Source organism: Electrophorus electricus, chromosome 4 (assembly GCF_041902795.1).
Source record: "Electrophorus electricus isolate QZ-2024a chromosome 4, ASM4190279v1, whole genome shotgun sequence".
In the NCBI taxonomy this organism is placed as follows: domain Eukaryota; kingdom Metazoa; phylum Chordata; class Actinopteri; order Gymnotiformes; family Gymnotidae; genus Electrophorus; species Electrophorus electricus.
The window spans coordinates 9794209-9866297 of record NC_137500.1 but is presented as its reverse complement, the minus strand read 5'-3'; the positions used below and the strand labels follow the sequence as shown (position 1 = coordinate 9866297).

The following is a 72089-nucleotide window of genomic DNA, read 5'->3' as shown; positions in this document are numbered from 1 at the left end:
TTCTGTGCCAGTGGGAGAGAGGAGTTGGCACAGGTCTCTTTCCGCCATCTTATGCCCAGCTGGCATCACCCTGACAAAAACAGCCCAGTTCCCCAGTGTCATGAATTTGCCTCCATAATGCCTGTGTATATGTGTGTTTAGAATAGGGGCTGCACAAAATATCTTCATTCCAGATGAAGGGTGTGAGAAAGATCAATTTGCAAAAGAGAGACAGACAGAGAGAGAGAAAGAGAAAGAGAGAAAGAGAGAGAGAGAGAAAACTTTCTGGCAAGTTGCACTTTTCCAGGCTGTCTAGATTGACCTATGGACCTTTGTGGCTGGATTCAATGCAAATAGCACTGACATTGCTCCCATTAAATCCTACAGGCTATTCAAATAGGTCTGCAGTGACAAAAGCACCCAGGATAGAGCCACATCTACAGACTGGGTGGACTGGCCAGTAAGAGTTCATCTCCAGCTAAATTAACAGGGTCCATTACAATATCACTATCCCCTTATACTGTCCAAAGTCACAGGTCCAAAAATTCCTGGCAAAAAGAAAGTACAATTGAAAAATATCATGCAAATTGTGAAAAAAGAATGAAAATGAAATAAAAAGAAAAAACAAATTTGTGTTTGAACTTTTCAATGAATGTGCACGTTAATTTCAAAGGTTTACAATCAGAGTGTACAATTTCATTCAAGTTGTTATTTAATGTTGAAGCTAAAATTTGATTTGGTATTCCTCACAAAACAGTATATTCTTCATATTATTTATGTATTAAAACTGATACATGATACATGATACATGCATGTTTTCAACAGGTCAAAGTCAGAGCTTTGAGGAAACACACAAATTTCTAAACATTAAACAAATTTTATCTGACAATTTTACTGAATTTAAAACATTACATTGTTCTACGAGATGTGTTAGCTTTCAATTGTGCACAGTAATGTAGTATTTCAGGTTGCCTTGCGGGCAGGTTGTCAGACAGCCAAAAATCCCAGAATGCCTTGCAAAAGCCCAGCTGTGAAAGTTAACCATTAAGAGGCAGACTTTCCTAACAGCTCCAGACAGTTCCACAGAAACAGTGATTAAAGACATTTCTATGATTCCGCTCTGTACTGTACCATTCTGTAATCTGCCTCTTTGTCTTGATCTGTATTTTCTTCTGATCCAAACATTTTTCTGTAGGCTGCCTAATCATTTTTTTCATCATTTCATGAAATGTGGCAGACAAGCTCTGAATTAGGGAACAGTGCTGTTTTTCTTAACTGGTCCAAACCTTTGGACATGCAGTTTCCTTTAGCCAAGCACTACAATACATTGATTGCAGCTTTTTCTCTGTGAAACCCATCTCCTCATGATTTCAACACTGTAGTCATATGGAAAGTCAAGTGGAAAAGTAGCTAGGCTGTCCAGTGTCCCTTTAAATAGACTATTGTAAGGCTGAGGAGAGAGAGCCATCTGTTAAAGTGATTTGGACATGTACCCTTATACACCTGGTTCATATATCTCTCACTCTTTTTCTCTGAGACCCCAGTCCAGAGAACCCTCCTCCACCCACAACAAATACACTATTCACGAATTTATGCATTTGGTAGACACCTGTGTTAGTAAGGCTGTGTTTTACCAGTGAATAAGAGAACTATGAAACAGAAGAAAGAAACAGGTAAACAGAAAGATGATGAGAGAGAGGAAGATGGACAGAGACATAAGTCACTCTGGTTAAGAGTGCATGCTCAATGCCATAAATGTAAATGCAAATGTAATAATGCTTAATAACCCAGTTGCAGCAGACATTAAAGAGCAAATGGCAAGGGATATAATTCAGATCTTGAAACAGAAAAAAAACTTTTGATTTGCATTAGTTTATAATGTCATTTAATATATTTATTCATTATAAATATCTACATCAGTGATATAGCTTCTGAAAAAATGTCAATAAAACATTAAACTAAACAGGGCAGTGTAATCTATGTGACTACATTGTTTGTGTGACCACTGACCAGATGGACTCTGCAAAGAGAGAGGGTACTGGTGCCATCTGATGGTGTGACTTACACACTGGAGTCGGCGTTGTCCTCATATGCGGGTGCATCAACTATGTCTTACCATCTACATACTTACTTCATAAGATGTCCTTGAAGAACCTCATTAAAAGACGTGGGTGTTCACGAATAGAGACAAGCGTGGGCTAATTGAAACCAATACTGGGACAGTGCTTCAACAGGAAATACCTATTTACCCCAAGAAACAGAATAACAGACCAGCTCCAAAACCATGCATACACCATACTCATTCACTTAGCTGTTCTTCTCCTGAACTGCTCATTCACCAAATCCTTAAACACAAGTCTATCCACTTAAAAAGCACCGTATTAAAAAGCACTGTTGCTGAGCAGGCTTTCAGCGGTGTATGTATAATCAGTATCTATAAATAAATTTATTAATATACATTAAAAACATCTGGTTAATATCCTCCCTTTGGTCTAAACTATGTCATGCATGAATCAGGCAGATAAAGACTTGCACAACTTCTCTGCTGACGTATATAGTATATAGCACAGAAACACCAGCCTGGGCCTCTAAGCTTGTTTTGGCAGCATGCTGAAGTTTGCACAAGTCACACAGATTTAGACACGTTATTAATGGGTGATGCGATTCTCTTAAAATGCAGTGGAACCTGCAAAATGTCATCAAAAGTTTTTAGGAGCATGAGAAAATAACAGTTGATTTGATCAACAATCTGAGAGCAATATAAGAACTATAAAAGAGTAAAGTTGACAAGACAGTTCTGTTCCAGTTTAGACGATCAAACTCCAGGTCTTTGCGCAGCCACATAAATGGCCCCCTTTAAGTTAGTAAGCAGTCTTTACTTTAAACTAGGACCTTCATATTGTTAAACATGTAGCTAAACATGCATCAGCATCCAGGGGCCATGTTAATCCTTTGATGATAAGACTGGGCACTGCTGTACACTGTGCCATCCAGCAAGCAAAATCCATGCCAGTATGGAAGAGTTGTGGACCCACGTATCCATGGCACCAGACAGGTTCTGTCTGGGTCACAGGGTAAATACGAGTTTAATAAATATACATACTATGACACTGATGACCCCTTTAACTAACACACACATACACAAACACATTCACACGCGCACACACACACACAAAAATTACAGACAATAATAAATCCACTGTGACTCCAGTGACTCAAATGATACTCAAGCATGCAGTGAGATACACACCACAGCTCTACATATGCACTCAAGACTAGTGCTGAAGGCGAGGCTTTACTTGACTGGTCATTAATAACTATTCACAGTATGGCACTGATGACCCCTCTACACACGTATGCACACACGCACACACACAGGCACGCATGCACAGCTTTCATAACCATGGACTTGATGCTGTGAGCCAGGCATTAATAAATATGCACACCCTGGCACAGACAAACCCTGTAATACACACTACTGCCCACACAAACTGTCCACAGCATCTTACACAACATCATATAAAGCATTAACAATGATTAAGTAAACATCTATCATGAGAAGCAGAAATATTCCAGACAGTGTCCTCAAAATGGCTACCACACTCAGCTGTTCACTGAAAATATTCAGAGGAAATAAAATTGGAATCTTCTGAAACCCCAAAACAAGTCTGGCTATATTAAGAGGTTACACACAGCAGATGTAATGTGATGACAATGCTCACAATGCTGACTTATTTTTGCTAAAAGCTCAGATCTGCCTGGACTTTTGCTCAGCACTCCGCTCTACTTATAATTCACACTGACTTTAAACCTTTACTGAAAATACATCTATTGAAGACACTGACAGTTAAAACATGACAAAACACTAGAATGTCAACACTATACTCCACATATAGGCAGTAATTACTTCTGAACATTGTGAAAAATATTGCTTTTATTATTATTCAAGCTCTCAAGACCCAGAGTGTGTTGTTCCATAGTGTCAGGATATGGGCTTTCATGAGGAAACTTGACATTTAAAAAAACGTTACGTTTAAGAAGTTCACTGTATAGCAAAAGGGGAAAACAAGCCTGAACATAATGCACTCTTCTGCATGAAAAATGAAGGCAATCGTCAAGACTGCTAGCATAGAATTTCCCAAATGGCTGAAGGAAGGTGCGGGGGCTGGTTCCCTTTTAAACTTCAGAAGCACAGCTCTGACACAGGAGCCCAAAGTCACTGACAGACACAACCACACTGAAAGGCTTGAAATGAATGTTTTGCATTAGGGTTGTTTACATGAAATCAAATCCATTAACCAAAAATCCAAAATAGAATCAGTCACTGGAAACAGGTCCACTACTATAATCACTCACTAGGCGTAGAAATGGTTTACTTGTGATATAGAACTCTGAATGTATATTGAGTTCAGTGAGAGTATATCAAGCTATAATTTGATGTACATAAAATGGCTTTAAAACTTCCTCCAGGTCTGAGCTTCACCACATGGCTATCCTGTCTAAGCATGCTGTGTCCCTTTTTCTCTAGGCCTTCTTAGTTACCCTGCTAACATGAAGAGGAGTGTTTGACATTTCATTACCGAGGTTAACAAAAGCAAAGTGCTGAATAAAGCCGCAGTCGTGCTAGCACTGGCCGTGCTAGCACTGGACACACCTCCTTAAAACTAGGCCATAACGACAGGCTCTGCTCTCACTCCCGCTGAAAATGACTCGTGCCAGAGAATACACGCAATGGGAACGAGAGAAACAGGCACCAGAAGTCAACTGCAGAGCAGTTTTATTTCAAAGCCTCTTTTTAGTGGATTTTCCTTGATATTACTTTCTATAAAAAGTGTCTATGAAATTAGGCTATCAACTGGTTTTGACATTGGCTGCTAGTTTATAAATAGAAACCAAACCATTAGAAGGCAAAGAGGGTGCAGGATTGAAGCTGACCACTAATAGCATGGAACTATCCCAGCAAACAGCAAACCTTCTAGACATTAAAATGACATAAACCAGAAACTTTCCTTTAGATTTCAGCAGCAAAAGCATCAACATGCTGAGTAGCAAAATGGAAGGGTTGTAACAGATTTTCATTCTGCAGGATCTTTGGATCCTTTCTGGAATGATGGAATATACAGCCAAGAAAGTAAAGAAATAAACTTATGGTTAGTTGGCAACATAATGGGAGCAAATTAGGGGCTAATGTGGTCTGAAACCATTATTCAAGTTAGATTACGTTTATGCTCCAAGGAACTTTCAATATGAAAAAAAAAATATATATAAGCTCAAAGTGATTTTAATAATCTATGTCATTTCATCTTAACTGATCACATATATTAATTTACTGACAGGTCCAGTTCCATGATATACAAGTTTAATTCTTAACTACTAGGAGACATTAGTTAATAAATGCAAACTTAAACACCAGATGAAACCACATCACCTTCCTGGCTATTCATACTGTAACACTTTTTTTCAGGTCAAATTCAGGAAGAAGTTTCTGTTTCAACCAACCAGAACCTCTTTAGTAGCAGCATCCATTCCAAAATACAAGAGAAAGCCAAAAGAAGGGTATCTCACCGTTCTCTCATTGGGTGATCAAAGGTCTGAAAAATTCCAGTAAAGACATAATTATTCATCATAATTAGGCAAGTTACCAGTGCAGCGCTGTCATAACTCAGAAAGATACAGGCCAGCTGGTGCCCGAGTCCATTAAGTTCTGATCCAAACCAAGCCAGAACCCGTCCGCTGTCTCAGTGTGCTAGGAGAGCAATCAGTGTTATTGATGAGATGAGGTTAGAGAAAAGAAATAAAAAATCTAATTCTCTCAACCTTTTTTTGGTCTCACTCTGAGTCTATGCCTCTGGTAATTAGTATATGGCTTACTTAAGAAATAATGTGGTTTTGCAGGTTAGTAAATAATTTCTCACAGTAGAACCCGCAGTTGTGAATTAACACAATAATGTGGATTTAAGTTCATCTGGACATACATTAATGCTTGAAGAGTTAATTTAACATTCACTCTTATTCACTGCGACTCATTGTATATCATAGAATATATCACTACACAAGATCTTTTTTAAAATACACTAAACCCTATATATTAACTTAATCTCCAAACTAAAAGCTCAAACAAACACCACTTAAACAAACAAACAAATAAATAAATACACCCATAGACCACAGCTGGGGCAGGTGTAACTGTTCAAAGTTTTGCCAATGCTGTGGTCCTTTGCTGGTGCTCCATCTTAACTCCAAAATAACCTCTTTGCCTCAGACTTCAGAATGGTTTTTACAATGAAACCTGTGCTACATGTCTCTTTATCTAACACCAAGCACATGGATTTCCAATTTAACAACTGATTAAGACGATGGGGTAGTTTACAATGTGGATGTACCAAAATGATCAGAGCATAAAATATAAAATCTCTGAAGTGAGAGATTTACTGCAATATCCAGTAAGCAAAGTAAAATTACTACCATTAAATGAGCACCTACTGTGTATATTCAGAAGCAGTGCAGTTTTGTTTCACTGTTTTGCTTGCTGTGGTTTAACTGCACACACACACACACACACACACACACACACACACACACACACATGTGCGGGTTTAGTAAACTTAAACAGAATTCCACTGAATTTAAATAAAAAATTTTAAATAGCTGTAATGATTGGGTAGAGGGCTTGTATAAAATGTACATTGTAAAGCATAATTCACGACAGTACAGAATATACAAAGGTTCTTGGCTGAGGAACTCAGTATTTGAAATATGCCAAACCTATTTCTACAAAATTGCATTTAGATCAGCTCTTACGCTTTACAACTTTTTCCTCATTGAATGCACTTTATGAAAACCCATAAAACTGAACTGTCTCTCTACATGAGGACCAGGCCCTGTGAGCTACATACAGGGAAACAGCCCAGCTCCCAACAGAATTCTCAACCAAACAGGAAGAAATGGCCAAATCCTAGTGAGATTTGTTTTTATTTGCTTTAAGTACGTGGTTGAGTCAGGAACTGGCTTTTGCCTGCTGTATCTTTAAAGGACCTGAAGTTTTCTTGGCAGTGAAACGAAGAACTGCAAGTTCAGCCAAAATAGACAGTAAAGCAGAGCAGAGAAACATGCCAAAATGCAGGGGCAACTCAGTGCAGGGGCTCATTTTTCCTAAATGATTCACGCTGGAAAGAAAAGCATTCCCCTGTCCTCAGATGAACTCTTTTTTTCTCTCCATCAGCTCTTACAAGGAAACTGTGGGGGAGGGGAGGGAAAAAGGCTCTCTCTCTCTCACACACACACACACACACACACACACACACACACACACACACACACAATTCTCTTCTCTCTGCTATGTCTCTCTCTTTCTCTCTCTCTTTTCTTTCTCACTTGCACACACATTTACACACAAAACCCTACAATACAGATTCTCTGCTCAATTGCTGAACTGGGCTGCATACACAAATGCTTGAAATAGAGCAATAAACACAAATGACACTGAAAGGAATGTAGTTGTACTCACACAGTAAAAAACACTGACATTTAAAAAACCAATCCCTGTAGCAACTTGTTACAGATATAGCATGCACCCATGCACTTGAACAAACACACACATGTACACACACACACAAGCAAGTGGGATATATCCACAATGTATGATTTTATATTCTTAGGAATTTTAGAGACCAGACCAAAACCTACTCAAGTACTGACACTATTCAGTGACATCAAGCTGCAAATTATAATTGACATTATTCAGTGTGTACGTTTTATCTTTAGTGGTAAAGATCAAATATTAAGAGCAATTATGCAGCAAAGTTCAAATCTGGCAGTGCAAAAGACATAAATCAGAAAAATGGATGCTTACAGGGCAAAACAAACAAACAAAATCAAAAAACACTCCCCTAATTAAAGACAACATGTATCCTAGAAACTCATTTAGCTGTACAGTTCTTCTTGGCATTGTGTTTGTACACACAAACATCTATTTTGGGGATTTTTTGTCGGGGGGGGGGGGGGGGGGGGGGGGGTGTGTGGTTCGTGGGTATACAGAAATGAGAAACCTGTACTAGAACAGAAACGTTTTTAGGCAATACCTTTCCTGTCCTGAGCCATCAAACGCCTTCACGGGATTCAAAGGAACTCGTTTCACAGAAAAAAAGACCTATACAGAGTTAATTATATCAATACTGTTCCTTCTTAAAATATTTGTGGATAAACAGACAGTTCACAGAGTTGTACACAGAAACATTTGTAATGATAACTTCAAAGAGTACTTTTTGTTTATTGCAGACAGAATTCAGGGAGCTTTACTATGAATTCAAATATCTCTTTATGTCTTTTTTTCTAAAGAGGTTCCTGATTTGGGGGGTACTAATACTTTTAATCTTAATAACATATTGACATTAAATGTAGAGTCAGTAAGAGCTCACCATACAGGAACAAAGTAGTCTTGCCTCAATCACTGTGGAAATAAAAAACATTTCTGCGCTCAGTCCCCATTGAGAGCCTTTCTTCCTTTACACTATAAACCTGCAACCACTGATAAATATTCATTAAGTTTCAAAAGATGACTGATTTTATTTCAGTCAATAAGTAATATTATTTTAAATACTTCAGTTTGTTTTTACAAGGCACCCTTCAATTACAAGGCACATAGAAAATATTAGATGTTTTCTTTCTATGGATTTTTCAATTTGTGACCAGAAAGTGCAAGAATTGGTTTGTATGTTATGTGGCTTTCAGCTGATAAACTTCTTTGCAATACAAATATGCTTTTTAATGTTTGTTTATCAAGAAACTATCAAGACAATTAACAATCAGGACATTTAACAAGGTGGATGACAGAAATGGATGCTTGATTGAATACTGTATTATACTGAACAATGGTCCGTGATCATTTTTAATAGCACAAATCCAAAAGAGCTCTGTTTTGTCATTTATAACCTAAGATAACTTTAATACTGAAAGACAAATAAAGGTGATTAAGGCAATTAATTTATATCTAGAGCATCGTCTGCTAATACCACAGCCAAATCCACGACGTTGCCAATGATGTTGTCAATGAATAAAATAATTACAGAATCAGATACACAAAACTGCAAAGGTAGCTGAAAAGATAACTAGACTAAAAATAATTCTTATTTAGTATGACAGATACAACTCAAATTGTAATGTAGCCTAGTAATATGTAAGTGAATGGAAGGTGAAAATCCCCAAAGATCAAATGAAAAGATATCAAAAGAAAATATACTGACAAATTTAATAAGTGACTGCATTTAAATCTCCAGGAATTACTACACAACATGAAAAATATCTCTTTCAGGTCAAATACAAATAGTGCTAAACACACCTCTTGCTTTAAAACTGAAATTTAGCTTCCTCAAGTGCCTCTAAAGGTTTTGTTTAAAATAAATAATCCTGGTTAACAATGTTACCCACCTACAGTACATTCTGTAAACCGAGTCTTTATATTGTTTCCTTTCTGAATGTAAAGTTACGGATAGTTAAAAAATAATGACTGATGATTACTTCAGGCTATGCATAATTTTGTAGGCCTACCAAGTGAAATATTTAGAAAAGATACTTTTCCAAAAGAACAAGAGCGGTCGCGTGAGACAGACTCATTAACAATTAGGCTATTTCTCCAGTTCCTTGAAGATGAACAGGATGCAGTAACGTGACAGTGTAGCATTAGATTACAGCAATAAAACAAAAAAACAAAAAATCGCTATGATATTCGCTTAACTATCAAATTAACCACCTTTCATGTAGGCTAGACGAATAACACATATTAGATTTTTACATTTAAAAAGAACTCCCTCAAAATGAACAAATACGACATCCAGAACAGAAAGAAACAAGTAAGGGCAACGACACAAACCTGGAGCTGGTTTAAGACGAACTTTCTCCCGCGTCGCCGATTTCCGTCCCCTCAGTCACTTCGATCTCGTTGTCAGAATCTGCACATGACTGATAACCGGCATATTGCTTTGGTAAACTGTCGAAATACTTTGAACAGCGTCGTTAAGTCCATGTGTTTGCAGCGCTTAATGAACCAAATTCCGCCAAAAAAAATTAAAATAAAATAAACCGCTGTCTAATGGCCAGTATTTTGAATAAGCTTTCATCACGTGCAACACATCTGTGATCCAGCACAGGGAGTGTGAGAGATTGAGTTCAGCGGGGTTTTTATATCTACAATGCGCGACCGTTGAAAATTCAAACGCGGCTTTTTGTTAAGAGGGAACTGTGTTCATAAAAGTGCAACGAAGAGTACCGTCACGATTTCAGCTACAGAAATCTAAGAATTAGAGCCAAGGTTATAAGCTATAACAGTTCTTTACAACACACTGTACACATGACCCATGATCCCGATGATGTTGGGGAAATCTGCTTACATTTTACCTATGAAATTTCAGTCCACTCGTAATCATTTAGGCTAGATAGATAGATAGATAGATAGATAGATAGATAGATAGATAGATGGATAGATAGATAGATAGATAGATAGATAGATATAGCTGTGTGCGCGCGCGCGCGCGCGAACGTGTGTGTGTGTGTGTAAGAAGTAATACTAAAGTGTTATATTTAACCTTCGTAACTGTTATCCTTGATGAACCTGACTGTAGAAGAATAAACGCTAGATAGGGAACTTTTCTGTTTAAGCTGTTTTAATTAGTTCAATATTTTTGTTGAAACCATTGCCAGCAAACGTAATTAATCCCTCCCCCAAGCATTTTATATAAATGTTGTATTAATGGACTGTGATTTTATATGGATATATCAACAAGTAAGTAGGGTTGTCCTCATATAAACTTCTGCATATCCCTTTACAGTTTTAGAGTTGGGTGTCTCATGTCACTGTTGTTGTGTGCCGTGACAGAATAGGACACATGTACCCAATGACCCATGCTGTCTCAGAGACCCAGAAAGGCTCAGGGACAAGCCTAATGAGATTATCCCAGCAGTAGTGTGATGGGATGGGGGTGATGCCTCTCCTCCAATGGCCTGGTCATGTTGCAGGATCAGGAGAAGCTGGCGGCAGCAGATTAACAGCTGAGCTGCCCTTGTGCACTGATATAGGGCCATTTTGTCCTCTCCAAATCCTAATGCCAGTTATTACAAGAGACACTGAAAATATGATTGCATATCACCAAGAATGGGTAGTGCCTACAAAGAGATTAACACTGGGAGCCTTATACTGCTCTCATTTGTTTGTTCATATCTCCTTCAAAGGATAGGGTATTGTTCAGCTTGATTCTGATTTGTTAATGGTTCATCACTCTTTGCAAGAGCACAACATATGTCTTAAACCTAATCTGAGTGAGCACTGCAGTATTGCATCTTTTGTTTCCCTCTGTATCAAATGTATGTAGTACCTTTCTTGATCAAAAATAAAGTTCATCATCCTGTGACTTTGTACACTGGTATTTGTGCTAATTTACACTCATTTATTTCAGGGACACAATGATTAAGTTCATGTTTGTGTTTGGCCCGTATCTGATGGAAAAGTAGCCCTTTCAGCTGCGGCATGTATCCAGTTGTTTCTTGTAGTGGTGAGACCAGATCAAACTTATTGGCATATACAAAGGGAACATTGGAAAAACATGATATGCTGCTTTATGTGAACTCTCTCTCTCTCTCTCTCTCTCTCTCTCTCTCTCTCTCTCTCTTGCTTTCTCTCTCTCTCTCTGTCCTGGATTAAGGTGGATTCTCTACAGCTCACGCTGTCCCTTGCGAATAGATGGAGGGACAACCCAGATTTACAGGCTGTTAAAATCCTCTCTGCAAAAGCAGTTGGTTTCACAGTGGGCATGAGGCAATGGACACCACAGCTGAAGTTCTGCCTCCTCAGTAAGGACGCTACAGAGAGAAGAGACACTCTTCAGAGCTGTCATTGGCTCCTGAAACCTTCCTAAGACATGCCTACACCCTTATACACACTTCAGTCTGCAGTGCCTGCCACTGTCCCTTAGTGCAAATGCTAGAGCTGAAGCTTTTTTTAAAAAAATACACAATATTCAAGATGTTTCAGATTCAGCTGAAATGCAGAGGAGGGATCACTCTCTCTTCCCCTTCTCGCTCTTTCATCTCTCTCCCCAATTATATCTATCTAGCTGTAGATTCATAATTCTTTATTCCTGGAACAGGAATTAAATGGCAACCTTTGAGTTGAAACATGAAGTGCAGGTGGTGATACTTAAATCATACAGTCTTCTCATCTCTGTGAACAGTCTGAAAGAAGATGGGTGATGTATGTTCAAGGGAGGTATGCAATTAAGGGAGCCCCTTTTTCTGAAAGTGTGAACAAAGCCCCTAATGACAAGCAAATGTAAACTGGCGCTGTCAGTGTCTGATGTGAGACAAATTAAATGTTTGCACTGTTTTAATTAAGGTTGAGAATCAAACAGGGCAGTCTATTCCTAGATCATCAGTGCATTATTCATGAGGGATAGAATCTGCCTTCTGTCTATGTTCATGTGGTACTTGCTTAGAGTAAATGTTAAAAACATCCTTGAAAAGTAGCTTCAAATCAGTGTAAAGTGTAAATTTCACCAGCACCTCAGCAGTGAGCAATTTTCTGTTAGTGTGATCTATGACTGAGCAGTTAGGCATTGTGTCCAAATGGATAAGTAGTTTTGACAGAATGAGAAAAAATGAGTTATGAGAGAAGCATTAGTTACACTCAGTTGTCAAGGGCAACGGCCAGTCCACCTAGACTCGTGGGGCATTTTGCTGGCCTGAGCATAGTGCATCTGGATTTTGTGTTGTGCAATGTTCACATTCAGCAGGTAAAACAAACAATGCTACCAAGTACCTAATAAGGTGTACAGCCAGCTTTTGCCTTTTGTGTAATACTGAACTGTGTTAAATGTTATGAGTGTATAGTGGGAAATCATACAATTATTCAAGAAGAAATCCTCTAGTTATTTGACTTTTAAAGTAAGTGGAAATCTAATTTCCACCAAGTGCTTCAGAACATCCTATAAAATTCCAATGATAATGTTAAGATCTGGTCACTGCAGAAGCCATCGAAAAGTGTGTAGGGAACTCATGAAACCACTCAAAGCTTTGTTAAGCACTGTGTATGGGACTTTATAGTCTTGGAATATGAGAACATGATGGGAGAACAGTGTTTGCACCTGGTCCTCATGTCTACTGTGTTTATAATCATGCAAAGCAATCATCAGACTTAACAAATCCCATGAGATGATTCCACACCATTATGGATCCACCACCGTACAGAGCTATGAGCTGATGGGATCCTTTTGCTTTGACCAAACATAAACACACTTTTTCCAGATGTAGGAAGCATATTACATCAGACCTTCTTACTCTTTTCTTTTGTGAGACATCCAGGTTTTCCTCTTCACATCTGGCAGCTTTGGCTCTGGGCATTTTGGCTGTTAGCCAGTGTGAAGTGCACGATATGAAATTTTTGTCAAGCCTGGGTCACAGACTAGTTTTTCAAGCCATCATTTTATCATGTCTAGCTATCCAATAAAGTGTCCATCAGCCACTGAGCATGGACTTTCAACCCCTGTTCCTCTTTGTCAGTGCAGGTTGTCTGTGTTTGATATTTATTTTTCGTGATCTCTGAGAATTTTACTAAAACAATCTTTCTGTGACCAGTACACTTGCAGTATGCCTGACTGGCCTCTTTGGAATTGTTAGCTGATTTATGTTGTGCTGAAAGGTCAACTATCAGTGAAAAGAACAGATACCACCTTTATAACTAAACCTATACTACTATACCAGGCATTCAGCCTACACTTGATCATTTAGTGTCATACCTAGTCATGCCAGTAGTTTTAATGCTGAAGCTGGTTTCCAACATTGTCAGTGAGTAACATTCTGCCCCCTGGTGCTAAGAAATGTTACGTAGTCTATATCTGGTAAATTGATATGGAACATGCTTCTACACACATTCCACTGGGCTCTTATCAAATTTAACACACTGAGACCACAAGCCACTGCAATATAAGATGGCGCCAGAGAAGATATGCACAGGCTCCCTTTGTTTGCCAGTGTCAAAGGGCATTCTGCAGTGCAGTGAGTTGTGTACTGTTATAGAACACTGCCCTCTAGTGGTACTTTTAAATCTTCACTTGACCTTGAGGCAAAAGTCTAGTATTGATTATATAATAATATATATTTAAAAGTACATTAATGAACATCTCTGGAAAGTAATGTTCTTAAATTCCCCTCCTTTACATTATGTAATAATATGCCAAAAACCTGCAACATTTTAGTGCATAGTACTGTAGAATGTAAATTAAGCAAATATAAAACTCTCATTTAATGACGTTCACTGATGGATATGAACATAAAACAATATTGTCATTCTCTTTCAGTAGGACTTCACAATGATTTTTAAAGCTCTGTCTCCATCTTCTGGAGATGGTTAGTATTATCTTTATAGAGGAAAAAATGTTTGAGTCTCCTGATTTTGCACTGATTTACACTCACTGGACCCTTTATTAGTAACACCTGTACACCTGATCATTAATGGAATTTTACAAATGTGGTAGCAGTGCCATGCATAATATCATGCACAATCAGCTCAAGAGCTTCAGTTAACATTCATATCAAATATCAGAATGGGTGATTCTGATCTGAGTGGCATGCTGCTGGTGCTGTTGGGAATGGTTTGAGTAATTCAGAAATGATTTATTTCTTTGGGATTTCTTGCACAGCAGAGTCTCTAGAGTCTACACAGAATGGGGTGAAAAATAAAAAATTCCCAAGTGGCAGTTTGGCAGGTAGTAATGCCTTATTGATAGGGTTAGTGGAGAATAGCCAGACTGGTTTGAAAGGACTGCAAGGTTACAGTGATCTTTAGATCTGTGGAGAGCTGAAAAGCATCTCTGAATGTACAGCATGTTGAGCTTTGAGATGGATGATTTGCAACAGCAGAAGAGCACATCAGGTTCCTCTCCTGTCAGCCAAAAACATGAATCGGAGGGTACAGTAGGCCCAGGCTCCCTAAAAAATGAAAATTGTTATTGGTTTGCTGAATTTCTATTTCAGCTCTAACATGCAAATGGAAGCATAAGAATTTGTTATAAATAACATATTTTTCTTCGCACATGTTGAGCCCCGTAATACCAATCAAAAATCACTGAATCACCGAGCCCATGAGTAATATGGTCACAATTTATCCATTTTGTAATGGCTGCTTCAAGCATGATGGTGCACCATGTCACAAAGCATGAGTCATGTCAAACTGGTTCCATGAGAATGATCATGAAATCAGTGAACTTCAGTGGCTTCCTCAGTCAACAGATCTGAATCCAACAGAGTACCATTGGATGTGAAATATCAGGAGATTCACACCATTAATATACAGCTGTCAAATCAGCAGGCATTACATGATGCAGTCATGTCAATATAAACCAAACTCTCAAAGGTATGTTTCTAAAAGTCTGTGGAGTCCATACCTTTACATCACTTGCAAGTATACTGTATGGACACCATGGAATAAATGTTATGATTTAAACATCTACTTTTTCATATATAAACTGGTTCCTCCTCCTACTAATTCAGAAGCACTTTGCTTGCACAGCTGATGAAGGACCTCTGTCCTCAGAGAAACATCCTGTTTCTCTTTAAACCAATTTTTAACATCTGTCTCTCAGTTGCAGTTTGTAATATATGTCTCTCCTCTGGAACTGGTAAGCTTTTCATTTGGAAACTGTGATAGCAAGCAGATGATTTGAGGCTTTTATGATAAACCTCATAATGACTTCTGCACTAATGAGTGATCAAGGGAATGCATTGTCTGCAGACAAATCTGAAATTTTCCAGGCATCTGGGAATTCCATCACGTTTCTGTAAACAGATGATTCCTATTTGTTAAATGGAAAATGCTCAGTTGGGACCAGAATTTGGGCTGGCACAAACCACTGGACTTCAGAAATGTTTAAAATTTTTCGTATGTCGCCACTCCTAATTCCAAGATTGGTCTTGACCATGGCCAAAGAGACCATTTTGACCAAAAACAAATAAATTCTGTGAGAAGAACATGCACACCCAGCCAAAATGTAGCATGCTTAAAACTCCAATCTCATCCGTTTTTGTTACAAGAAATAAAAATAGCTCATACTGAATTTTAATGTAACACTTGTGTAGTACTTTAGAACCATAAGGTTTATAAAGGACTGTAAATATGAGTAAAGTTCTCTATGGTGCACTAAAGTGAGTGCATTTGAAATAGACCCAATGACCCATTTCAGAGTGATAGCACCATGAGGCCCTTGTGGCTCCAGACACTAAAATAATTTGTTGCCCAGTGGTCAAGAAATCAGGGCCTGTGCTGTGACTAATGACTTTTGCACGTGAATGTGGTTTAATTGTTTATAAATCCTCTAGTGTGTCATATGAGCTGAAACAAGGCTGAACTCATCATACATATGGTAAATCTAAACCCAACTCAAAGCTCTTGTGTTTGCAAAACAGTACTTTATTGACAGGGCTGAAAATGTCATTGTCAACCATGTCAACGATGAAGTCATGGTCTCATCTCATCTGGTAGAAGATGAACAAACATACACACACACACCACGCACAGACAACTCTGAAAGCTGTTGTCATTTAGGTCATGGAGGCCTGTCGGCAGACTGCAGAGAAGAGCCACATAAACTGGGAAAAATGACAGACGCAAAAGAGAGGGCTGCCCTCCCCACCATGTGAAAACACAAAGTGCCAGCAAGTGCTGGTTTGGCTGGAGCCAATTGTCACTTTGAGTGTATGGGGTTGGTGGTGCTCTGTGTCAGCCCTTAGAGACACTGATCTGGTTTGAGTTTAGCTCCTGTTCTGATAAAGCTGCTTAGGTGCCAACCCTAAGGTCCCTTTACTGTTTAGTGCTCTCCTTCCTCAGAAGGAAGGCAGGAGGAAATGAAGGAATTTTTTTCTCCATTCATCATTTGCTGTCACTTTTCCATGGAAGTGAGCCTCTACGTGATGTCCCATTACTGACACTAAGCAACATACGGATTTTTTCATCCGTGTTCAGTAAAGGCATGTGGCTTTATGCAAACACCCTGATGGAATCTCTTATGTCCAATGATGATGATGACAGATGTCACTTGTATATTTAAAAATTTACTCTTTAACATATGTGCCTTGTCAGTGCATGTGGGTTTGTTTGAACAATGTTTTCCTCAAGCTGTTACTTCATTCTTATATGAAACATTTTGAAGTGCATAAGGTCAACTGACAGTAGGATAGAAGATGTGCAGAGCATGTTATGAGTGCTTAGCAGTGGCAAGCAGTTCTAGAGAGCTATGATCAACAGATCTTTGTGTGAGGCCGATGTAAGGGAGCCTGACAGAGCCAAAACAAAGATGAGCAGTGTTTGACAAGGTGCTCTCAGCCAGACCAGAGCATAGAGCAGAATCCACATGTGTCAAGTCTATGAAACCCAACAGAGCTGAGCTAGTTTTGTGCACATACGGTATTTATTCCCACATGAATGGCCACAACTGATATTAGATCAGCAGTATCATGCTAGACAATTGGATCAGTAAGACCCATAGACTGCATAGGAGACACAGGACAGTTACAGTGGCTGAGGCCCAAGATGAATGGGGTGTAAATCTAACAAGTGTAAAAATATTTTGATGTTTCACCACAAGGTAAACCCACTGTTATAGTACCACCTATCGGGTCAAAGTCGTTCTGTGACTACTGCACCGCACTTTGGTAGATAGAAACTCTGAATCCGTTTACTCTTGGTTCACTGTGCAGTGCTGTGGCTAAACCTTGACCGCAATGAATAACGTCTGTGAAATTATTGTATCATAATACAGTAATAGCCTATAGCTCCAACTGCCCTGATACGACTAATGAAGTTTCCGTTTTACTATAATACCACATATTAATCTTCAAGTAAAACTGCACACATAGAAGGGACTGCCAAGCCACAGGCTGACTGAAGTAGTGAGTGAGAAGCCGACAGGCTATTGATACTGATATTCTTTGCTGTTTGAAAGAAACTTGTCTGGTGGCCAAAAGCCCTGTCCGCAGTCTAATGTGCCCATCTACACTTACAAAGGATGCTATGCTAGAGGATGGGGACTGAAACTGCCAAACTGAATGTAATCTAAACACTGAATAGATAAATAAAGAGAGGTTGCAAGGGTGAGATGTCAATAAGAGAAACTTGTTCCAGGACCTGTGCATGTGTATGTGACAAAAGAAACAATAACACAATCACAGAAATAAAGCAGGTTTGTTTGCTCTCTGTATTCAAGACATACTCAACAGAGATTTGCTCTTAAATTTGCTGTCTGGGATTTATTGTATTAAAAACTATGCAATAAAGAGAAGCAAGGATTTAACCATGTAAATACACACAGACAGCAAAATGGCTACTTTTAAAAATTGTCTTTTTTCCTAAGACATTTTGTCTAAATATGTACACTCGCCACCACACACACACCCCAAAGGGTTTTTATTTAAAACGTTTCTTCAGTTTCTAGTTTCTTTGTCCAGTCACTAGTAGTGTATATGAAATATGTGTTTGAGTGACACAGAGAGAGAGAGAGTGAAACATTCTTCTATAAGTAAGGCCTCTCATTTGATAAATGAACATTCATGATCTCTTACTCAATAAGCTTCCCATGGATAAACACACTGCATGTTTCTCAAAGGAAATATATTAAATATCTATATTTACTCTTCCTTTTTCACTATATGACATGAAACTGCCTTGTTTTTTTCCTTATATCTATCTGAATTTACTCAGCAGCAGTTACAAAGTCTTGATGTGAACAATCTGAAATTAAATTCTGTTTCCCTGTGACACATCATAACGTCTGTGTCATATCTGCTATAAGCCTTTAAGATATGTTAATAATAATAACACAAATTTTGACTTCTTAATATAACATTTAATTGCACTGATGGGTGCAATGAAATGTCCACATGTTGAATATGTTTTTGATTTGCATCTGTACTGGGGTAACTGAAGTGGGCCCATTGAACACACAATTGACTGATCTAGGCTTTCTCAAAAACTCACACATGGGACACATGCATCTTTACCAGCATATTCCAATTTACATGATAGAAAATTAAAATATGTCAACAATTTTGTTAATGATTTTAATATTTATAAAGAAATCTGTTTATGACATCTCTGGACAGATAGTGAGACGTGAGTACAAGGAAGTAGAGGGGTTTTAATAACAGAAAAGCAAAACAAGGAAAGAAAGCAACTAATAAAACTAGGCAGATGCGACGATTTCAGCTGAAAAAAAAATCTCTTAGATGGGACACGTGTTAGTCTGCAGCAGGCTAATGTAAAACGTCTGGAATGAGGACCTGCAGGAATAAATAGGGCAAGAGAAACAAGGCATGGGTGATTGTGTTCTGGGAAGAGTTCAGGCGCTATATGCGCAGGAGCTAGTTTGGCTGGGTGCTGACTGGAGCATGACAGTAATCACTCCAGGGCCCCTCCAAGGCCCTGGGGTGAAGTTTTCTACTGGGACTTGTCCTACCATCTTTAGTGGCCCTTCACACTTAGTCTCACGGCTGGTACAGAGGTGTCTCTCCCAGATGTTGATCAACATTTCTCTTGTATGTAATGATGGCTGCATGCCGATGGTGATGTGTATCCTCCCATGTCTTCCGGCTCTGTGAACCTCCCTCATCAGCTGGGTGATTGGAGGTTTGAGCATTGCAAGGATATAGTGAAAGCTGGAATTCCAGAATGCACTCAAATGGGGTAAATGTGGTGGATGTGTGGTCCAAGGAGTTCTGGTCATATTTTGCCCAGGGCAGGAAGGTGCTCCAGGTGAATGGGTGAGGGTGGTAATAGAGCCACACAAATTTGACAAGCTCCTGGTTGACTCACTCCGCCTGACAGTTGGATTGCTGGTGGTAGACAGAGGTGAGGCTGACTATTACATTGAGCTTGCCACACCTGTCATGTAACCTGTACCCCTGATCTAAGATGATATCCTCTGGCAGCCCGATTTGCCAGAAGACATGGGTGAAAAAGCAGGCACTGTGGAGAGAGTAGGGAGAAGCACAAACTGGACCATGGGGAGTATTGTGGTAAGTATGGTGTTGTTATTTTCTGAGGCCAGGAGATTGGTGATAAAGTCAACAGTGATGTGTGAACACAGTCTCTCTGGGGTTGTTAATGGTGTCAATTTTCCTGCAGGAGGGGTGTTGTGTCTTGCTTTAAGAACAGGCAACACATGATATGATGTACCTCATGATATCCATCTGCATGGATGGCCACTAATAGTGTGCTGACAGCAGTTGACCCATGCATGTTGATTCTGGGTGATCTGATCCTAGGGAGGTATGAGCCCAGGTGATGAGGGCAGAATGAAACTGAGCTTGCAAATATAGTTTGCAGGTATGGCAGAGGTAGATTGCACAATCACCTAAGCCAATCCACATCTCCAGGAAGAGGGCAGGATGGGCTCCTGGCATGTTGGGCTGGCCTCCATGCTGATTTGGTGTGAGAGGTCATCTGCCCTTCTGTTTTTGGAATCTGGCCTGTAAGTGATAGAAAAGATAAAGTGGGAGAAGAACACTGACCACCTGGTTTGTCTGATGTTGAGCCTGTTTGTGCTCTTCAGGTACTGCAGATTGTGGTGGACCATGAAGCGATGCTGGGTGCCCTTGAGCCAGTTGCTCCACTGTTTAAATACTAGCTTCACAGATATGATCTCTCAATCTCCCACTCTGTAATTTCTCTCTGTCAGAGTGAGTTTCTTTTTGTAGAAGGTGACCGGCCTCATGTTGGGGTTCAGCCCTGTCCGTTGCAACAAGATTGCTCCCACCCTGATGTCAGAGGTGTCCACTTCTTCAGTGAACTAGTTGGTGGAAGACGGAGGCTATAGTGAAGTCAGTCTAGAGTGTGGTTAAGGCCACTTCTGCTGTAGAACAGGGGCTGGGTGAGGGAAATAAAGGAGCCACTAGATTCATGGCACGTCTGGGGTCATGACCACTGCATCACTGGCTTAATCTTACTGGTCTGCATCTGTATGCAGGCCTCACTGATGTTATAGTCAAGGAAATTAACCCGGTGCAGATGGATTTTGGACTTCTCCAGCTTGCAATATAAATTATTGAGCAGGAGAGTGCTGAGGACCTGCTGTACATTGTGGATATGTTGGTCTAGGGAGGAAGAATATATTAGAATGTTGTTGATATAAGTGACAAAGGACCTACTGAAATATTCCCATAAGACCTAATTAATGAACACCTGGAAAACATAGGGGGTGGTTGCTAGGCCATATGGAAGAACCACATTCTCATAAAGACCAGAGGTCTGAAAACAGTATTCAATTCGTCCTCATCCCTGATACATATATCAGATTATAGATTTGGTGATTATCACATGCCTGTCTGCTGCTCTAGAGCCACTGGGACCAGAGGCAGGGGGTGTGGGTACTTCCAAGAGGGAAGTTCCAATCTGCACAGGGACAGAGGCCACTGTACTTCTTTATGAAGAAAACACTGGGAAAGGCAGGAGAAGTGGAGGGGCTGATGTAGTCCTGGGCCAGGGCCTTCTGTATTTATTGTTCCATGATCTATTGTTCTTCTCCAGGGACAGGGGATAGACTCGACACCTAGGTGCTTTCTACTAACTTAATAGTTAGGTGGCAAATGGGTGGCTTTGGTAAGAGAGAAAACATCAGCCAGGTTTTGGTTTGGCATGGGGACAGCTATATTAGAATGGAGCTGAACCAGAGTGGCTAAACCAGAGACTCAAGGCAATGGGAATGACAGAAGGAGGACCAACAGAGTATCGGAATCAAGGCAGAGATGAATGGGTTATGTAACTGAAACCAGGGAAGACCTAGGGTAATGGCACATGTTGGGGAGTCAGTGAGAAGGAATGACATGCACTCTTTGTGCAGCGGTCTAGTCTGTAGACCTAGCAGAGAAGTCTGGTATGCGACATGCCCTCTCTCCACAGGACTCCCAGCCAGTGCACACACAGCAATGGAATTAGGCAGTGGTAGTACCTCCAGTCCAAAGTCTCTGGCCAGCCCATTGTCCATAAAGCCCCCTGCAGCTTTGGAATCCACTAGGACTGTGACAAGAAAGGGAAATGCTCATGCTGGTGTGTGCGACTCACGTGGATGGGACTGAGACTGCAGAGTAGCATGTTTCTCCTACAAGGGGCACTGAATGGTGTGGTTGACAAGTTCATCCAGGAACCTCGCCTCTTCACGGCATGTCAGCTCAGCTTGGAGATCCTTTCTCAGTCCCTCCACAAATGCATCCATAAGGGCCTCTTCATTCCAATGTGTGGTGACTGCCATGGTACATATAAATATAAAGTAAAAAATATCTAAAACAAAATATAACATTGGACTAAGCTCTTGTGACCCTTAAGGTCACCATCACTAATGCAGAAGTTGCAGAACTGAGAGATTGCCTAACCAACTGTGTGGAGGCATTCTAGGCACAGATATGCCAGCTCCTGTTCCTGGCGACTGATCATGGAGCCCTGCAAGTTGAGTGCCTTTGTGAGCCACAGCTCACTTGCTGCACTCCTTTTGTTAGGCGTCACATTCTGTGACATCTCTAGACAGACAGAGAGTGAGACGGGGGTGCCAGAGCATGAGCAGTTTTTAATAACAGAAAACTAAAACAAAGAATAGAAAACAACTAAGAGAATAAGGCAGATGTGACAACTTAAGATGAGAAACATCTCTTGGACATGGCATGTGTTAGTTAGTCTGAAGCAGACAAATGCGAAAAATCAGGGCTAATGACCTGCAGTAATAAATAGCACTAGAGAAACAAGGGACAGGTGAAAGTAATAATATTAATAGGTGGGTGATTGTGAGCTGAGGAGTGATTAGGGGCTGTGATTGGTGGATGTGTGGGAGCTGGTTTGGCTACGTGCCGACCAGGGCGTACCACTTTTTGATCATGTGTGTTGTTAAATGGACGATCCTGGTTTAGCACTGATGGCCTAACAATGAAATTTGCAGTAATAAAATAATATTTCAGTGGGTAATAAACATTTGCAGATGATAGAGAGTGACACTCACTGCATGCTAACATAACATGGGTTAGCATGAAATTGGATGAAATATGGATTAAATTGGTCTCTTATACTGGAATAGCTGTATGAAAAAGCTATCCCTACACTGCATTTAATCTTACTCTTCATTGGAAACCACTGATGCGCTATTGGAAATTTTGAGCTTCAGTATTTGGCAGAAAGATTGTTGAGTCTAATCATACAGTACATGTAACTTTTAATTTGTGCATAAGGACCTAATCATTCATTAGAATATATGGTGTAGAATATAGGATAAAAAAAGATAAAAATGCATGGTCATAAACAAGTCTTTTGTAGCCTTGTGTATGTGTTTGTTTGTTTTTTGTTTTTTTTTTTGTGTGTGTGTGTGTGTGTGTGTGTGTGTGTGTGTGTGTGTGTGTGTGTGTGTGTGTATACCACTACAGTACATTTAGCTGGCTTGTATGTGGTCTGTCTGTTAACAGACCTGCCTTCTAGTTCAGTGGCTTGGAACTCAATCCATTCATTCAGCGCTTATCTCTACTTCTCCTGTGTTCTCCCACTCTGGATCACATACACTGTACAGAGGGCCATTTTGTCTCTGATACAGTACGGGGTGTACTCAGAAACAACTGAGAGTTTTGAGGTTCTGTCACCAAGTTCCTGGCACAGTAACCAGACAGGAGGAGCCAGAAATCCTCCATTCAGAGATAAAGAGGTACACTGGAGTTCAAGTCTGGATGTTTGAAGCCACAGAGCTGTTCTAATCAATGTATCTGAGTGGGGCTTGGCATGGCGTCACAAGTCCTGCTGCAGAAGGGTAAATCAATACAGATGTCCGAAGTTGCCTGTGAGGTCACTCGAGCAGGAAAAAACACTCACTTGACAAGCTGGCCGAGGTCCCTAGTGCAAACTAAAACAGCAACACAGCAAATTAGCATTTAAAGGACTTTCTGTGACTAAAAACACAGCTCCTCTACAGACTCTTATTGAATCTTTATCCAAGTAGACAAAATGTGGCACTGGGTTCAGAACTTTGGAAAACCTGTTTTCCATCAAAAAGGCATGGTGCAGCATTTAGCTCTGGAGCAATCAACCAGACGAGAAGTAATAGTACACATACCACTGATATGCATCTGCATATGTAACTGGCCCACAAGCCCCAGTAGTATGTAAAACATGACTGCGCATTAAATGAGTCAAATGCAGTGGTGCATGACTGATAGTCTAGATTCATATTCTGTCATATCAGGTTCATAAGACTTTGTTACAAGCTGATCTGGGAACTTCCTTCATTTCCTAAAATATTTCAACCAGTCTATGACAAAAGATGCAAAGCTTTACCAGAGGAACATATTTCAGAACACTATACTGTTGCTGATGTGACACTTGTCTTCTCTGCTGAAAGAACAAACTCTTAAATACCATTAATGGACATTACATTTCTTGAGAAGGAATTAATTCTATTAACTATTTTGCCATAATTATGCCATCAAATGAGTACTGCCATCAAATGAGTACTTTTAAAAAATTAAAGTCTATTTGTGCCAAAACAAAAAAATGAGTATATAAAAGATGTATGGGGATTATGTATGAATAAGAAATGGATGAAGAATTGAATGATTCTTAACCAGAAAATGGAAAAATCAACTGCTCAGGCTGAGGTGTTCTACATTATGTCACAGAAGGACTATAGGGGCTCTGAGGTATTCCACTCTATGACACAGAAAGACTCTGAGGTGGGGACGCCCAAGGCCTGTAGCATGAGTGTAGATGTGGCAGATCCAGACGGCTCTCCTTGGTTTGGCATGCTTGATAAATCCATTTCCCTGGCCTGGAGTGGCCATCATTCCAGCTGAATGAGCTCCCACACAAACACAGCTATGCCCAGTGGCTTCTCTTATTTAGCTTTTGGTCAAGACTACTTAATAATATTTAAAAAGACAGGAAGACATATCTCCTATAGCATGGCCAGCATTAAAGCTGGCCACTTTTCCCCCTTCTCTTCTCCGCAGTGCAAGGAAGAAGAAAGATGAGAGTAGATGGAAAGAATTAGATGCTATTTTGAATTTGAGCAAATTATTTTAAGGATATGTATTGACAATGGGTTTATGCCACTGCAGGAATAATATTTTAGTGTGCAGAAGTAGATGTATTTGGTTATTGAAGGCAAAATTGCAGTGAGAGTAGACCTACATTTCATTTATATTTATAGCATTTAACAAATTCTCTTATCCAGAAAGACTAATAAAAGTGCTTTAGTTGTCTTCTCAGAAAAGTATCCCTAGCTAGCACGAGTAAGTTAAGTCCAAAACTACCCTTAAACTGAAATGCTGCCAGAAAAAGAGTCCGCGCTGAGACCTAGAGATAAAATACACTACAATACTATAAAAGACAAAACAGGTATGCTTGTTTATGTTCCAGTATTTAAACACTTCCAGGACTTTCTGCCGATGATGCAACTGGATATATGGTTTCCAGTCAGACTCGTCAAAGAAATGATGGACTCTCTGTCATTCCACTGTTACAATGCACATGTGTTCATCCCTAATTGCTTATCTTCTTATTATCTAGTTAATAACTCCAGGGATAATTATTTAGTGTCTACTGTGAACTATTCAGTAACTAGATTAAAACTAATATGAAAGGTGTGCAATTACAAGAGGTAGGTATGAGAGTCTGGTCACACCAGCAAGTCCTTAAAGTTCTAAAGAGTTTTCTCTTGAAAAGACATTTCACGTAAAAAAAAAAAAACACCATCTGCAAGCACATATATAAGTATGACGTATGACATAAAAGAACACGAAACTGACACATGTTGTCCCGACATTTGGACTCCATAAAATGGTGGTCCTTTGAAGATTTTAATTAAACTAAATGAGAAATTCCCCACCCTGTGTCCACAGTGACAAACAATGTCATCTTTTTACAAGAATACATCAAAAACGGGTCTGCTTAAGTCACATGTGGAATTTTATACTGAAGTTCAGTCGTACCGACATCCATCTGGAATTAGTGGCCTTATTTTGAAGCTAATGTTTTAGTACTGTAAAATCTGGGATGTTTTAGAACAAAAGCCCTTTGTTCTAAGTTTTCCGTTTCTTTATGTCAGTAACAATGTCTCATCGTCAGAGATGAGGGACATACACCAAACAAAAAGGGATTACAGAAGGAGGGATTACTGTTTTATTTGATGTATATATGAATGTAAATAAACAATTGTTTGTGTGTGTGTGTGTGGTCCCTGATTTCATTTGATTTGTAGATAAGTATAAAACATGTACTTATTGTATTAAATAGTGCTAGTGTAGATGAACCTCTACCATATCACATGTCAATAGTTTCAAATATTCACAAGGAATACAGACATACCATGTTAGGCAGATATACTGAAGTAGGCCTATGTAAATGAACTCCTTGTACATTTTCATAGGCCTACATCAGTATATCTGCCTAACACTAAAATCAGGGGTACATTTAGATGCAGATACACCGCACCACACATTTGAATTTGTAAAAACATGTTTATAATGACATGTTTTCCAACACTAACTTTTCAGATTACATTTATCCGAATTTGTTCATTGTAATCCACCTTTCACACGTAATTCGATATTTTACAGTAACGAATAATATGACCACAAGGGGGAGTTTTCTTATGGCCGTCAAGAATAATAAAAAAAAAATCGGTGGAGGGTGCCAAGGTAGTATTTAAGATATGTAAACCTCCCGAAGCCCTGTATTTGGCGAAACTGCGTCTTTAAGAGCCTCGGAGAGATTACAATATTAACTCATATCACTTGATCACTAGATGTGCAATAATAAATACGTTTATACATTTAAAAATACAAGTACAGAATAAGAGTAATAAAATTATTTGGTATTAATCGCATTTCATATGCTACCGCTAAAACCACGTCCATTGAGATAAACATATAGAAAGTAAAAATGCAAGATATTAGGGTATTAAGCATGCAGCAACAGGCAAACACGGGACTTCGAGGCCTTGACTGAGACACCTGTGATGTTCTTTCAATATTTTACGGCTGCCCTCTCCCACAAAGACAGTTTTTAAAAAATCATTCATACCAAAACGGATCTAATGCACCAGATACGTAAGCTACAGAGAAAAAACATTTACTCTGAAACTGCCTACGCACTCCCCTCAAGAAACTAAGATATATAGGCAGTAAATTTAAGGGATTGAAGATTTATGATAATTAGATAGTAAATCATATGCTTATCGTTTATGCAGAATATATGCAGAAGTACACGTGCTACACTAATGAAGTTTCTCCACCCTGTGCATACAAGCATAAAGAAGGGGGGCGTGGTTTAAGTTACCTGTTTCGACTACCTGCAGATACATGGAAAGAATTTAAGATGTCGTCAGTGTACAACAAGCAGCAGCCGGTGCGCTTTGGAACATAATAGCCTACTGTCGGCATTCCACAGGGAGAGAGAGGAGGATAGAAAGCCAGAGGGAATTTGAGAAGCACGACAGGTTCACCTGACGAGGCGAGTGGAAACACTACTCTGGTCCCCTTTGAAACAAAGAGCTCGGTGTCGTTCATTCCTCAGCTCTGCCGTTTTTTTTTAATCCCTTTAACTTCAAACAAAGACCGTATAGCATCAGTGATCTCTATTTTAAGTTTTACTATGGGTCTCAGTTTTCCGAAACCTTTAAAGAAAAACAGAAAAACCTTTTTGCCAAACAGATACAACTGCTTTACCTGCGCAGGCAGAACTGAGGTGCCAATGTAAACGCGAGCGTGACCGGATTTCCTCCGTGAATGGCCTGGGCGCATCATTGCTTTGACCATGCCCAGATCCCTGAGACAGTGGATTTGTAAAGTGCTGCTGTGTTTTGGTATCGTCTATTTGAGACTCGGGTGAGTTCCAGCTTTAGAAATCACGTTAACCTTAAATTTATATTGAATACCCTACATGTCATAAGCTCTTTGCATAATTGTTTATACGTTTGTTAAGTAGTTTCAGACATAAATGATATATGTATGAGTTATATGCGCTCCCTTACGCACCTGTATTCTGTTGTTAATGTGGCTGAAATATAGAGCTCATGTAAACTCAGTAAACTTCACACAACAGTTTGAAACCAATATATATTAGTTTTAAAAGGTGTTACGGACCTGTAACGTATATACGTACATTTCTTAAATGCTTTCCCTGTTGTCAGTACACTTGAAACACACTGAGATGGAATCGCTAAATACGTATGAGGATGATCCACACTGCTGTCTTTGCTTGGCTCTACCTCTTGCTCCCCTCTCTGTAGCCTCATTAATAACGGCGTGCTGAGTTGTATTTCCACATTCTTTTACTCACACGCAGCTGCAGCGCGTTTTGCAATACCTCACCTGTATTCTCAGAGAACGTGTGTGATTAGAAGGAACAAGCTAAATGAGTATGAATAATTAATGTTCAACAAGAAACAATTATGTATACTGTCGTTTAAAAAAAGTAATAAGGCGCTAATAAGAAACTTACAAGCCAACTCAATTTAGTTACAGAATTTAGTGGTTGTATCCAGCTACGAGCAAAGTTGTAGTTAACTTGATTTTGTATAGATTAGTTTATAACCAAACCTCTGATGAAACAGCAAACTCTCTATGAAACATTATGGTAGTCTAACTAGTGCGGTACCCCTGTTAGTGCACCATATATACGGATAACGTTTCGTCTGTTAACTGTTTGCATTGTGTATAGCTAGGGCCTATTGAATAGCGGATTATATAATCTCCAGTGTTTCAGTAGATAAGACATACAACTTTATGTAAAGGGAAGAGTGAAATAAACTCTACCAGATATCTCTGTGTTTTATCAGGCCAAACCTGTTTGCTTACCTCGGGCCCTCCGCAGTTAAAGGCAGTAAGAACCTATCACTATACCTGCTCTGTGATAGACTACGGGTGATGACAGATAGGTTTTCAGGTGCTTGTGCAGACAGATAATTTCATTCAGCCTAGAGGTAATGGTAGACCTCTCTGTCTAAAAAGAGTTTGCCCTTTAGAAAATAACGATATACCAGTGTCTAGATTTATTTAAGGATGACGTCTGAAATTTTTTTTTAGGTATTTCATTGGAGTACCCCAAAACACGGTGTTTCACACGGTAGTTAAATAACGGTAGCGAAACTGATGTTGCACTTATAAAGGCAGCAGGCATGGATATGCTGCACCGGTCACCCCTGCGTTCCCACTGGAAATTCTCCATTCAAACGGGCATGGGTGCAGTGTCGCCCCTTTGTCCATGTATGCTACAAAAGTGGGCGGATAGTCATGCCTCTGCCCAATGGCAGCCCCGAATCTCCAGAGAGAGGAGAGAAGCACTTTTTGCCATGCAAAATCCTTAAAACCATCATCATTCCAGCCTGGCAACCACACTGTAACAACCTCACCGCTGAGAGATGACAGACTCAATCTCTCGCTCGCTGCTACACACATACGGTCCTGGGAATTAAGAGCTTCGTAGAACGTTTTCTTTACTGCGGACCGCGGCATCAAACTGGAAAACAGAGTTTGTCGCTTGGCGCAAGTGGACTAAACGCTCAACGGGAATAAAGGAGTTCACATTTGTTTTTCTCTCAATCGATCAGAAAGCGGCTATTTGCTCAATGTCACCATGATCATCCTCTCCTCTCGCAGTGTGCTGCTGTCAGTCTACTACCCGCAGATATTCCTCATCCTTACGAGCGGTAGCTACCTGTAAGTTCACACGCTTGAGAATAACGTTTCAGTCGCCCACCTTGTAGTGAATATTTATGTTTTAGAGTAGACCAGAATATTCTGCTATTTCGCTGCAAACCGGATTTTACTGTATGGCGTATAGTCGCCTTCTAAAACGGACGTATTCACAGTATTTGGCAATATTTCTCAATTACACATATTTGTGAAAAATAATGTCAAACCTCCTTTATAATAACCTAAGATGTTGATTGTTGGACGCTGACAAAAATACTTCTGAAGTCAGAGTAATTGCTTGTGATTGTACCTCTGGGTATGTCTCTGTGAAAGGATGTTTGTAGTGCTCTATGCAATTCACGTGTCATCAGGTTCTTGTATTCATTTTTGAATACCATTTATAATGAGTCCTGCACACAAGCCTCACGTCAGTCTTGGAGGCACGTGAGAATAAAGTAGGCTTGAACATTTTTGTTGGTATAAAAGCTTCAGCAAAGTAGTCTTTCCTAACGTAGGGTATTGGTAATTACTTTTCTTTAAATTGTTTTTGCAAGGTAACTACACCTCTGTTACTTTTACAAACCTCACTACACCGACGACTCACAAGGTCTAGAACAAGATCCTTAAAAATCTCTTCTGGCCACTGCGTGGCAGAGATGTTCTGGAAGATTCGGGGCGCGTGTAAATCTGAAGATCATGTTGCTTGTTTCGCACAGGTGGTATGCTGATCTTTAACTTCTGCAAATTTTAGAAAGAGATGCTGTTTTAGATAGTAAAGTTGGAGTGCATATAATAACTCGAGACTGAACATTTTATATATATATATATATATATATATATATATATATATATATATATAGAGAGAGAGAGAGAGAGAGAGAGAGAGAGAGAGAGAGAGAGAGAGAGAGAGAGAGAGAGAGACACACACACACACACACACACACACACGTGTTTTTACATATTTGGTATTTTTATTTTTTGGCATTCATATTCAGGTTTCTGAATAAAAAATAAGGTTGTTGTAAAAATGGCCTTCGTTTTTAGAACAATTATGACACCATAAGCTCTAGATTTTAACGCCGGAGACCCCAAAATAGATGTGGGTTTTGGTTGCAGTGGGTAAGTCTATGTATAGCTTTGGTTTGCACATTACAAACGACATACCATTGTTTGTTTTTACAGTTTAAACCTTATTTATTCGACATACAGAAAATTTAATAAATTTATGGAAGAGATCCTGAGAGGGTTATAAAAAGTAAGGATGTGGTCTCTTTTTTATAATCGCCCTCCAATTCTTCCTCACGCTTTTTCTTTTTAAGGAACGATGAAATTAAGTGACGGCCTTTGCGGTTGGCATGAGGCCGCTCCCCGGAGAATTCTGCTCACGACGGGAAGTCTTGTTTATTCGCTACTGAAATAATAAAAATACCGATTTTGGAAGAAAATTGAAAAAAGACGTTTAGCAAATTAAAATATAAAAAATATGTAACAACAAGAATTTAATAACAAAAAAAGCAACAACTTCGACAACAAAAACGATTATAAAAAACTGCCTATAGACAACTGAAATACTGAAATTCTCAAAGGTCTTTGAGAGTGATGCTTGGAGGTTTATGGTCAGAAATTGGCTATTTACAGAAGAGCATCAGGAAGTTAATACTCATTTACTTCTTTAAGATTGAAATGATCATGTCAATATAAGCCTCGTATTATTTATACAATAAGGTATCTGTGTGAGTGGCCCCTGATGTTGAGAGAAGCCTTTGAGCAACATGCACTTTACATCACAGTACACACATATCAACATAGTTGTGATATAAAATATATAATTAAATAATTAAAACACTCTCAGCATTTATACACATTTATAGAACACATATATTTCACAAATATAGTTTTATCAAATGCAAAAAAACTTTCCAGTTTTCTTTGTAAATGCAGAAGAACAGTAAATTATAGGAGCACAGAGAGGCTGTGAGGCTGAGATTTGTTAGTTTCCCGTAAGCATCTGGTGCCAGCCAGTACATCTTGGTAGTTCTGAAGTTGTTTCAGTAGGATTTGTTTTAAGTGGAGTGAACTGCATGATAGCTGGAGCCAAGCGCACAGAGAACATTTATTTTCTCTTGTATAAATGTAGAGTGCATTTACTCGTCTGCAGGATTATTTATGCGTCATTTACCAGGAAGTCATACTCATATTTTAAATCTTCCTCACAGTATAGTTCTGATTTATTTTGCAATATTTTCCATCAACCACAATTAAACATAAACTTTAGATCAACTGATCTTAGTTGGTTGATCAAAACAAACTGTGTTTGGCTTTTGGTCTTACATAGGGGTGATGTAAAATACATTCTGGGAATGTTGACCCCAGAGTGTACTATTGTTCATAGTTGAACAAATGTATACAGTTGACTTTATTTACTCAAACAATTATCTTAGGTTCAGTCTGGAGATACACCAATTAGCAACTTGTAAAAATATTCAAAACTTTTAGAATGAACTCAGTGAGCATGTCATTTGACTTTTGCTTTAGATTCTTCGCATTTCAGTTTCATATATCTTTATATACTAAACAAATATTGATTCTTTCATAGGCTATACCTTAAGAAAATATTAATTTTAAATTATCTTAACCAGTGCATGTATAAGAAAGTATGGCAATGCCCCAAAGAAAGCAATGGTTAAAATGCAAGTACTTATTATCTTGTTTGTAGAGCTATCTATCACCAACAGAAGAATGTGCTTTCACACAACAGCGTCTTGGCCCTTCATTCCTTTTATTAGACACATCGTGTCCTATGAAGCAAGGACATTTTCAGCACTTGTGCAAACCTGAGCCACATAGTGGTGCCTCTTTCACCTCTGTGTGAGATGGTGAGCAGTGCTACACTCATGAGGGCTTCCTGAACGTCTTACTATGGGACCTTGACATGGTCAACAAACAACCGAGGCTCCATGCAAAGGCAGAGTGACATCACTACAGACATGCTAGACCATAATTATCTGTAGTCCCTCATTATTCCATTTGTCTACCTCCCCATAACCTGGCCTGAGGTAGACAGTCTATATTCAGCTTGTTTAACCAAAGTCATTGCTTAGACGACATGTTAGTCCATGCATTATAGTTGCTGGAAAGGAGGGATGCCATAATACATAGCCTTAAGTGGACTCCAAATAAACAATGAGAGGGAGAAGTCCATTTGTCTGTGGAGTAGACGTCACTACATAACTTCAATTTCTATATAATTTAGAAAAGCTTATTTGCAAATGAATTTAAACAGACTGTGTAATCTGTTGCAGTGTGCATCTCTTACAATTTGATTTGTGCTAGTGAGCAGAAGCAATGACACTGAGTAAATGAGGCAATAGAATTTTATGTTTTTAAGAAGAAATTGGACTTTCTAGAACACACAATAGTTAAAAATACATTGATGTTTATATACAAAAAAATAGTTCCTGAGAACTTTTTACTTTATGATTATGAAGGACAATTTTTTCTTCTAACTTAAGTAGAATTTATGAATGCTCTTTCTTTCATTTAAACACCCTTTTCCTAGTTAGTCTACTATATTTTTTTTAGTATGTGACACATCTCTGTATCACTGAGGTCATGTCTCCACGGCATTTGAGCCTTCACATGCGTTATCCTTAGTTCTTTATTGCATTGGATTACAGACAACAGTTTTAGTTTGATTATTTATTTCTATGCTTTATTTATCATGTACATGTAAGGGCTATGTAATAATGGATACTCCCTCTGTATCGCTGCTGATGTGGGAATCCCATTCCCACTGTCTTTTTCCTCTTTATAAGGGAATTATAAAGTGTTACGCTTACAGACATGGGCTCTTGCTTATGATGTATTGAACACCAGTGCTGCATTTTTGGCCTGTGCAATATTGCTGCATTTCTGGCCTGTACTTGTTCTGCACATGATGTTTATTGGTTCTATCTGCATGCCTTCAAAAAGGGAAGCAGGCCTTGATGTGGCAGCAGGGCACAGAGTAGGCTCAGAATCTTTTTTGGTGATTTGTGGTAATGACTCCCATAGCTTGGTGGTCATACAGTTCATTAAAACTGTTGTCTCATTCAGCACAGGACACTGGGATCTCTATGGCGTCTTTGAGATTTGCCTCAAAATTACAATTCAAAGAAGGAATTTGTAATGTCTCTGGTTAAATGTTTTTTTCATTACTCCCAAGGGGTGTTGGTTGACCCTACTGCATAAAGAAGCAATTTCCTTGGACTTCCCATGAAAGAGGTCATAACAAAAGCTATGACAGTCACCACTAAACCTGTCTAACTGCTCTTACTTTAACTGTCTGTAACTTTCATATATGTTCATGGGTCTTCTTTTAATTTAGAGAAATGGGGTTCTATCTACTTACATCAAGAATATCAGATATTTCTACCTGCTCACTTTTGCTGGCAGAAACAAAGGGATGTAATTTGCTGCAGAAACTATACATGTATCTCAAATGCAAAGTGAAGGACACATTCATTGGTCTCTCATCTCAGTCTCCCTAGCACATGTGGTTTTGCATTTAAGAATAATTCTTAAGCCTTTGTGGACACGGAAATGCAACCAAAGCAGACCCGAGCCAACCATATCCAATTTCCAATGAACATTCGCTTCTTTTGTTTTTCCACTTTCATGTGTTTTGAAGGGGGGATCCATAAGCTGTGACTGTCCCGCCTTTCTTTGTTCATTGGCTTTCTTTTTGCTGACACACAGCTTGCATGCTGCAGCCTGTCTTGCTTGTGGTGGAGTCCTCAGTGGTCGACGTCACACTTCAAAGCTGGCATGAGCCTCCATGGGTTTTTATGGCCCTTGTGTCTGACATGTTTGAAAGACATGTATCTGCATGGGTTACACGGCTGTAAACAAAAGGGCTGGGTTGTTTAGCACTGTCATTTCATACATACAAACGGTGCCCAAAATATCCTGTGCACATTTGAGTATGATTGTCCCTACTCAACACCGACAAGGAATGATGAGTAGAATGCTGATTTCTGAAACTATAGGAATTGTTCAATTATCAAAAGGCACTCTTCCTCAGTTTTTGAGTAAATATAAATCTAGAGTATTGCATAGCAGAGAATTCTTAACATAAAAGTTTAGTTGAAAGAACACCTGCAATGTTGAATAACCTCTTACAGTGTCCAGCTAGACTTAACACTGATTTTGCTATGTGACACTTTGTAAATGTATTTTTAAATTAGTCTGTGTAGAGATAAGAGATAGACAACTGTAGTTTTTAAAGGCTACAAATGGTACATGAATCTCTCATAAAACAGCTCTGTGTGTAGAAAGCATTTATGCTTTCTAAACACCATGAAATCCCAAATTAAAAGGAATAACATTTACGGTGACTTCAGGGTCAAGATGTGAACCACTTCTAAATTTGAGAAGAAGAAATTACAAATAGTGCTGTAACCTGCAGCATGCCTGGAGTTGGTTAGGTCTGGAAACAATTCCAGCTATGTTACCTAACAATTAGTGTACAAGGCTGACTTACTTTAACAGGAATCTGTGCCAAACCCCTGTGGACAGACCTCATCCATAAGCAAATAAACAAAATGTCATTGTCTGCTTTGATTGTTCTGACACGCATTGTCAAATGTTTGTCCTTCGTACCTTCTAAAACATACTGTGGAATCTATTTCTAAACAATTTTCAGGAGGTTGTGTAATTGTAATGAAACCCAGTGCATGCATGATGTGGCAAGTGCCCCTTTATTAATCCTTGTTACATTGGTATAAAACATTTCAAACAGAATAATTTATTTGAAAACAGAAAGAATTTGCTCCCTAAAGTGAATTGTTTGGTACTTTATTTTGTTAAAATTCTGAATATCACTATATAACAACATGTAAATCATGTTAAAGCATTTTGCCAAAAATAAAAATCTTAAAGAATTTTGCAAAAATATATTTTGTATTTTATACCCAATACTCTTTATTTGTATTTGATGTATTTTGCTTCTGTGCTTACCACCCACTAAATCCTTCCCAGTGCTCTTCTAACTAGTTTTGTGTCTGCTTCTCTTCTCCTTTAAGGGCCCTTTCCTCTGTGGTGGCCCTGGGTGCCAACATCATCTGCAATAAGATTCCAGGCCTGGCTCCACGCCAGAGGGCCATTTGCCAAAGCCGCCCTGACGCCATCATCGTGATAGGCGAGGGTGCTCAGCTGGGCATCAATGAGTGTCAGTACCAGTTCCGCTACGGCCGCTGGAACTGCTCGGCACTGGGGGAGCGCACAGTCTTTGGCCAGGAGCTCCGAGTAGGTCAGTCTGTGCTAAAGTCTTTTCTTGTACATTGCTGAAAAAAAGACGAGTCAGGAAAGGTCAGTCAAAAAACTCAACTGATGATGTGAAGTAGAAGAATCACAGAGCAGAGCAATTTTTCAAATCAGTTTTTACAACTCACAACATGCTGCTAAAGATGGGTAAAGAACAAAGAACTGGTCAGTTTGAATTCTTATGTTCTTAACCTGCTTGAACATTTTTGTTGTGGGTATTCTCTCCTTTTTTTAAGGGTATACTCCCTCAAAGAAAAGCACAGTGAGTTTCAGTAGGTATCCCCATCTCTGCTGTAGCATCATGTTACTGTGTTCTTAAGGCTCTGTAGCAGAGGAACAATTGCAAGCTTGATTACAGGGGTAGCAGTTGTTGCAGCGACAAAAGCAGAGTTTTCCTGAACTGAAACAGAGATATGAAAGGCAGCTTTCACTATGTGCCAAACCCTAGTTACATACAAGTTTCAGTCATGCCCACCACTTGAACTTCACCTGCTTGCAAAATCACGTTTTGTACGTCTAGTGTGACTGATATAGCACCACATTTTACCAGCACATGTTAGTGTTTGCTTAAATCATTTCAATGCTTTTGATGACTTTGACTGTAAACACTTTTTGTGAATAACATAAAAGAATGGCAATGGCGGTTCTTTCTTGAGATCCTGACTAGAATATTTGCGAGGACTTAGGTAAAGGTTGATTGCTGCTTCTCTATCCTTCTCTCTCTCTTGCTCCCTCTTTCATATTTATGTAGTCAAAATGAGCTACACCCGGACAAACATTTACATTGCTTTTGTTCAGAGAAAGATTCCAGAGATTGTCATAGTGCAGTGTGCTTTTTACTGTCTTTTTTTAAAAATATATTTCCTTCCATTCAAGACTATTTTGTTGTCATTAAAATGTGGTCAGACTGAACGCTGAGGCCAGTTGCTCTGTTAACTATCACTGCTTTTTCAGATGATTTGCTTGACTCCACAAAATGCATCATAGTTTGCAGGAAATTTTACACTTTTGTGGTGGATCTTTGAACAAAAGAATTTATTTACAGTTACTCACTTTTTTCTGAAACAATGAGAGTTGGTTTTCTCATCTTGCAAATGTGCAAAAGTATTTATAGTGAAATAAACAGAAAAGTACATTTTCAGTTTCCTAAATGTGCTGCACAGAGTGTGAGTTTCAGTGTGTTTAGAAATATTGTACCTATTACCACCAGTGCCTTCTTTGTCATTTATAGCTTTGTTGAAAATAAATTCTCAAAAACAGGTTTACAGTCACCTGCAGGATTAATGATAGTAGATAAAGTTATCTGGTGACAATATCCGTTGAGATTTCACTAGTAATTCATTTTGTATTGATTTTACCTTTGTAGAAGGATCGTTTTATTTGATTTGAGAGAAATTCACAAAGTAAGGTTTAACTGCCTCACAGAGTGACTAACCATTACAACCACAGGTTCTCATTTACATTTTAGAGCTTTGGTAAAAGGCTTTTTGTGGTTTTAGATGTCACGCTATGTTTTGACCTTTGACTTTTGCTCTTCTGTTGGCCTGGTTCTTACTTTCCTTGCTTGTAATTCTGACAGAATTGTTTTTGTATTTTAATTTTAACATTTTATTGTCTAATGTAAATTGGTGAAACATCGAGACCATAAGGTCTCCAGACACTTCATGAATTACTGTAACTCTCTTTTATAGCTATCTTCAAGAAAAATATTTCTCTCAGTTCCCTGTTACTTATTTTTAAGTAAGTATAACCAGTAAACAATTTTTTTACAAGGATGCTTTTGTTTTTCAAGAGTTAAAGATCTGGCTTTCTAGTGTGGCACATATTAATAGCTGGGCTATTGAGTATTACCGAGCCCCCAAAGATTTCATTCAGGGAAAGATTCTGTTTCAGAAAAGAGGCTGGTAATCTCATTCCCATTTCAGTATTATCCTGTATAATATAAAGATCTGTGGAAGGAGAAATGGTAACCGAAGAGTCTCTGTAAGCTGTAGCTGAAAGACAAAACTAGCACAAAGATGAAAATGACAAGCTGAATGAATATGATGAGCAAAATATCCCTCATCACTGGCTTGAAAGTGTTGCAGTGGATTTATGTTTCCATGACTCATCTATGTTAGTAGATTGCAAAACATTAGAGACGATTTATTACTACTTTAAAAAAAAAAAAATTATAAAAAGATTTTTGTTGTGATGGAACCCAACAAAATTAGTATCCCAGTTCATCACAGATATTTTGTGAATTTGCACCTTGAAAATAAACAAGGAATAATATACAGTCAGTATCTGAGAATATATTTTCAGCCCAACCAGTAAATATGTAGATTGTCATATAGTGTAAATGTTGTTGAAGCTCTGAGAAGGATCCTGAAAATGTGTTGTGTTTAAATTGGGACTAAAACGCTAAAAGTCAGGCTCTTCCAGTCTCCATTACACAATTGAGGTGCTGAAAGAGAAAAGCACTCAAACTCTTCTGCGTTTACCTTTCTGGTCTGTTTGTCATCCAGGTGATTCAGTGTGTTCTTGTGAAGGGAGTTTGTCACTAATCTCAGAGAAAAATTGCCTAAGTTCAAACTTGTGTTGCCCTGACTAACTTCACAAGGGCAGGCAGAGGGGCTGCTCTTACCCATACAACAAATTTTACATTCATCCCAAATTTGCACTAAAAGCATGGAGTGTGATTAATATGGCTATTTAAGATCAAATAACTCAATTTAAATGTAGTGACTACAAGAACCATTTCACTCAAGTGCTTTTGCCAACTGTTTGCTCACAATATTGCATTTAGTCAAACACAGGAGCAGTACTGTGGGTGGTAGGCTGCTTTGTTCTGTTAACCTACCCTGTCTTGGTTACTGAAATTTGCCTGTCTCTTTATGGACTTGAACACAATTCTGTGAATGCCAAGTTAAAGATACAATGCTAGCTGAAGAGTTAATGGTTGTAGAACAGATATTATTGGTGCTCTTTGGGAGTGAGCTTGTATAGGTTGTTTATAGCTTATGCAGTGGAAACTGGCTAGGATTGGCACGTGCCTTTCCTTTTGTTTGCACTACACAAGTGAAGTGTTAAAGTATGTTAAAATCACATATAAGACTGGTCCTTGCTCATACCAGCTTTGTGTGAGGCAAAGTGTAAAAAAGATCAATTATAATATTGGATAACATTGCAACATTGTTTATATTTTTTGTTTCTTCATATCCTACTGTTACTGAAAATTACATGGAAGTGCCGAAGATTACAGCATGAGTATGATATGGTTGGAAACAGTTTTAAATTGCACCCCAAAATTAGCATCTTTACACCTGTTTTTTGATTTTGGTAATTTCTATGGTACCATTCAGTCCTTGTCTTATGGTTTTTGCAGATTTGATGCTAGCAGATAGTTCTGAATCACAAATCTGTGTGGTTGCATATCAAGTGCTTGCGGTGCACCACAGAATTCACCATGTAAATGCTATTTACCATTTGCATGGAGTAGAATGACACAGTTTTCATATTTCTTCAGTAAACATAACCAGTGCTGCCAATGCTATGATTTACAATTTTTGGTTTTTGTTCTTTCTTCTGTATTTAATGTCAGTATGAATACTGTTTATTTCTCACTGTGAATACTCCCATGTAGATGTGCGACTGCCATCATCCTATTAGGCCTGACTGCATGTTAATAGTAATAAACCAATGAAGATGAAATGATGAAATGAAGTATGAAGTGCTTGTATGATTTGTTTACTGACTGTATTTTTATGTGAATAATACACTGTCTCCCTGAGAACATGGAACACAGTGACTTAAACAAGGAAACTAGAAAAAATCATTACCCTGAGGTTGTACTGGAACAATTAGATTTAGTGTTGAGGTTTATTTGAAGGTGTCCTTCTGTAATTCCTCTCCATCTCAGTCATTCCTGTCACATTGATTGTAATAGTATTAATTGACAGTTTTTAAAAGACTGCAGATTTTCTTTTGAAACCATTGGATGGTGTTCTATTCTTTTAGTCCACTGTGGTGAAAACAGACCTTTAAATAATGTAAAAGTAATAGCTTCACAAAATCTGATGTATGTGGTTATTTTATGCTTGTTCTGGGTTATATTTTAAGGTAAATAACTAAAGAAAAATCTCATTTGACCACTATTGGCTTCTTTTCAGTTGAATTGGGATGTATATACTCAGTTGGGAGGGTACATGACTAAGATTAGATACATCATTGCTTCATCTTTAAATGGCAACAGTTGGAACAATGCTTCTTTTCTTTCTAATACTAGTCCTCTTAGTCAACATGGCTATTCAGATGGCAAAGCAAAAACTTTTCAGTAACAATATATTTTAAAATAGTGGCCTATATTGATCAGTATCTGACTACTAAAAGCTGGCGGTCCTTTTTCTCTAGATGTTCAGCAAAACTTCAACTGGCTTTCTGTAGAATACATGTAGAAATGCAGGATAATGTTAAAGTTCTAGCAGCATCTATAGATAATCAATAAATTATCACCCAAGTTTCTGTATTAGTTCAAGCAGATGTGAATCAAGCCATTATCAAACTCAGTTTGGGACAAAATGTTTTTAGTAAGCTGTCAGTAAAATATTAATTTTAATTTTATTAAAATATGCAAATGTGGTCTTTTTCCTATTATTCACACTTTATCTGCTTGTTAGTAACAATCTAAAAGGGATATTTATGTTTTGTAAGCATCTGTACATTTGAAAAGGGACCATCTAAATAAACTGTTTCAGTAGCTTATCTGTAGCATTTATACTTAATATTGAGTAGAACTGCACGATATGGACAAAAATGCTATAATGTGATTATATTGCTACTTACTGTATTTTTATTATGGTTTTTCAATATATTAAATCATAGAATGGATGAATATTTAGTTGTGCTTGGCTGATAGATGTACATTAAAAGTACATAGATTTCCTATCAAGCTTAAATCTGGTGTTATAACGATGCAACACCAATAAACTATTAAGAGTAATATCAGAAGACAGTTAACTTTGTATGGGTTTATCTATGTATTAAAGGGTAATGTTAGCTAAGCTACCTATGCTGTGAGTGATGGTGAGGCTTAACCGCTATGCATCTTATATCTCTGGATATTAGCTAGCTAGTATGAGTTGGTAGCTTATATTGTCAATAGTGGTACTAGCAATGGGAGGTTGGACTAAGCAACAGGCACAATAGAATTAATAACATCAGCTTGGCCAATATAAATGAAACATGTCTGAGTGGGAGACGTAAGTAGTACCAAAAATAAAATTGCTTTTGGTATCAAAACATAACAATTGGTGTGCATCAGTATGGAAGCAAACAACCACCTCATTTGAAGCAGAGGAACGATGTTTCTGCTGATTGCAATACAGACATATAACTGGTGTGACATCAAAACAACGATATTTATTTAAAGTGTCAAAGATTGGTCAGGATGCTCACATCACCCGATAAAACATTTGTGACCTGTTGCATATTGCAGCCTTATGTCAAATTAGCATTATATAGGACAGTACTGTGATAGCAATTAATATATGATATATTGTGTAGCTCTAATGTTCACTATAGACTTGCATTTCAGTAGCATTTCAACAGCTGTTCTGTAGATCAAATTATTATTAACTCTGCCCTTCAAAATTAAATTTGGAACAGCAATCAATTACATATATTAATATCAACAGGGAATTACAAAGTCAGAGTATAACCACACTTATCAAACATTAATGCACATTAAATAATTAAACACAATAAACAAGCATCATTTGAAAGGGAAAATGAACACACATGAAAATATGTATAAAATTGAAAATACATTTAAATGACAAAAGAAAAATCCCTGAGTTAATTTTAGAAATTCAGTCAATTTCCATTCACACTGATAGCTTAAATCACACTGCACTCCACCAGTTTGAATAATTTACAGAATATTACAGGTTAAATAAACTAAAATATTTGATCTCGTCAGTCAATGTATTGTGGTTTGCATTAATAGCTGATGCTGTGAATGCAAACCACAGTATGATTATTGTATATGAATACTGAACAATGATGCTTATATAATGATTATTGTATATGAATGCTTAACAGTGAAAACTAGCCTACTTAAAACATCAGAGGGAGTTTCTACTTTATTACCTTCACCAAAAGGAAAATGCAAGCCATTAAAAAATCTGACACTTTTCAGAAACTCCCTTTCAGAAATATCTTTCTTTGCACATTTCTCTGTTACCTTTTCACATGTTAAGTTAAGACTATTGAACTGCTTCTGATCAGTAAGGTGTGGGGCAGCAGGGACAAGTTGAGACATAACATTTTTAGCAGGCTTCTGTATGATCTCACCACATCATAGACGGAGTTTTATACAGGAAACAAAACAGTGCATGGAAAGGAGTCAATCCAAGAAGAGTTTTAAGGCAAATGAGACTGGGGAGTTTATGGCAAATGAGAATGGGGAGAATTGTTCAGTGACTAGGCTTGAGTAATGCCAGATTTGAATAGACCATATTTTAAAATGGCCACAGCATTAAAACCACTGACAGGTGACGTGAATAAAATGTATTATCTTGTATTATCTATGACACCTGTCATGAGCTGGTATTTTATATGATATTTTAGGTAGCAAGTGAACAGTCAGTTCTTGAAGTTCATATGTTGAACTTGATGAGTTGAAAAATGTGCAAGCATGAGTGATGGATAGATAACTGGGTCAAAACATCTCTAAACTGGCAGGTCTTGTGGTGTGTTCTCACTATGCATTGATCAGTACCTACGAAAGTGGTCCAAGGAAGGACAACCGGTGAACTATAGAACTATCTGGCCAAAGGCCCATGGGGAGAGAATGCTGGTTCATATGGTCTAAATGCACAGCAGAGCTGCTGTGGCACAAATTGCTGAAAAAGTTCATAGTGGCTATGATTGAAAGGGGTCAGCACACATAGTCTGTCTCTGCTTGCTGAGTATGGGGATGTGTAGCTGTAGGCCAGTCAGAGTGTCCATAATGACCCTGCTGAAAGTCCTTATACATGTGAGCATCAGAACTGGACCGTGGAGCAATGGAAGAAGTTGACCTGGACTGATAAATCAGGTTTTCTTTTACATGTGAATGGCAGAGTGCATGTGCATCACTTAACTGTGCATGAGATGACACCAGGATGCACTATGGGAAGAAAGTAAGTTGGCAGAGGCAGTGTAATGCTCTGGATGTTCATCTGGGAAACATGGCATCCTGGCATTCATGTGGATGTTATTTTGACACATACCATCTACCTAAACATTGTTGCCAAATTTGTACACTCCTTAATGGCAATGGTATTCCCTAATGGCCTTTTTCATTAGGATAATGCCCCCATTACACACAAAAATCATTCAAGAATGATTTGACAAACAACAAAGAGTTCAAAGTGTTGACTTGGCCTCCAAATTCCCCAAATCCCAGACCTATCTGTGGTTTGTGCAATTCTGATATATGGATGCCCCATCTCACAACTTACAGGATTTAACGCATTTACTGATATCATATTGATGTCAGATATCACAAGGATATCTTTAGAGGGTCAGAGTTATTTTGGTAGCATGAGGGAGACCTACTCAATATTTGGCAGGAATATTTATTATGGCTGATCATGTAGAATTAACAGAATAATTGGTGAAGTTAAACCAGTAAAACATTATCAATACATAATTAGATAAAATGGCAGTGCTATTTTATAATAACATAATGTATGGAACAATTAAGGTATTACAGTGAAGGCAAAGATAATAAATTGATTAGCCCTTTGGACCATTCATAATATTCTCTGCTTCATTGGCTATTACTGGGAAATGTATTTTTTTAGAGTATAAGATAAACATTTTCTTAATGTAACAGTACTTGTACATGAGAATGGCTTTAGTCTACTACAGCAACTTATTATTGTCATTGTGATTTTTCATAATAAAAAGATTAATCCCCAGACAGGGAAAGAAGGCCTATAGAAGCACATGGAGCATCAGATCCAGACCTATTTTGCTGGTTTCCCTATAAGCCTGTTTATCAGGATGAAGTATGCTCACAGGTATACTAAATTACCAGCTTCAGTATCCTTGTATATCTTTGTATGCCAGTACCAGTATACCAGTAATGCATACCAGTATGAAACAAAACAAGATTTTTTCTTAGGAATAGATTTGATCATTATGTTATGTATCCAAACTTGGATATTGTATAACTCCCGAGGCAAGGGATAATTTATAGTAAACAAGTCTTTGTTGTGAAATCAGCCTATATGAATAAGCAAATGATTATCAGGTACTCCTGCCCATTTAATATAAGACTGAGGAATTGGTTACGGAAATGCTCTAATCAGTGCCATTATTAATGTCTTTTTTTTGTGTCTATATGTGCACCCTATAATTTCCATTCCTCTTTTACATTTTATACCAGAGGAAGGACTTGGGAGAGGAGCCTATGGCTGTTTGGAATTCTGGAGATTCCGTTTTTCAGGACACCAACTATCTGCTTGGAGAAGAAGGAACTTTCTTCCTTCACCCGAGAGAGAGAGAGAGAATATAGATATTCAAAACTGTAGTGAAGTACACAAAGTTACCAGAGAAACATGACGCTTTGGATAGAGGTCCTTCTGTGCTTGCAAAAACTGTGTGTACTTCACTACAATTTTGAATATCTCTACATCTCTTATTACACTGCAAAGACATCCTATATATTTGTCAGTTGTCCTGAAGATTGTCCTGAATACTGACTTCACTAAGATGGTTTATTATTTTCTGGAATTACTATTTTGTGTACATGTGTTTAAAAAACCATGATCATATTGGTTGTTTATTGATACTTATTTTAATAAGCTATAGTGAGCACTATTTTGAAAAAGTCATTTTGCTGAGTTACTACATAAAAACCACTGAATTAACATGCTGCTAAGATAAAGTGTACTACTATGCAGACCATGCCCACAGTGTTTTCAGTCCTGTTCTTAAGAGGTTGAACACTGAGAATAAATTATGTAGATGATTTACTTATTTAAGCAGTGTTTCACTTTTTGGATGTCCTAAAATTTCTGTGGATTTTTACTAATAAACAGGTGAAGTCTGACTAATAGTGAAGATACCACACAATCCGGGTGATTTTACTGACAGTCAACTGGAAAGCTTTTGTGCAAGACTTTGGTTATGGTTTGTTGCACATGCACAGAACAACAGAAACTCAGGTTGGGTTAAGAATATGCAGATGCAAGTTTTTATGGTATGTGAACTATCTACAGCTATCTCATTACTTTTAGCAAAAAAAGAAAAGCACTGTTTCTGATAATGTGTTGACTAAATACAAGGATTGATCAAGTAAAGTGTTACTGGGTTTTCCCTCTAATATTGAAATCAGAATCATCAGTCGTGTGTTCACTGTTCTATTAGTAGATGTGTTTCTCTTACAGCTCTTAAATTAATTGTCTACTGGCAACATTGTAATTATTGGTTTGGATACTCAAACATTTGCTTCGCCAACATTGCCTATGCAAAAGGGCCAAGCTCGTCGCACTTGCTCTAATATGGCAATGTATGGCCTGCAATACTCATAAATTCTATGCTCATGTTATCTGATTATCCAGCTAATAAACTGTTGCTTTCTTGAAAATACTGCATATCCCCCACTGGAGATGTGTGCATTTGAGTGTGACCTAAAATATTGCTTCAGAGTTTTACTGTTAGATACATTGCTTATTATCACGCAACGTCTCTATGTTGCTCATTCACTCAGACAGAGTGAAATATCTGCATGGAAGTACAAATGTGTTCAATATATATCAGGCCACAGGGATTTAAGACTATCAGGACATGTGATTCCCAGTCATGGGCAGAAAGATGCAGAAAGTGAAAGTGAGAGAAAGTTCAGAAGAATGAAAGTGATTCTGAAACAGATATGTATGACTGTGAGTGCAAAAAAAGGCCAAAGTGCTGAGGTTTGATAAGAGGCTTGGTATTTGTTGCCCCGCTAGCACAGGCTCCATTGCAAATAAGAAAATGCTGATGAGAAGGAGGTGAAGTATGAGAGTGAGTGAGAGTGAAGAGCACAGAAGCGTAGCCTGCTTTAACTCTCCATGACAATTTGTTCTATGGTGTATAAAATGATGTGGACGTGACATGCTTGCAGTCAGAGCAGATGTAATATATTGAACACTTATATATAATGCACATAGTATTACTCTCTACATATTTAAAACCTATTTATCCTAAACAATTTTTTCATAGCCTTCCTTGTAGCTCCATGTACAAGTGCTGAATTACAGACGTCATAATCATGTATTACTCTTATAATCCAAATGTAAGCAATGTTTTTTAGTGTCACCTGTGGCATTCTCTTAGCACTGTTTCAATATCTGACTAGACAGCTTGGTAGACTGATTTAAATTCTGGAGTTCTGCAGTATTGACCTTCAGCTGAGAAACAATGGGGACGTGATTTTTATAATGTGTGCTGTTGGACATTGTCTGTGTGTGTATGTGTGTGTCTGTCTATCTGTCTGTGTGTGTGTCCAAACAGGAGACTGTGTTGATGCAGCCCAGCTAACTCTGATTGTCCAGGCTCTTCTTCCCTGCACACCCCCCACCCCCCATTAACCAACCTGGCCTGGTTACCTGGGTAGCCAACAGCTTTTCCAGAAATATGAATAGATAGATTAAAAGTGTTATCAGTCAAATTGGTGTCTGTCTTTGTCAGCTTGGTGAGCATAGCAGATAGACAGATCGATGGATGGATGGAAGGACAGATAGGTGGATGAATGAGTAGATGTTGTTATCTGTGTGATCTGTGTTGCACAGGATGTTAGGAGATCAGATTTAAGCTCGATCAGCTTAATAATAATCAGATGGACGCAATGCATGGATTGGACAGAGAGAACTTGGCTGCATTCCTGTGGGAAGGAGAAATCATTTAGCCCTTGCCATACTTACTCTGAATACATAATGCACTGTATTTCCATATTTGAATGGAAATCATGCTAGCAGTGAGTTGGGCAGGCTTATACACTTCAAGAGCATTCAAATCTGGAGGAGACCAATACCTTTGTCTAGCATTATTGTACAGTTACATTATTTACACTCTCAGTATCTTCAACTAGATATCTGGGATGTCATTTTTTATCCTTTCTGTTTGTGGCCTTATTTTGATCTTTCCTGTCTGGGGTGAAGCAGACATGCTGAAGAGAGGAAAAGGCTATGCAATCTCATGAATGCTACACACATGAAGTTTAATAGAGAGATTTAAGGGACTTTATCATCATAAATGTTTACATTAAAACATAATCATAGAGGAATATTAATCCCTGACTCTTTGGTCGGTATTTGTATAATTTAAGACCGTGTTGCATACTCCAGGCATTGTTATAATAGGATTTGTAAATGCAAATTGCAAACATAATTAACTGCATAACTAACTGCATAGTTTATTGGTTTTTCTGCTTTAACCAACCTGGTTTAACTTATTAAGGGCTTGATAATTAAGTTGAATGAAGAGTGATAGAGAGAAGAAAACTCTAAAATGTTCAGTGTTCCAGGGCTCCACATGTCCCAGGTCTAAAGCAGTCTTGGTGTGAAGCTGGCAAGATGCTGCAGTTTTCACTGCAACACAGCTCTCTTCTTTCCCTAGCCCCCTTCTCATGGGATGTGGATAAAACAATATATATATGCACTCTTATACATGCTCACCCATGTATGCAGCATAGCACGCTTAACAGAGCGCTTGCTGTAAAGTATGCTGCTCTGCTAAAACCATACTATTTTATTGACCAGGAACATGGCTTCGCTAATTCCTCTAGCTGCAAACCTCATGGACCACTACTTTGTCTATAATTTGCTGGGCACACGTTCATAGCAATGCTACATAAAGCGGAACGGAAAACGGTAGTGCAGAGTGCATTAATCAGTTTCTGCACTTCTGATCTCCAAAGCAGGACTTCTGGCTTCTCTTGGAGGTAACAGCACAGCAACAGCATTAGCAACAGCAACTGCTTTTGGCTTGGCCTCTGTATAGTTCTGCTTATCACACTTACGCAATAATTTACCCAGTCCAACTTTGAACATGATTTTTAATGTATTTGTTTTGTACAAGAGAGCCTGAAGCTTTGTGTTAATCCTGCTGCCAGCAAGATTGGTCTGATGGATGACTTCATTGCTGCAGCACCCTGTATCCACCAGTGGGTGACACTTTTTTCTCTACTATTTATCGAAGCTGCAGTTGATGTCCTGTGTGAGGAACTGGATGTAGTGGTGCACCATTAACTACTTGGAATCAGAGGTACATAGAAGCAGATGTGTTATTGCTGAAGAAACAGAAAGCTCATGCCCTGTGAGAGCTGTGGAGTCCCTGGACCTCTCTTTAGACAGTCTTGGGTAGCCTCACTGTACATGCCTTAGGTGTTTACTGCATGCTTTGCTTAGTGTTGCTCAAGCCTCAAGGTGCAGCTGTGTAATTTTCCTCTTGTTTCCTCTTGTATTTGTTTCTGACTAATTTGTACTACCACATAATGGTACATTGCTCTTCCAAGCACATTTCTGAGTCAGAGTAATTAGCTCATGATGCAGCTGGAGTCATTTTGGAGCAGTGGCAGAATGGACTCAGGTGGTGATGAAGTTACATAATGAAACAACTATAAATTCTGATATGTACCATGTATGCTTCAAATATGCTTAAAATCTACTATGGTTCCTGCTGTCTTTTTTTATAGTTGCAGTGAACAGGAAAACTTTCATTTTGACACAACACCCACAATGTTTAATTAGTTCTTGTAGTGTTCATTTGTGTCCAGCTAGGCTTATATAAATACTATGTGGTAAATCAAAAACTAGGGTTTTTGCCTTGTCCTTGTGGGATATGTTAAAAACCAAGGTATGAAGCCTGTAATATTTAGAAATGCTAAGCTTGGTTTTGTGAAGCAGTAGTGCTGTCTGGGCAAATCTAGTGCCCTTGAAGACCTCATCTTAAGAATGATGGAACTGGACACTGTCACATTGGAGAATCACAGGGCCCAGAAAGAGAGAGAGGGTGTGTGTGTGTTTTCATAATTACTCTTCTTTCTTTTGGTTGTAAATCTGCTCTGTTTTGTCAGGGGATCTGTTTAGTGGACCACCGTTCTCCATCCGAACCAGACTGGTTAGTTGTCACAAAATCCACTGTCATACGTCTGCCTTTTTCACAGATGGAGTGGTGAAGTGAGTCTATCTGGAGGTTAGGTGGAGGGGGGGAATCATCACTTCCTCCTCAACTCCTGTCTTGCACTTCATCACAGACACTTGCCACAAAACTCTATTAGCCACATGTTTTAATAATGCTGTGTTCTTCTCTCTGGACTGCTCCAGGTTCATTGAGGTTTTTCTGGTCAGTCCAGTTTTCCATTGGCAGTGTACAAGGCTATCCTGGGGTGGTTCCTCCTGGAACAGAGGCAGGGTGTTGGGGCAAGACTTTTCAGGGTCTTTTTTTCACTTAAGCATTTCAGCAGCCAAACAGCTATAGGAGTGGGGGAGGGGTGATCATGAGCAGCAGGGAGTGTGACATACTGCTGCTCTATGTCCTGTCATTTCCAGTGCTGATTAGGACTGTAAATGTGCACATCAATTCATGTGACTTCCTATGGTGTATAAAATTGTTTACTTTTTGTTTTCACTACTTTTCCTCATTTTTCTTCAAGTCTAATTTTGTTTCTTTTTTCTATGCATCTTTTTAAGTTGTTTTCTAAGACAGGCCAAAATGAATTACATTGCAATGGAGAAATATCATGGATGTAAAAAAAATTGCAGCTTATGAATAAGCAACAGGGAAAGAAAGCAGTAATCTTCTCCCTCTCCCTCTTTCTGTGTAATGGTGAACAGTGATATATGGAAAACAAGCCATCTGTACCAACCGGGCCCATTGCACAAACATAGAGCCTTCTGTCTCTTGCCCTCTCGGTACACTGCTGTAATACCCCTCCATTATCAGCCTCAGCAGTTCCTGACTCAATAGGGGGTGACAACCCATTAATGCCCCATCATTTCCCCATGACCCTCTTAGTATGTGTGAGTATGTGTGTTTTTGACATTACGCTGGCACTGCATATGTGGTGAGCTGTGTGTGTGTGTGTGTGTGTGTGTGAGTGTGTATGTATGTGTGTGTGTATGTGTGTATGTGGGCACTTCTGTTTTTGTATGAGTATGTGTCAGGGTCTGTGTGTATGTGTGTGTAGAGAATGTGGGTTTACTGTTACCACAAGAAGGCTGTACAGAGTTTTCATGGTACTCAGAATGGCAGAGAGCCTCTGCTTGTGAATCAGTGTCCTGCTGGGTTGGAGAGCAGAGGAGATGAAAACAGATGATACGACACAACAGAACAGAGGAGGAGAGAAGAGAGCATCAGCCCCTGAGGACTTACTGGACTTACACTGCAGAGGACATTAGTAAAGGCCAGGGCTAATAGTGATCCTCTGAGCATAAATCCCTGTAGGTTGTATGTTTCCCTGGTCTTATTTATGTTAATGAATATCTTTTATAGCACAAATATTTTTGTTCAGTAAAGAGAAACCTAGAGCAGGTGTGCCTCAAATACCTGTTGGCAGACCTCAGTGCTGTGTTTGACAGACTTTGGGCATGGATAATAATATTAGCAAAGACAGTTCAAATTCATATAAATTCATCATCATATTCTGTACCAGCTGAAAACTGTGTAATGATCTGCAGAAGCAGGGATGCCTGTAGGTCTTTTTTCTTTCTTGTGGCCAGCTGGCAAGGTGCTTTCTTGAGGAATTCAGCACTTTGGACAGCACCTACACTACTGTCTCACACTTTCAGAAGGCCATTGCTCCGTCCTTCAACAGGCTGTCGGAAAGGACCCTGGGGTTTTCTCCATACTGACATTCCATCATGGTGTGGGGAATACACACAAGCCATGGGCACTTGATTTAAGAGTTAGTTTGTAAGTTGTTATAATAAAGTATAAGTGGATCTAACACCACCCCCCATTGTTATAGAAGGCATCTTAAAATAGCATGTTCAGGTAGTACAGTAGTAGCATCATAGAGATGTGGATTCCTGCCTAATTAAAAAAGGGTGACATAAGGAGCGCGAGCACATATCACGGCTCATCTCTCTTTCCCTCAGGCAGCAGGGAGGCAGCATTCACCTACGCCATCACGGCGGCAGGAGTGGCCCACGCGGTAACAGCAGCATGTAGCCAAGGCAACATGAGCCACTGTGGCTGCGACCGCGAGAAGCAGGGCTACTACAACCAGGAGGAGGGCTGGAAGTGGGGCGGCTGCTCTGCTGACATCAAATACGGCATCGAGTTCTCCCGACGATTCGTGGATGCTCGTGAGATTAAAAAAAATGCCCGCCGTCTGATGAACCTTCACAACAATGAAGCGGGAAGAAAGGTAACAGAAAGCACGCAATCATGCTTCCGTACTGAAAGAACCTCTTGGAATGCAGCAATGCCTTTTTTTGAATCACATAGTTGGAAAAAATCACTTTGTGTTCACTTTTTCTAGCATGAGGTTACAGTAGAACTATTAAGCAGAGATTTTGCCAGGTGCCAAAATAAACTTGTTTATAATTAACAATGACTGATATTTATTCCTTCAGCATTTATCTGTTTGATTTCAAAGCACTGCAAGCATTGTTGTATGTAGACTGGGGTCTGCATATGGTGTAGTTTGTTTGTGTTCTGCTCATGTAGAACAAGTGTTGAAGAGTTTTACACACACCAAGCTGAAAATATAGCAGCAAAAAAAGCCCAGAACCCCACAGCAAGGCTTATAGGCTGTGATGGTGCAGAGCCTTTGACTGATAAGTAACAGTCAGACATTTTCAGCAGCTTGTTTTGCTTTAGCCAATTACTATGCGTTTTCCCTTCACCATCTTGTGGCGTCCTTCTGATTCCGGCTCTGGTTTGGCTTGGCTCTGCTCCTCCTTGGCCATGCTTGTTTGTTATTAGTCATCCAAGAACATAAAATAACATGCACCCTAACAGCACAGAGTGCACTCTGGTGGCAAATGGATCTAATTAATAATGCTGCTCTTTACTGTGTGATCTGGGAGAGCCAGCCTAAGCCGAGCGGAGCCCTGCCTGCGGTTGCCAGATGGAGCCTCTCCAATCCCCCTCCGGTCTTCTGTATGGAATCATGAAGTGTGAAGTCAGTAACAGGATATTATTGTGAGCCTTTCTCTGCTGTACTGAAAACACAGTCCTCGCTCCACTGCATTGGGGTTTTTCTGCCTTTCATGAAGGAGCCATCATGGTAATAGTTGAGCAGTGCCATCATAGAGAGGGAGGGGGTGGGGTAGGGAGGATTTGAATTTACCATGTGACTCTGGAATGGGCAGGATCAGGGCTGCTGCTCTGGAATTTCAATTGCAATCAGACGTTTGTGTGGTTTGAGCTAGCTTTGAAGGATTGGGGGCAAAACTGGTGCACATTAGCCCAGTGAATGTAAACGGATCCCCTCAAAAGTGTATGGCCATGTGGGCATTTATGTAAGGCCTGGTATGGAGTAAATCTTTAGAATCTGTATCTCAGATCAATAGAAACAGCTGTCTTGGATGAGCTAGTGGCCCTTTTGTTTCTTGCATGGTGAAGAATGGCTGAATAAAGATTCTTACAATCTATTCAGAATAATCTTGTGTGGTTAAAGGTAGTTTTGTTGGATTAACCAGTTAGTTTGTGCAAATTTTGCAGGGAAAGAATAATTGGCCTGTGGAATATGTGGTACAAGAAAAACTAAAAACACTTGACCAAGTAGCATCCTACCTAAAAATGTAATTTTATGCAGCTTTTCTCATTAATAAAAAAACATACCAAAACTAAGTCTACTACTTGTCACTGGAGAAGGAAAATAACTGATATACCCTAAGCATACATACTGTTTCTTGCCTCTAACTGTCAAGAATACTTCTATCAGAATCTCAGTTTCTTCAGTCCTGAGAAACACAACACAGGATGCCACCACTAACAGGTTATAAACAGGATTGGGGGAGACCTGTGCACTGTGGGGAAAAAAAAAAGTTTGTTTTCTGTGTTTTCATTTCACATCCAGTAAAACCAAATACTTCATTTTGTTTGGTGCATATATAACTGGCTAAAAATCTCATTGGTTTGGCCCTACAAACAATCTGCAACACATAAATATCTGAAACATCCACTTTTACCTGCTTTGACATGGTAAATGGTTACATGAAATTTATATTCATTTTTCCTGCCCTTAGATGCAGTTGCCAAGAAGGTAGCGAGGGGGGTTTAGTAAAAAGTAGCATATTATGGCTAAGTTTACTTTCCCTAGTCTTGACAAATAGCTGCCATCTGCATCTTTCTTTTAGAATATCCCATTGACTTTGGTTATTGGTGATGTTGAACATTAAATCTTTGGTATGCCACAAGACAACTAAACCACTGCATTTGAAGCAGAATGGCATCCGATACTCATATTTCTCTGAAACCATGGTATTATTAATAAAGATTAGAATTTGTAATGATTTATTCTTATGTGCTGTATCCATATTTCTTTCTGCATATAGTGAAAGCAGTGATGATATATGGATAATTCTATCATCAGCCCATATGAATGTGAAATCGTATGTGTGAAAATAATGGTGAAAATGAATAAATGTGAAAATCCCCATTCATACGAAGAATGGCATTTTATGAAATATTATTTCTCATAAGTTTGATTTCCAGGTGTGTCATTTTAAACATATGGTTTTAAAACTACATGTGCAGTTACTTCTTATAGGAGCATAAAAATGTTTTGAGGACCAGATGAAAAGCTCAAGAGTTTCTCATGAATAACCTGCTTGTAAAACATCAGCTGCTTTCTTAACAATGGAAAATGCACTGAACATGAGATCATCAGTGGCTATACATCTCATGGAAATCTTTGGAGCTGCAGCGATTTCTTTACTGGCTCTTAAAAATGATAAAGTACAGAGTGATCATTGCATGTGGAAATCCTGACCATGCTACAGCCACCTGTGGTCCTGAGTCTGACCGGGCATAACTGGCCCTGCTGGATGGCCTTCTCAGGAAGGATGTTTTAGCCCTAACCCGCTCAGGCTGGCAGCTCTTGTCTGATAGGGGAGACCTAGATAGGGAGTGGGAACTGACAATGACTTAACACTGTAATTCTTTGTCTTTTATTCAATCAATCAATCAATTAATTAATGATCAATAATTTAATTTAATTTATTAATTTTTTTCTTCTCATTGTAAATATTGCACCTTTATTGTAAGTCCAGTGACTAGTCCAGTGATACTAGCAGAGTGGCAGGCACTGCATCAAAAACTGATAAAACTACAAAAGGACTTTACAGTTAAATTTGACATTTGCATTAAAAATGTATATTTTTCATATAAATACTGATACAGAAAAGTCAATGGCAAAAGCTTACCCAGTGTGAACTCTGTTATCAAAGTTGTAGTGTGGACTAATTTTTCGACTGCGTCATGGTGACTGTTGTTGTCGTATCATCATCCTCAGGTGCTGGAGGAGCGCATGAAGCTGGAGTGCAAATGTCATGGAGTATCAGGCTCCTGCACCACCAAGACGTGCTGGACCACCCTCCCTAAGTTCCGTGAAATCGGCTATGTGCTAAAGGACAAGTACAACAAAGCAGTACATGTGGAGGTGGTCCGAGCGAGTCGACTTCGCCAGCCCACGTTCCTGAAGGTGAAGAAGACTCACGGCTATCAGAAACCCCTGGAGACGGACCTGGTCTACGTTGAGCGCTCCCCTAACTACTGTGAAGAGGATACCAAGACTGGCAGTGTGGGCACACAGGGCCGCCTGTGCAACAGAACATCCCCACACACAGATGGCTGCGACCTCATGTGCTGTGGCCGGGGCTACAACACGCACCAGTACACCAAGGTGTGGCAGTGCAACTGCAAGTTTCAGTGGTGCTGTTTTGTCAAATGCAACACGTGCAGTGAGAGGACGGAGGTGTTCACCTGCAAGTGAACGGGCATGTGCGAAGGAGGGGGGCAGGTGGGAGAGGGAGTGCAGAGACAGTTGGAGCAAGAGACCTGCGGAATGGAAGAGATATTATTTTTGGAATATCACAAAACGGAAACGGAATGGGAGTTTGACACTATCGGCTCTTCTTGGCATTGTTTTGCACAGCAGAATTTTTATGTTTGCTTTCCTATAGAAATTAAATGCTAAATTCTGTCAGTAGGTACAAGCCCAGCTGTTGGGCTTTAAACTACCAGAAGCTCATGCACTGATGTATCCACACTGATTCAAACAAAAGGACTGCAGGATACAAGATGTGCCCTGGACCTGTGCATTGCATTCTGTTTTTTTTTTCCATTCCCTGGGAAGCAACAGTCAAAATGGAGGCTACAGGAATTTGGATATTGACAGTAACTGCTTGAAAGAGATCAGAAAGGGTTGGTTAAGTTAGCCTGGGTTACACTATAGAGAGAGAGAGATGGAAGCAGGGAGGAAGGTACATTTAACTCATGATCTTAAGCTCTGTAAAGACAAGAATGGAATTTCAGAATGCGGACGGAGCAGATTGAAAAATGGAGACATTGCTACAAGAAGCCTCTGCTACCAACTGGAATGTGGTGGAACATGTTAGCTGTCCAGTCACACTGGAACTGTCTGTTTGAACACTGAAAATAAATTGTTTATTTATGTTATAGTCTCTTAAAAAAGCAAAGCACTAACGGGTAGAAATGTCTTATTTTGTACTAAGTGTAAAGAAACAGAGAGATGGGGAAAAAAACCCTTTTTAGAAACTCATGACTGAAGGTGTGCGTCTTTTCAGAAAAAGTCCCCAGGTTCTTTGACAGAAAGTTTTTTTTTCCCTGAAATGGTTTAACCATTAATGGTGTGTTGACTTCAGAAACCACTTTTTAGGACGGTTTACAGTTTACTTATTTAACATTGGTTCTACTTTGCTGTAGCCTAACTTTAGTGTGCAGTAAAGTATGCACTAAAATTTGGATCACACTACTTTTTTAAACTTAGATAACAGCCAGAAGAAAAGTTAAAAAAACACCCTTTTAAAGATATTTCCTCAATTCAATATGTTGTCGAGTGCTGCACTGATATTTTTCTATTCTGATACATTGCAAATGAAACTAAATAAATATCCATTTGACTGACATTGGGATTTTATTGCAGAGAGCACAGTTGAATTACAAGTGACTTTTTAAAACTTTTTTTTATAATGTAGTGTAATGTAATGTAGATTATGACAATTGTGTCTTCTAAAGTTGCAAGACAAAAAAGTTCAACATAGCTCCTGGATGGCTATGTAGCCCTTGGATATCAGTTGTTGAAGGGATGATTATATTAACCATTTATCAACTTTACATGGAACCTACAACACCCTATATCAGTATAGGGAACATCTCGAGCTTATGTTTTTCATGTAACAGGTATATTAATTAGGTATATTATTTAATAGCTATGTTTTAAGTTATGGCAGTTATATTATAAACATAATTTCTCTGTATTAGTGTTTAAGTGTCTGAATGAAAAAAACAAAACAACTGTCCTTCATATTTTACATCTTCAGCTAACTCGATGTAGTGCACTGATTACTTGATGCTACAGCTCTGTGTAAGAGAAGGCCACTTTGTGTCTCTAGGCAAAGTCTGCTTTCCACAACCATGTCTTGAGCCCTTATTTGGAATTGTTCCTTAAACAAGACAATGATATTCATCGTGTAACATATTTGAGCCAGTGCTTTTAGATGCAGAAAAGCCCCTAATTCAGACGTTCCAACCACCCCTAAACACCACTGGCCATGTGGATGAAACATAAATCAGTAAAATCTTCGTAGCACAATAAATCTGCCAACTTGCTGACTTAGACCTTCTTTTGTACTCAGCACATGGTCATAATAATATATGGTCAGATCCCTTGATTATGGCATTCAAGGAACAAAGGAAAGTTATCCCAGGCATTAAAAAGAGGGGCACATAGGAAGAGCCATGTGAAGGGGAAGCTGGGTATTTTAAAGGGACAACCCACAAATTTTATATACAAACTTGTGTGAATTTGCAAAAAATGTTATACAGGGCAGAAATGAATATTTTCTAGTGTTTGAATGGGGGAAAAAAACATCCATTTAACTTATAAGTGGATTTGGTGGTTTTGCAAATTAATATTTTAAAAGATTCTTTCAAATGGACCTTTTAAACATTTTCCCCTGCAATTTAAATATAGTGAATTCTCAGAGTAGTAGGTCTCTTCATTCTCATATTCATTCATTCTCAACCAGTTTGGATTGAACAAAGCTGCATCTTTGATGGAAAACCAGCATCCATGCAACATGCTCAGAACTCAGCGTTGTAAGTGCTTAGCTCTGACACTTCCTAATACTCTCCCCCTAGTATTAAATGTGGCTGAGGTGGTATTGCTTCAATGTAAATGAAATGTATCAGGTTGGACATATGACACTTCTGGTGTCATGCAACTTAGCACACATTGTTATTGGATACAACTTGGCTATCATTAGTGAGTAATAGCTGAAAGTAGCTGAAAATGTCAAATGTCAGGAGACTGGTCTGTGAGGGAGGCCTGAACACAGCACATAAAAGAAGACATATTGACATACCGAAGGTCACATATTGAAAATTTAGCCTGTTAGGTTGCCTAATGTTACAGTTTGCCTACTATAAAGCCTTTAGAACATAAAGAGAACAATTCAAATACATTGTTTTCCCACAGTGCTTAAATTACTGTTTAAATTGCCTATAGGTTAAATATTGCCACAATTGCAGTGACCTCTGTCTTTGCTGTGTAAAAATGCCTATGAGAAAAAGATCCATGCTGGTCTTCTACACCACATGACCCAGTTGGGTTTCAAATATGGTGTTCAGTGGTGGAGCATGTCTCTGCCCTGCTAAAAAGCTTCTATTATATTTTCTTTCTCAGTGCACTGACCTCAATATAGATATATTCCCAAACCCTTTTAAGACCAACTTGGAGTAGTTTTAACTAGAATCAAAATGTTGTTCAGGGCATGACTATCTTTAGGAATATTAATAATTGTATATAATTTTTATGCCTGAAAACAAATATACCCTTGTCATTTCTGTATCTATGCTTCCACACTGAAACTGCACTACTTACTGCCGCAGTACGAGACATCTTTTGCTAATCTTTTGATAGTTTAATAATGCTTTGAGGTCAAGTCCCCAAGTCTTTACAGATTAAAATCTAAAACTCTTTAAAGGGACAATGTCATTTTAATAGGCATACAATTACCCAAATTTCTGAAGAAATATAATCACTGATACATTTATTCACCTAGCTGAAGTTTGTCCAAAAGATACCATTCCAAATGAGTTATGAAAGAAAGCAATAAAGCCAATGAAATTGAAAACAAATTGAAATGAAACAATTATCCTAAAAGTAAGTATTTTCCAAACATATGCAGTCCTCTTTTTTATGGGGGGTAGCGTATGCCACTGTTGCCGAGGTGTTAGGCTCTCCCTGGCTTTGGGCTTGGCTGAAAAGCATTACAGACATGCAGCCAAGCAGAAGTAAGGAGTGTTTTGTTAGTCGTCTGAACCTCTGGTGCCCGGAACCACTTAAGCTCTTGTACTATACCTGGATTTGACCAAAATAAATCCATTTGTTTCTGACAAACATTTTGTCATAAAAAATATGACAGAGAAAAACAGAGACTGCTGCTTGTGTGTTCACTCTTAAAGCACCTATTGTTGAGGTGTCAGGATCATTAGTTCATCAGGGCTTCCATTCTGCCAGTTAATGCCTGTGGCCTTTTTCCACGCAGGCAGCAGAGCTGATTCAGAGCTGCACTGCATCAGCCTGCTGTGACACTCCAACACAGGGAAGGAAGATCCTAGTACCCCATGTTTAATACTGTACCCTCTGCTCACTTTCTGCTGGTAGTATAATTTTAAGCATTATCAGCTGATGATAGAAAGCTGACACAGAATAACACATTAAACAGTTTACCAACATCACTGTAGCACAGAGGTTCTCATTTTGAATATATTCTCAGACAGTTAATGTTAATACTTGGAAAATGAGAATGAATCTAGATTTGTATTCATTTTTTACAGAATCATGGATGGCTTAGTGCAGCCAATTGAATGGAACAGTATAAACAGGACAGTCTGTTGTTAACTGTTGGCAGTGGTGTAAAAGAGAGAGCTCTAATACAAAACCACATTCCTTCTTCAGTAGCACAGTTCAGCTAGCAAGCAGCTTGCAAGATAAAATGTGAATGACAGTGATGAGAGAAGTCTCTTATGTCAGCCATTTCTGACTACCCTGAAAACTGGCTTAAACTGTTTAAATGCTTAATGAACAGCCGAATGACTGCCAAACATCATTCAGCTCCTATCACAAGCCATTGGAAAACAAGAATAAGAGAGCACAATAAAAACCAGGATTGTCTCTTAAGCCTCTCAGATCAACTGCTGCCGATGAAATCCTTCCCTGTTTTCCCCTGGGGTGACTCGGCCCACTGGCATCGAGAGAGGTGCTCATGACTTGACCCGCCAGCTCTCTCTCACAAAGTCCCCTTTCAGGCCTTCAGGAAATGAGCCTCATCAGTTTGCTTCACTGAAGCTCTGGCTGTGCTGCTGAAGCCTGTTGCCAGGCATCAGGCAGAGAGCAGGGTATAGATGCTGGGAGATGAGATGGGCAGAGGGCAGATGTGTGGTCTTACCACTAAGCACTCTGAAAGGGTGAATGAGTTCATGTGCTTTGTGGAAGGATGTGATCTCTTCTTTAGGGTGGTAAGAGAGGCTCAAACAGTGCATGCATCTTTTGGGGCAGAAACTGAGTAGATGTGATGTTTTAGCATTTTTTGGCTCTGAGGCGAGACCCTTGCATAAAGATTAGGCTTATGACAGACATAGCCAAAGTCATGGTGACGAGAACTGGTTCACAAACCTGTTTGAATAAACATAGCCTACTTTTTTGTAGAGTTTAGTAAAAGTAATGATTAATGAAGTGATTAAGTGTTTCCCCTGCTCATCACTACAAAGCTGCCTAACTGACCACACAGTTTTCTCAGGGTCTTCATCTTTCTCAGGATTTAGAGATGAGCATATATAACAGGGACTGTTACTGTCACAGACTTTGCCAATATCCACGGTGACATATGCATAATGCACATACACCATGAACCAGAGGATTCACCATACACCAAAAAACCAGAGGAGCTATCTTGTTCCAGGAATCAGTGTCAGCCTCGCAGCCTTCGGACATTCTGGGCTTTGCTCTCTGGAGAGATAACATGCAGCTGTGAGGGGGAGAGGGACGAGGGTAGTGAAAAATAAATTACACCAAAAAAAATGAGGAGGGAGTGAGGGGTAAAGTCAAAGAAGTCAAGGGGTCCTTTCAACTGACATCAGAGATTTTCCAGAGACGGCTGGTGAAGAAAGGGCCGCTTTCCTCTATTCCAGAGCTTCTTAAGCCCTATCCCCTCAGTGTGGGCAGTGCGTCAGTGGGAAAGCCCTTACTCATGGCTTTTATGTTTGTTATCCTGGAGTTAATGGCATTAGACAAAGTGATAAAAGGGAACATGGCTGCACTACTGTGCTTAACAATGAAAGGATTAATCAAAACTGTTATTCTGTCAGTCCTTAACATAACTTCTCTGTGCAATCGCAGCATAGCAAAAGTTTTTTGTTTTGTTTTGCTTTAAGGCAGACTCCCTCAAGCCTATTCCGAATGCACCAATAAATGTACATGCTAAAGGAAAGTCACTCAGCATGAGCTAACATATTTCTGACATATAATGCATCATCAGTGGCATCCATGTCATGAAAATGAACTGCCATGACAGTAGCTGTTTAGTGAGTCATTTTGGGTAAGGTTGGGAAATCACCAGCTACATTTGTCTTGCACTGCACAAAGTGTCACACTATTAGATCATTGGTTTACAGAGATGAACTGGATATCATTATTAACAAAAAAAGTTAAAAGTCAAAAAAAGTCTCTAGGATGTGACTGTTGCAGATTTTAAATCTATTGGATGGGTATGATCCATTTTTAGTTTTAATACAGCTATAGTGGATTTTGTCAGGTTTGGCCTGAGTTGTTTGAATTCAGAACCCTTTAAAATGACACATAAGGTTTAGTCTTTCCCAGAGTCCATGCACATTCCTGATCCCTTTAAGGATTCTTTTAGCCCAGGGCTGCAGCATGTGCAGCCTGCATCAAAGAGACAAATGCACAGCTTTGTCTAGAAATCGTGCCTCTCATCATCATCTCTTCCTTGTTTTGACTGCTTGTCTCATTGAAAGACCATCATTCTGAGGTTCTGTCTCATCTGTTTAATATTAGTGGTAAGGAACACATGGCCATTCAAAGGCACAGGCCTGGTGACATCATACATGGCAGGAGGGAGAGAGGCAGGCTGGGTAGAGGGAGAGGTGAACATATAGTGGAGATTAATCTTGATAAGGACTACCTGATTTGTCCTGCTTGTAGTCTTTAAGATCTCTAAGATCAGAAATCATAAATGCTTTATATAGTCACTTAAAAGCACAAATATATAAAGATCAGCACAAGAAACAAGCAAACTTGAGAATCATTATCATTATAGGGCCATCTGAACTCTATAAACAGAGACAGAAGACAATAATTAAGAGGCCATTGTAAAATGATCAGTTTCTAAGGTTTTACTATTTACTAGGAATGTGTTTGAGTAAAATTAACATTTTAGTTTTTCTCCATAAACTATTGACCACATTTCTCACACATTCCAAATAAAAATATCATTTAAAGCATTTATTTACAGAAAATTACATCTGGTCAAAATAACAAAACAAACAATAATAACAAAACAAACAACCCCCCACAGTACTAATGTTTTAACGCAGGAAGAATTCATACATCAATATTTGATGAAACCACCCCAGTTTTCAACACAGTTATCATGAGCCTTCACATGCTCTCCACCAGTTTTTCACATTGATCATTAAATAAGATTTGGGTCAGGCTGATCACCTAAACAATATCTCATTACCTAGAATGAGGTTTGCCTGTGCTGGAATGCCACCAACACTGGAATAGATTGGCTGCCATACATATTAAGATAATATATAGATGTATAAAAGACATGGATAAATAAAAATGGATGACACTTTTGAGTTCTATACTCATTGATGTACATACTTCAACACTTCATGAAGTATCATACTTATGGATGAAGCAGCAGCACATGTTAACCTGTCTTGAATGCACACACACACACACACACACACACACACACACACACACACACACACACACACACACAGAGAGAGAGAGAGAGAGAGAGAGGGTGGGGAGGGACAGTTTGCTATCGTGGTTCACAGTGTTTAGAAAGTTTAGGATTTTAATCCAAATCTGCTTTATTGCAGAACATTTAGAAGTAATTTAATAATTCTTTAAAATTTCTTTTACAATAGCTCTCTCTTCTCAAGTGGAGTATTTCAGCAAGAAGATAACTGCAACTATTCATTATGGCTTGTTGGAACTCAGTTCCAGTACTGGGAAATAATAGATTTATGACAGATTGTCCCCTAGTGAGAATATTTAATAACTGTGCTTTAATAACTATCTGTTCCCATGAATAACAGTAAACCGTAAATAATGTCAGATCAGCAGATACGGCAGTGAGTGTACATACATGGCAAAGGAGAGATGAGACATTAGGACAGTAAAGAATTGCTCTCCACTTGGCCAGTGTATCTATTTATGTTGGCTGGTCTGGGCTAGCAGTGCTCACAAAACTCAAGTGGGGTTAATGCGTGTGTGGAGCCGCCCTCCAACCTCACACCGCGACTAGCATCAGCAGCCTCAGAGGGTGGGGTTGTCTAATGGCCAGGGGAAAAGGTTCTTGTGTTTGTCTGTGTGTGTGTGTGTGTGTGTGTGTGTGTGTGTGTGTGTGTGTGTGTGTGTGCGCGTGTATATATCTTTAGTCTTCTATGCAATGTGTGTGCCTTTCTGTTATAATTGTTTTATGTTGGTTTCTAAGAAACTTGCTTGCAAGAACAAGTGTTAGTCTGCAATGTACATGTGCATCAGTGTGTGTGTGTGTGTGTGTGTGTGTGTGTGTGTGTGTGTGTGTGTGTGTGTGTGTGTGTGTGTGTGTGGGTATGTGTGTGCAGCTTTCGAGGACAGCCCACACACGTCTGGTTCCCACAGCCCTGTTGGGTCTGGCAGAAGTGCTCCTGGGCCAAGGCTTCTTCCCCTTGAGAATATTTTCACCTTCTTTTCACTACACTAAGGTTGAGATTTGGTGATCTGATTTCACTGTTAGGCAAGGGGCATGATCTCCCTAAACCTCCTCCTTCTCTGATGGCTAGCTCTTAGCTGGGGCTTATATCCCTAAAAGACACCAAAGTGATATGTAATTCTTTTTGGTTGAAATCTCGCTTTGAAAAAAAAAAGCATTTAGGATTTTTATCCTTTGGGAATATGTTCTCACACATTTTTACCAGTGTCTCACAACATAGAAATTTACATGATAATGGGCAGTTAGAAGACATGGGTAGTAACTAGCTACATTTACGGCATTTAGCTGACGCTTTTATCCAAAGCAACTTACAATTACGACTGAGTACAATTTTTGTGCAATTGAGAGTTAAAGGCCTTGCTCAGGGGCCCAACAGTGGCAACTTGGCAGCAGTGGGGCTTGAACTGGCAACCTTCTGAATACCTTAACGACTGAGCTACCACTGCCGACCTACACTTACTCAGTACAGCTTTGATGGTTTTATGATTATTTTCAAATGAATTATTTTATTTACAGAATTAATCATTCACATTTATTTTCTAATTTCTGTTTGTGTTTTCTGATTTCTGTCTGTATTTTAAATCAAAATGTTCTGTTTATGACAACTTCTAGAGTGCTTTGATATACCAGTCATATCTGTCACTGGGCTTTATCAGGTTAAACTGAAAGTATCACATAAAGAGAAGAGCACCTAACTACAATTTGCATACCAAACATACCATAGATACCTTGCAGTGCTGTAGGTAAGTCAGTACTTAAGCAGTTTAGGTTATTTACTTCTGCTACTCCAGCTGTTTTGTTGTTGTTATTTGTTTGTTTGTTTTTTGTTTGTTTTTTTGTTTTTGTTTTTGGACAGGCTGCTTTAATTCCACTTGATTCATTACTTCACTGAAGTGTAGTTTTAGATTATTGTACACACCTAGCTATTAGCTAATGTCAAATTACTTTGAAGACTGATCAATTTATATATAATTATCAGGTGAGTTTAAACAATGACAGGTTTAATTAAAACTGGAAATGTGTGGAGATGTAAGTAAGTAACTAAGTAAGTAAGTCTTACATAGTTCAGCCAGGACTTGGGGGTTGTGAAACTGCATGTCTACATGCCATGTTCTGAATGCCATTGATAAAACATAAATGTGCTACACAGCTGAGACCACAAAACTTGATACCCCAAAGAAAAGATCCCTGGACATTTGGAAAATATTTGCATTTTCAACATCTTGGTTAGCTCTCACAGTGCACAAGATGTCAACGAGGGAAGAGTTTATAGACAAATCATCTGGCAGATGAGGAGAAACACCATTCTGTAGAGAATTTAGTGTGAGGCTTTATAACAGTGTGATGCTTTGTAACAGTGTGAGGCTTTGCAACAGCGTGAGGCTTTTTAACAAAGAATTTAGTGTTAGCCTTTATAACAGCATGAGACTTCGCTAGCACAAGAATTGGAGCAAATACAAGACAATAGTATGCATTATTTTAAGAATTTACAATTCTTTATAATTTGACCTATTTGCATTATACAAATATATACAATCTGAAATGTATTCAATGTCTTCACACTTACTTTAATTTTTCTATTTTTCTATTTTCAAGAATAGGCACATCTATACTCATATATAAGCCAAGGGTGTACAAAGGTTGTAATATTGAGAAAGCAGAAGTAGCATCAGAGGACATTGTCTCTTCACACTGCAGTGCATTTTAGGCTAAGTGAGAGGGTCTAGCACCTTAGGAAAGTTCTGCTTGTCTAATCTGTCACTCACTGTGTATATCATTCAGTAAAGGGTTGCTAAAACAATTACCTCTAATGCAAGCTTTATTAATAATTCCTCCTCCTTACATTGTCTATAGCCTCCATAGTCTTTGGGTTACAGGCGAAGGCCAAACTGAGCTGCTTCATGATCGAACAGCATGGGCCTTTATCTCCATTTCCAGTTCACTGTTTCTACATCCAGAGTCCTTGAGAGTGGAAGCAGAGCCACTTTGTGTTTGGGGTCTACTGGCAAAACATGGCTTTGTACATGTTAATACTTATGAGTAGAGTTGGTAGATATATCTTTTACATGGAAGGTGCCATTGGCAGGTATTCTTTCGGGCAAAGATAAGAGCAGTACATAAGCATTCACAGAGCAAGAAGAAATTATCATCCAGTTGTCTTTTAGGGCTCAATAAAATAACACATGAGCATCATCTGACTAATTACTTATTAATTACAGCCGTGCGAACAGTACAGAAGGTCAACATATGTGCAGTACAGTATCACACAAATGCATTACATAGTAAATAAAGAAATGTAATCAAAGAAACAATGAACAACTTTGAAAATGTATTAAAATTTATTTGGTTATCAGCATAAATGTTATATTTATGTCCATGGGAATAAACACTATCTAATGTCTCCAACAGTTCAGTGTCTGGCTGAATAGGCTGTTTTGAGGGGGGAAAAAATAATATGCCAACTAGACTAGGTCTAGTTTAGCAGCTAAATACAGACAAATGTATGATAATTAGTCTATATTAGTCCATAGCCACCATCTGATCTACTCTCAGGCCATTTGAGAGCTGTTCATATCAATATCATATCAAATCTTAGGAAACTACTGAGGTCCCTCCTTAGCTAGTTTCAGCACTGCTTAAAAGGTGTTCTATAAACTGACTGACATGAAATAATAAAATATAAAATAACAAATTACATAAAATAATTGTTAAGTGAATAATCTTTCAGACCTACATGCTTTCAAAATTATGAACTAAGTGTTTTTCTAATTTTTATTCTTGGCTTTCCTTTCTTTTCTACCTCTCCAAAGTAAACTCAGTCATATTTGTGTCCTTTATGGAGCATCATTATCATAAAATCCACAAATACAAGAATGAATAATATAACATAATATACATATATTGTACATACATTGTTAATATATTGTTGTACATATATAGAATATATATTTCTCTATGCACCCCTGTTTTCTTTTTCTCAGTTTGGACAGAGCACTCTCAACCATTTCACTGCGAGTTATATTGTGTATGACTATGTATGTGACAAATAAACCAAACTTGAAACTTGAAACTTGAATGCATTAGGTCTCATTTGGAAGAGACGTCAGATACCAATGCACACCTCTCATCATCAAAGGCCATAAAACCATACCCCTGCTTCACTGGAAAATCAACTTTCCTATTCTGAATTTTTGTTTACAGATCAAGATCTATGTGTTGGTTCTTGTGCATCTTCATATGATTCCCAATCCTTTCAAGGATATATACTTTGGGTACAGATAGGGTATTGCTGTCTGACTGATGAATCCATGAAAACCTTCAAGTTCATACAATTAAGTCCTTCATGAAAGGTAACCAAAAAACAAAAAGCTAATGAGATGGGTTTTTTTCTGATTAATTGAGCTATGGATGTACCTGAGAATGAAAAAAATGTTTTGCCCCACTGAACTGAGAGCCTGGCTCCAGAATAAATTGACTGATATTTGCCAGTATTATTTGTCAATAATGGAACTTTGATAGAAGCTCAGGAGGCTGATCTTAAGTTGAAGAAATGTGTGAGAAACCTTGATATATGGGAGACAAACTGGTGGATTTTATTTACTTTAAGAGAAGCATGCAATGCAGGATCATTTAAAACTCAGAAGCATTTTATCTCATTTTTAGAATTCTGACCAAGAAAAAAAGTCACACGAATCCATCCTGAATGTGAAATCCAAACCAAAAATTTTGAGCTGGTATACAAAGTGTATGACCAGTGATTATTACCAAGTATGTCAGAATTTCAGTGGAAAATTTACACAATAAGAAGTTTATTCCATGGTTTTTGCTAAACATCCACACACAAAATATTTAACCACAAACTGTTGGATTTTTATATGCTTTATGAGAAGCATGCAATGCAGAGGGATCGTTCTGACACATCACTCGGACAGATTTGATCACAAATTATTAATTTATTTTTCACTACAATTATAATTTAAATTAATTCATCCTATAAATGAATCCACACTACAGTGTGGATGCAGAGGGAAGCAAAATAGTCAGTTTGCCTTGCATCAAATGCCTCACAGCTGGGACGCAAACCTGTGTGAACTAAAGCATCATTACACAGTTAAGCTGTGTTTTTACCAGCAGCTTCTCATCTTTGGGATGGTACTACTTCTGTTTTTATAATGATAAAATCAAACCCGGTGAATATGGTTTAGAGTTTTATTTTTGCAGGTGCTCTGAGACCATTTTACTTAGACTCAATTATGAAGATCTTTTGACTTTGAGAAAGTGGTACAGAGGAAAGTACAGCCAAATAGCGGCGAAAATGAATGGAGCACACAAATGTGGCTGTGTGCCAGATATCCTGTCGAAGTCCCATGTGTGGCGGTTAGGGTTGGCCTCTAAGAGTTGGCAACTGAGCTCAGAATCAATGGTGCACTCCATAGAACCGACTCCCCAATACTCACCACAATCACTCTTGTCTGGGTGGAAGCCAGTGTGTAGATTGGTCTATGCCCACAATGAAAGATGAGCTCATGACAGCTGGGTATTTAAATCCTTTTACTTCTTAATAACCCTCATTACACAAATATCTTATTTGTCATTAGGTTCAGCAATTTATAATGTCTTCACCATTATTTATCTGGCACACTATTTATCTGGCACACTTATCTGGACCATTTTCCTAATTCCTAATTTTGCATAATAATAATATTATTATTAATAATAATAAGGAAATTATCATTAATAAGGCACATGTCCTTGTCATCTTATTAAAAACACACAGTAAACATATATAACATATTGTGAAAGATTGTACAATGGTATAATAGGAACCAAAGTCTGTGCTGGAAATTCCAAGGCCAAACACATATTAATTTAATATTTAGCTTAAAACAGAAATCATACATGACACATTCAATCTGTTTTGCATGCTTGTTACATTCTTAATACTATGGCACATCTCTTCTGCTTCATCATGGCTTAACAGTGGGGTTTGCATGTGGAGGTACAAACACAGCTGTCCTGTAGATATGACTCTGTCCGCACACCAACTAATTATTTTATACATCTGGCTAGATAACATACGGAGATTTGAGACACCCCTGCTCAGAGGCTATGGTTACCAAATCAATGGTGCTGGAACAAGCTTACTACAGATGATCGAATTAACAGGTGAATGAGAGTAGTTCAGTGCCTCTAGTCTGAGTTCAGGGCATTATTATGATGATTATCAATTTCAACTCCACACTTGAAAACAACAATAATGGAAACCAATCGTGAATTTGTCTTTAAATCCTCTTATTACTGAACCATTTCAGATTGATGTAAAATTGAAGTGGGATACTTTTCAGCAGTGACTGACTGTGAAGCTAGCATGGAAGGGGCAATAGCAATAGCTTTATGACCTCTGTGCTGTAGCTGCAGAATGGCAGACAGTATAAGGTATTGGTATTCAAGTGTGTAGGTGAATGTGGTACTGGCACATAACTGTGATATTATAAAGTAATTTATAATGGGGTGCAGCCCACTGTCCTTCTTTACAAGAAAAATATCCTACAGAGTCTGGTGAGGTTAGACATTTTACACTTCATTCTAACATGGCACCTACAGCAAGTGAGGTGAAATAATAAATACATTAAATAAATAAATAAATAAATAAATAAATAAAGCGAATATAAGCCCTATCACCAATTAAATAGTTAAAATAACAACCTGGAATTTTTCTCTATTTGCTTTAAATAAAAAATAAATAAACATAAACCTGAGTGCTAAGATAGTGTAAAGCTTGGTAAGTAGAGGCAGGTGTATCTGCCCCAGTGCTGCAGGGCAAGGAGCAGGACGGACAGACTCCCTCGTTGGACACAGACATTAATTAACACATGAACAAGACAATGGCACTCACATATAAAATAAACTGTGAACATGAATACAAATATGGCTAACATGAACAATGTGAACAAGAACATGAACAACATGAAAAATGACCGACAACAATGCACAAACCAACAGGGGTTTAAATACATACAGACATAACAAGGCCACCATGTGCGGTGTGTGCTAAACAACACAGGTGTTGCTACAAATGAGTGTGAATTCCCACTGCACGTGGTGGGCCATACCATGTGACTATTGGCAAAGGAAGCATTCTGTGACAGCAGGATGCACTTGCTTAGAAGAATGAGATTTATTTAGTGCAAATCCTTAATCAGTAATCTAAATGGTCAGAGGTCAAAATGCCATAGGAGTCATAAGCAGAAACAGAACTGGAATACATGTTGAATGTAAAAAGCAACATGCAAATACAGGGAAAAACATGAATATAAGGAATCCCTGAAGACAGTCTCAGTGATGTATGTGTCTGTTAAATCCCTGAGGACATCCTCTCAGATCACAACCCCGAATTCACCCCCCAGGTATTGCGGGTATTCATGAATATTAGTCCAATATCAGGTTCAATTGAATAAGGAACTGAAGAAATTCCTCTGCATCTACTGCCATGCCATGCAATGGTCTTGCTCCTTTTCTTAGGCCAACAAAATGACCTGATTTATTCAGCCACTGGGTTGACTCACTTTGAGTGTGTTCTAAGATACCGGTCCCCTTTCTTTCCTTGGGACACATCTACCATTAATGTACTTACTGTAAACAACTGGATCAAGAGCAACAAGTGAGTCTTTGAGAACACCTACAATCACCTGGAGACAAAAATTCACACGGCCAAGGCCAATCAAGCTTGCAGCAGTGTTCTCACATATCTACAAGGGGATTACATCCATCTTGCTATCCACCAGAGATCTGCACTCTCTGAAGAGAAGTAATAAACACAAACTCCATTATGTCTGTCCTTTTTTATTGGAATGCTACACAACAAAAGCCACTTGACCCCTCAGTGACATCTCTCCTGACTTCAAACTGCTCCTGTTGGAAGTGGATGGGATAGACTCTTATGCAGTACAGTTAATACTTGATCTTGGCACTAGGGTGGCAACATCCAGTATCTGAGGTCCCGAGGAGCACTGTTAGGTGCCAAGGGAGAACATCCTGTATCCTGCTTCACTGCTCATTTTCCATCAGGGTCAACCAAAGTGGTCATCATCACCGTGGGCCATGTTCATTGGCCTGTTTGAATGCTTGGGGGGTATTCCTGCTTCCCCCTTACAGTTAGCAAAGAGCCATGGTTTTCTGATTACTGCTTTGGTTTCGCATTGCCTGACTTAGTTCTGTTCTCTGGTTTTGGATACTACTGTTTACAATGGCTTGCTTGGATAATGACTTAGCTACTTTGTCCATGGACTGGATAGTGTTTGGATTCATATTAAATCTGTATATGCATATTTTTTGCCAGATAAAACACGGCATGATCTAGTTCTATACTATGAATTTCACCATAAATAAAAGATTAGAGAGGAGAAAATATGACAAATCAATTATATATAGGTATACATAGGTATTTAGTAGTAAAAACTAGTACAATCTTAATCCAGTTGCCCAATCCTGGTTAAGATGACATACATTCATATAATGTTACTTCAGTATCATTTGACTGATTAAAGGCAATATACAGTGCACTATCAAAACATTTTGATCAACTTTAGCAATGGTTTGATACTATTTTTCTTCAGTCCAAACAGCCAATTTAGCAAGCTATTGGAAACAAAACAAAACAAAAAAACTGAATGCATGCATTTCAAACCTCAAAAAACTGTAATACTATTTAACTAGTGGCATTACTTGGGGGTTCCCTCATTGCAATAATTCAATAATGAACGTGTTGTGTCAGTTATATAGCAGAAAATAACTAAATATAATAATAATCTAATAATTATTAAATATAATAATAATCTAAATTAGTTTAAATTATTAAATATTGAATGCATTACATTTGTTATATAGAAGCAGTTTGGCTGGCCTTGGTAGTAGTTGTTGGTTTGGTTCTGGGTTAAAGTCATAAGTCTGAGTTTTGATCTTAAACCACAATAACATATGATGGTAGATACCTGTGTATCTTATCCACTCTGCTGACTTGACAACATTAGATACTTTGATGTGCTCCAACACCACAGGTTTTACTTTACAATTAGACCCACAGAAAAGAAAATTAATAATTTGTTCGTTTTGTTTGATAATGAACATGCATATTCATCCATAATACATATATACTTTTTATCTCTAGATTTCTTTCTTCTCGTAAAACAGATTATGGAAGCTTTCTCTTGCTCTGTTTCTTAAGATTGTTCCCATAACTTAGTGAATTGGTTCCCATAACACGAGTCATGACAGCTATTCTATTGCTCTGTCTCTGTGAGCCAGTAATTAATTGCTAAGAATGTTCCTTCAGTCCAACATAGAGTGCCAAGCCAGGTCAATAGGCCCTGTGGAGGAATGCTGTCCTGAGCATTCCAATGATAATCATCCATAGGATTGTGGTTTTAGGGAAATGACCTGTTGAACAATGGTGCACAGGTCAATGGTTTGCTCTATCTCATAGGCCTGGCAATGTGAATTAAATACTCCGAATGCTAAGCCAGTGCTGTGTGGTCATGGCCCCTCACTTCACTCTAAAAATATGTGATTTGAATCACGAGGTGCATCCATCTCTGCAACAATCTGTTGTGGTTAGGAATAACCTGCTTTGACACTCTGAAGTCCATGAGATGCTTCTCTGACTGGGCCTAAAATGCCTAGTGTCACCCATCACATTTCAGGTCCCCTTAGCTATTTTGGAATGCGTCTCTGCCTCCTTTTATTAACAGGCCATTTCCCAAATGTACAGATATCACACATGGCACCTTCTGTAAGGGCGAAAGAACCTCCATACGTGAATAAATCAGGGACTTTGCATCAATTAATTTACTCTAAGGCTCAAGTGAAGGTTCTTTTATGAAGGTGCTAAGAAAA

The 72089-nt window shown here is 38.7% G+C and overlaps 2 protein-coding genes across 5 annotated transcripts in view; one reads left to right on the top strand and one right to left on the bottom strand.

The window, feature by feature from the left end:
• LOC145657465 (uncharacterized) overlaps positions 1-10257 on the bottom strand; it is a 32279-nt gene extending 22022 nt beyond the window's left edge. Inside the window, exons 1-3 of one of the 3 annotated variants that reach the window (XM_081712264.1) lie at positions 9848-10257; positions 8397-8428; positions 8061-8128 (exon numbers count right to left, since the gene is read on the bottom strand). In XM_081712264.1, the coding sequence (XP_081568390.1) occupies positions 8061-8079 (19 nt within the window). In that variant the 5' untranslated portion in view covers positions 8080-8128; positions 8397-8428; positions 9848-10257. The remainder of the gene's footprint in view (positions 1-8060; positions 8129-8396; positions 8429-9847) is intronic. The other 2 variants (XM_081712265.1, XM_081712266.1) reach the window with 2 other exon arrangements.
• A 17243-nt stretch (positions 10258-27500) lies between these two features.
• On the top strand, positions 27501-56087 carry wnt7bb (wingless-type MMTV integration site family, member 7Bb). 2 transcript variants are annotated; one of them, XM_081712258.1, is made up of 4 exons: positions 27501-27861; positions 35733-35959; positions 51084-51355; positions 54452-56087. In XM_081712258.1, exons 1-4 carry the CDS (start codon positions 27791-27793, stop codon positions 54929-54931), a joined length of 1050 nt encoding a protein of 349 aa, XP_081568384.1. In that variant the 5' UTR covers positions 27501-27790; the 3' UTR covers positions 54932-56087. The 2 variants fall into 2 exon arrangements, with proteins under 2 accessions (XP_081568384.1, XP_026875885.2); XM_027020084.3 differs by lacking the exon at positions 27501-27861 and adding an exon at positions 28864-29694.
• Positions 56088-72089: the final 16002 nt, after the last annotated feature.

What these genes read in the sequence shown, in the direction of transcription:
- wnt7bb (XM_027020084.3), top strand. Translation starts at nt 29,612, where the DNA reads ATGATCATCCTCTCCTCTCGCAGTGTGCTGCTGTCAGTCTACTACCCG. An exon ending in CTTACGAGCGGTAGCTACCT is followed by an intron (nt 29,695 to 35,732) that starts GTAAGTTCACAC and finishes TTCTCCTTTAAG; the next exon opens with GGCCCTTTCCTCTGTGGTGG. An exon ending in ACAATGAAGCGGGAAGAAAG is followed by an intron (nt 51,356 to 54,451) that starts GTAACAGAAAGC and finishes CATCATCCTCAG; the next exon opens with GTGCTGGAGGAGCGCATGAA.